The following is a 72,089-nucleotide window of genomic DNA, read 5'->3' as shown; positions in this document are numbered from 1 at the left end:
ATCTTTAGGTCTACTCATTGTGGTGACTGTTTTGTGCTAGTTAGACTTCCCAAAGTCTAACTACCATAATCAGAGTCAAGGCATTAAATTTAATTTCCCATTTTTGAGTGAAAAATGTGTTAAAATAGATAGAATTATAATTATAGCTGCAAGGAGTCTTGGGATCATAAAGTAAGTGCTGAAAGATATCAAAGGTTCACATAATTATAGATTTAAAACTGAAAAAAAGGATCTTAAATGCCACTTTTGTCTTGGCAAATTGTCAAGTCAAGTCAACTTATTTATTAGCACTTAACAATATGCCGGAAACTGTGCTAACTGCTAGGAATACAAATAAATACAAGTACCCCCCTCCCAAAAAAATAAACACAACAATCCCTATGCTCAAAAAGTTTATATTCTAATAAGGGAAATCAATGCATAAAAGGGAGGTGGAGTAGGGGGAATGGCGGAGAGATGGTACCAACAAGGTCATATAGTAGGGAAAAAAATCCATTGAATCAGAAGTAGAGATAAAAGAGAAATGAAGGGCTGAACATGATTAATGTGAGCACTTTCCTTTAAAATGGAGGTTCCATATTATTGTTCTATAAGAAACAATCAGCAGGATGATTTCAGAAAGACCTGGAGAGTCTTACATGAATTTACATGGAGTAGAACCAAGAGAACATTGTATACAGCAACAACAAGATTATGTGATGATTAACTCTGATACATGTGGCTCTTTTCAACAATGTGGTGGTTCAGTTCAATTCCAACAGATGTGACAGAGGGAGAGCCATATGTGTCCAGAAAAAAGATTGTGGGGACTGAAAGTGGATCACAACATAGTATTTTTACTTTTTATGTTGTAGTTTAATGGCTTTTTTTTCTTTCTCATATTTTCTTTTCCTTTTTGATCTGATTTTTCTTATGCAGCATGGATAAATGTGGAAGTGTGTATAGAAGAATTGCACATGTTTAGCATATATTGGATTGCTTGCTGTCTGGGAGAGGTGATGGGGGGAGGGAAGGGAGAAAAATCTGAAGTATTAGGTTTTGTAGGAGTGAATGTTGAGGGTTATTTTTCATATATATTTAAAATAAAAGGCTTTTATTACAAAATAAAAAATTAAAATTAAAAAATATTAAAATGGAGGTTCCAGAAAACATTCAGTAATCAGAGAAAGGGGCAGAAGAGACAGAGACATATTTTAGGATAAGAAGGCTACTAAGAACCACCACATTGTTGAAAAGAGCCACATGTATATATAACAGAGTGAAGAAAGAATTCTGAAGAGTCAGAAGTCCAAAGAGCTATGAAAGTCAATCTAGTCCAGTATCAAAACCTGTATTAGAACATAAAACCCCTGATTCAAAATCCATCACTCTTTTTACATGGGTTGTAATCTTTTCTAAAACTAATAAAAGATTCAACTATGCACACATGATTTGGAAATGACTCCTTTGTATGTAACCATGGGTTTCCAGTCCATTAGTATATTATTTAATTAATCACATCATGCATAAGATTGCTCACACTGAAATGAACAAATATTGTTTACTGTAAAGGGCTGAAACTCTTGAGTTCATGCACTGAGGTCAGCTATAAGCATGTGCTTGGAAAATGGTCCTTCCCACTATCCTGTGCTGGTTCAATAATTGGTGTATACAGAGAATTGTAGGAGGCACTAGGGGGTGGAATAAGAATAGCCAGGGTTACCTCTGAGGAGAGGTCGTGGGGATTCTGCATCCATGCAATTCAATCCTACCCCTAAGACCAAGAATAAAGACCAAGGACTTTTGCTTATCCTGACTCCGGCTGATTCTAAAGTATCCAGGGTGCTAACTCAGTCATCACATTTGGTGCCCAACATGTGGACCAAGGACCCTAATTTCACTGAAGAAGTCTCTGGTGACCAGGAAATAGGGTAAGTATTTTGATAGACAAACAGGGAACTTACTTTGTTAAGGGCTAAATTAGTAACCTAATGGGGCAGATATTAGGAAAAGATTGTCCCCTAGTCCCAGCCCTACCCCCACCCCCACCCCAAGGTGGCGCTATAGAAAGCATGCTTAAGTTGATCAAGGGACAAGGCTTACTTATAACTTGGTTGCAGATTGCTAGACTCTTAGGTACGTTAGAATGCACATCCCCTTGGTTCTTAAAGGAAGAAGAAATAGGGCTAGATAATTAGAAGCTGGTAGGAGATCAGCTATGTGAATACTACAATGATAAAGGTCCTCATTCAATTTCCAAGGAAACATTCTATATATACAACATAATACAATTGGCCTTAAAGAATCCTGAAGTTATAGAAAAAAGAAAAATTTTCAGCACAGCCAGATGAGGAAGTGTGAGGAAAAAGAGGAGGACAAAGAATGGATTTGATATCACCAGAGGGCATGAAGAGTTAAGTGAGGATGAAGGGCATGGCAAAGGGCGTGGTGATTCTAGCTGTCACAAGGCAGCTTCAACCCCACCTACACTGTAACTAGTTCTTGACACACCCCCATCAACTCCACCCTCTGGGATGGAGGGAGGAGGAGGAGTGGGAGGGGCAGTGATACCACCAGCAACTCCCCCCCAGAAATCACCCCCTCCTATGACTAGATTGCAAAAGGCAGTACTTAAAGCCACAGAAGAAGGGCAGGATTTAGGTGATTTGAAAGTAGGAATGTATACTGTGATTCAACAGTTTAACTCTTCAGGTCAAGAAAGTAGAAGATACGTTCCTTTTGATATAGAAATCCTCAAAGATCTGAAAAAGGCTTGCACTCTTTATGGGGCTACATCAGCTTATGTTAAGATGTTATTACAGAATTTGACTTATGAAGTCTTAACCCCTAGACACTGGAATCTATAGCAAGGACATGTTTAGAACCTGGACAAAATTTGTTGTGGCTTTCTGAATATAGTGAGCTGTGTAGGATACAAGCCCAACAAAATAGTCATAGTGGAGTTAATCCTCCAATCACCTATGACCAACTAACAGGTGTAGGTTCTTGTGCAGAAATTTAAGTACAGAATAATTACCCTATAGCAGCATATGAGCAAATTGCTGCTGCTGCTATCAAACCATGGGCTTTTCTCTCCAGTAAAAACAACAAGGATGAGGCCTTCACAAAAACAGCACAAGGGCCAACCCTTTGCTGATTTTGTGGGACATTTGCAGACAGCTGTCATATGAACTAATGGTGAAGATGTAGTAACAGACATTATGATAAGGCAACTTGCTAAAGAAAATGCTAATGAGGTTTGTAGAAGAATTATACTTGGACTACATAAGGATGCTCCTTTAGAGGAGATCATAAAGATGCTGTGTCATAGGGGGCACAAATACCTTTTATAGCCAAGCTATGATGCAGACTTCCCAAGATCTGAACATAGGAAAACAGGGTCCCTTTTGGCAAGGGACTTCCAGAGAGACTCATCAATGCTTTCAATGTGGTAAAGTAGGGCATCTGAAAGCTCAATGTTGGCATAGAGACAGAGTGAGAAAACAGAGTGGGAGAACAAGACCCAATACCCCATGTCCAAAATGCAACAGAGGCTTCCACTGGGCATCAGAATGTAGACTGATTCAGGGAAACGGGATGACGGGCCCAGCCCCAGGGTTTAAAACAAAAAATACTTGGGGCATAATGGCAACCGATACTACCTACACCCAGAGAGTGCCTAGAAGTTCAGTACCCAGACATGACCAATCAGTCAGGAAGCAATTTGATGGGAGAAAGGGATTATACAATCAATCAGCCAGGAAGCAACCTGATGGGAGAAAGGGATTACAATTGGGGAGAATAGAGTTGTATGCAGCTGGGACAACTGAGATACCCCCTGGAGAGGTGAAATCTGTTCATCTCCAGACTATGGATCCCTTGCCTCCAAGTATAATAGGCCTGACCATTTCACCTCCTGAGTGTACTTACAAAACAGTGTCCATCCATACACTGATGTGGGAAAGTGGGGAATGTGTAGATAATATCCCAGTCACAAATACAGGGAGACAATGTGTGACTTATCAACCAGAAGAAATAGTAGCATCAGGTTTACTGATGCAGGCTCCTAATAAGCAATCTGGTGATAGTTGCTCAGATTCTGACTCCAAGCAACAAAATCCAGGAATATACTAGCCAGCAGCTGTGACAGCTGACCAACCTATGCTCACTATTTATATAAATGGCATATCATTAAAAAGATTGGTAGACACTGGTGCAGATCATACAGTCGTTAGAGGTACTAACTGGCCCTGTCATTGGCCAGAGATTAAGGCAGATACCTACATGTGTAGGAGGTGTAGGAGGATCAATAGCAGCTAAACTTAGTGTTGCCCCTTTGAGATGGATATTTGAAGGTGAAACTGGAGTTTTTACTCCTTTTATAGTTGAAAAACTCCCCATCAATCTGTGGGGAAGAGACATTTTACAACAATTAGGATTAAAAATGAGTACCTTGGATTTTTAGGCAGAGCTGCTGTTGAAGGCCTGCCAACGCTTTCACCTGTTTCTATCTGATGGAAAACTGATACATTAGTGTGGATAGAACAGTGGCCCTTAAGTAGCGATAAAATTCAGACCTTATTAGATATAACACAGGAGCAACTTGACCAAGGTCACTTACCACCTTCTCTAAATCCTTGGAATTCCCCAATATTTGTTGTAAGAAATAAATCTGGAAAATGAAGGATGTTGACTGATTTAAGAAAGGTAAATGAACAGATGGAAACTATGGGAAATCTTCAGCCTGGACTTCCATCTCCTACTCAATTGCTTACAGAATGGCCTCTTTGGGTTATAGACGTTAAGAACTGTTTCTATTCTATCCCTCTAGATAATGAGGATATGAAAAAATTTGCCTTTTCAGTGCCCAGCGTTAACTAAGCTGAGTCTTATAAAAGATATGAATCGACAGTTTTGCCACAGGAAATGAAAAACAGCCCTACTATGTGTCAAATGTATGTTGCTGCTGCTCTCATTCCAGTAAGAAAAGCATTTCAAAAAGTTATGTTATCACATTACATGGATGTGCACCTGAGGAACAAATGTTAGAAGCATGTCTACAAAAGACCATGGAAACACTAAGGAACTATAAATTGCACATAACTTCAAAAAAAAATTTAATGATGTGCTCCTTTTCAATATTTAGGATATGAAGTATACCCTAAAGTGCTTACAGTACAAAAACTTTCCTTAAGAACAGAAAAGCTAAACACCTTAAATGACTTTCAGAAATTGATAGGAGATATCCAATGGATGTGTCCAATGTTAGGCTTGACTACCTATCAATTACAACAATTATATGACATTTTAAGGGGAGACAGTGCTTTAAATTCACCACACCAGCTTACAAAAGAAGCTCAAGAGGCTTTAAGAGAAGCTGAACTGGCTTTATCCAATATGGTTGAAAGAGTCACTCAAAAACCCTTGGAAATATCAGTTTTTGCTACACAAGAGGCACCCACATCAGTCATTCATCAAGGAGACAGTGTGATAGAGTGGGTGAACCTCCCAGCACAACCAGAACAAAGCCTTACTCCTTACTCAGTGCTTGTGGCTAGAATTTTATTAAAGGCCATTAAGCAAGCAGTACAATTATCTGGGATAAGACCTGACAAAATATACATTTTTTATACTAATGCACAAATTAACATATGCCGTGAAACCATGCCAGAGTGGCAAATTTTATTGGCCACAGCTCCAAATTTTACACACGGGTCTCCATTAAAGATAACCGGACTATTACATAACTGGTGATGGATTCTTGAAGAAAAGATTTCTAAAGTTCCTCTTAAAGGACCAACTATCTTTAGAGATGCATCCAAACATAATATTTGTGCTGTATATACTCTCGTGACTTAAATATAAAGAGTAGTCAGAATTCCTTTTCAGTCCACCCAGCAGAATGAATTGTATGCAATCATTCTAGCTCTTACTTATTATCCAGGAGATATAAATATAATATCTTATTTGGCCTATTTACTAGGTGTGGTACAACGAATTGTCACAGCCCAAATAAAATTTGCAGCCTCTAATATATATCAGCTCTTTAAGGAACTTCAAGAGCAAGTGAGAAAGCACCCAGGTAAGATTTATATCTTGCATCTCCACTCTCATAATGGACTTCCAGGTCCTATTTTTGATGGTAATTCAAAGGTAGATAGCCTTCTTACTAGCTGGCCAATACTTCTTTATTTAAAGAAGCCCAAGAATCTCATTTTAAATATCATCTGGCTGCTCAAGCTTTACATTTACAATTGGAAATAACAAAAGAGGAAGCTAGGAGCATAGTAAAAGCCTATACAGCTTGCCTTCCTTTCCATATTCCTACACTGTCTCCAGGGAAAAACCCTCGTGGTTTGAGACTTAATGAAATTTGGCAGATGGATGTGACCCATTATAAATCTTTTGGTCGTCTGTTTTTTATCCATGTTGTAGTAGATACCTTTTCAGAATTCACTTTTGCAATACCAGCAGCAAAAGAGACAGCCCTAGTGGTCACTGAATTCCTTATATAAGCATTTGCAATTATGGATGTGCCACAAGCAATAAAAACAGATAATGGACCTACATATACTTCTAAACATTTTGCACACTTTTGTGCACAGTATAAGATTTTACACACCACTTGCATACCCTTTAATCCTCAAGGACAGACAATAGTAAAGAGAAGAAACAGAGACATTAAGACATTCCTCCAAAAACAAAAGAAAGGGGGAGCCACAGGTGACCCTAGAGAACTTGTAAATCTAGCTCTTTATACTATTAACTTCTTGATTTTTGACAAAGATGCACTGGCTCTGGCAGACAGGTTTTATAATCCACCAGAAGGGCAGTGTCCAGTGCGAGCAGCTCCACTCTCTTTAGATAATCGCCAGGTGATGTGGAGAGACCCAGAAAGTGATGAATGGAAGGGACCATATAGGTTAACTGCTTGGGGGAGAGGGTTTGCTTGTATCTCTCTACAGATGGAAAAGGAATCAGATGGATGCCAATGAGGTGTATTTGCCTTGTCCATTGGAGACAGATGGAGCAGACCCTTGAAACGCAGGAGAAGACCCAAGAAACATCGGGTGGTTCCACTGCTGACTGTGCCCACCACTGAAAGAACATGGCAGTTATGGCATTTGACTCGTGGACATCAAAAATTGTTGGACTTCAAAACCCTCAGGAATCATTGGAATACTTCAGACATGAAAAGATTGTTATAGGACTTGAAAACCCCAGGAATCATTGGATTCTCTGAGACATAATAAGATTGTTGTAGGACTTGAAAGCCCTCTGGAATCATTGGATTTTCTGAGAAATGATAAGACTGTTGCAGGACTTCAAAAACTTGCAGGGATCATTGGATTCCCTGACACGTGAACCAATGGACAAAAGATTCTGTGTCCATCCAATTCAATCCTATCCCTAAGACCAAAAATAAAGACCAAGGACTTTTGTTTATCCTGACTCCAGGAAAATAGGTTCAGGGGGCAGAGCCAAGATGGCGGAGAAGGTACATGTGACTTTATAAGCTCTTCTCATTCCCCTCATAACCAACTATTAAATTCAGCCCCCAAAATAGCTCTTAAATTCATGAAGATTAGAAGCACTACAACTTACCAGCAGAAGAAAATCTGGAAGATCGCCAGAAAGGTTTGTCCTGAGGGGCCAGGAACAGACTAGGGCAGGCAGCAAGAGACTAGTGTCCTGAGCAGACCAGGGGTGGGGGTGATCTCTGTGGCTAGAGAAGTTATAGAGATGACTCTTCCATAGGCTAACTGCTCTGCCTTGATTACAAAGCAGTAAACTGGCAGAGAAATTAAAGCCTAAAACACAGAGTACTCTTAAAAAAACGACAGAATCTAACAAGATCTGGCTGTAACTACTCAAACCTGGAAGTGACTCTGGCAGACCGTAACACAGCCCTGCAGCCACATCCTGCAGTTTGGGATTTGCAGTGGGGGGGGGGGGAGGTACAGATCTGCACAGCAGGGGGGCACAGCCCGGGGCAGCCTCTAATCTGCACAGTGGGGGGCTCTGCCTGGGGCAATAGAACTTCCCCAGCAGGACTGAGCTTCTGGGGCAGAGACACTTCCGGTCCTTGCAGGGCCATTCACTGCTCAGCCGCTAATACCCACAGTTCTAGGGCAGGATTTGGCTTGGGGTAGTGAAACTCCCACTGCTCAGCGTCTAGCTCCAGGGCAGTCCTTAACTCACACTCCAGGGGTTCTTTGCAGGGCACTTTCCCAGCTCAGCCCTGAAGGCCTGAGTTACTTCCAGGTGGGGAACTCTTGCCCAGAGCACTCCTGTCCCTCGCTGCTTTTTGTAGCCAACTGGCAGGACAGCTACCAGTCCATACACCTATCACTGCTCTGCCTCTGCAGAGGATGTGACCTCTACCACAGAAGCTGGTAACCTCCTGGCCCTGAAGGCAGACCCTACAGGCTTTAACAAAATGAGTAAAAAAATCAAAAGGAAGATTGATAGTTTCTATACAGAAAGAGAGGAGCTTTTCAACCCTGAAGATACTAATAGCAGACAGTCTCCAGACAATTGTTGGTCTCCAATACAAAAGGCTCTCCTAGAAGAGACTATTAAAAACCTTCAAAGAGAACTAGAAGAAAAATGGGGAAAGAAAAGAAAAGCTATGCAAGAGAGCAACAACTTCCTGAAATGTGAATTGGAAAAGGTAAAAAACTCCCAAGAAGTGCACAGAAACAGAATTTGTGAATTGGAAAAAGAAAATAACTCACTAAAAAAAAAAAAAAAAATTAGTGAAATGGAAAAAAATTCCATAGAGCAAAACGACTCATTTAAAAACTCAATTGAACATATACAAAAAGAAGTAAAAAAAGCTAATGAAGAAAATAACTCACTAAAAATCAGAACTGAACAAATAGAAATGACTGATTCATTGAGACATCAAGAATCAGTCAAATAAAACCAAAAAAAATGAAAGATTGGGAAAAATGTTAAATATTTACTTGGAAAAACAACAGAACTGGAAAATAGATCTAGGAGAGATAACCTGAGGATCATTTGACTACCTGAAAATTATGACGAAAAAAAGAGACTAGATACTATTTTACAGGAAATCATCAAAAAGAACTGCCCAGAAGTAATAGAACCAGAAGGTAAAATAGATGTTGAAAGAATTCATTGAACACCTTCTGAAAAAGACCCTAAAAGTCTTTATTTCAGGGTCTTAAAGACTCTGAGGAATATTGTGGCCAAATTTCAGAATATTCAGACTAAAGAAAAAATATTACAAGCAGCCAGGAAAAAACAATTTAAATACCGAGGTGCCACAATAAGGGTCACGCAAGATCTGGCTGCCTCAACATTAAAGGATTGAAGGGCCTGGAATCTGATATTCCAAAAGGCAAAAAAACTTGGAATGCACCACTTGAACTTGCACCACTTTTGCCTTGGAAAAGGCAAAAGAACTTGGAAGAACTTGGAATACCCAGCTAAGCTGAGCATTTTTTTCCATGGAAGAAGATGGACATTTAATGAAACAGAGGAATTCCATTTGTTTCTAAGGAAAAAACCATACTTAAACAAAAAATTTGATCTCCAACAACAGAACTCAAGAGAAGTAGAAAAAGGTAAAAGGAACTCTTGAGAACTGTATTTCTATTGTGGATATACATAAAAACCACATGTATGATTTGATTTTACTGATATAACATAAAAAAGGGAAGTAGAAATGGAAAGAGAATAGTGTCAGAGAAAAGGGAAGATGATGAGGCAAAGGAAACCTATCATATCTGAGGGAACTTAGAGAGGGGGAGGAACATTGTGTGAATCCTACTCTCATCAGAGTTGGCTCAAAGAGGAAACAATTGACATATTTGTTTTACAGAGAATCTTCTCTCACCTCATTAAAAAGTGGGAGAGGAGAAGGGAAAAGGAAAAAGAGTAATAAGGGAAGGGTACAAGAAAGAGGAAGGGATTCAAAGGGAGGAGGGAGGAATTCTAAAGAGGGAGAGCTGTGTGACGCAAGTGGGACCAATGTTTAATACTAGGGAAGGGGGGAAGAGGGCAAAGAAAAAGGAAAGCATAATCTGGGGATATTAGGATGGCAGGAAATACAGAATTAGTAATTTTAACTGTAAATGTGAATGGAATGAACTCTCCCATAAAGAGGAGGCAGATAGCAGACTGGATCAAAAGTCAGAACCCTACAATATGTTATTTACAGGAAACATATTTAAAACAGAGTAAAGGTAAAAGGCTGGAGCAGAATCTATTATCCTGATTCCAGCTGATTCTAAGGTATCCAGGGTCCTAACTCGGTCATCACAGTTTATGAGCCACACCTAACTTGAGATCCATGGACTCGGGTCTTTGGATGGAGTTCAGAGCATTACTAGGTTGGATGGGGAAGAAATTATATCTTTATCTTCATTAGCTTTTAATTAAATTAAATTTTAAAAAGGAAATTAAGTATTTCATTCAATTTTTTAAAAACTTTATTCTGTTCATAACATCACCAGAATGGTTGAAATGATCTCACTCACCCTCTTCTTCCCTTCCCTTTCTTCTCTCCCTTCCCTCTCCCCATTTCTCTCTCTCTCTCTCTCTCTCTCTCTCTCTCTCTCTCTCTCTCTCTTTCTCTCCCCCCCCCCCACACACACATACATGTTAAGAATACTTAGTCAAGCTATATGGTGATATATGTTGACATGGTTTGAAAGTTCTTATCGAATCATTCATAGCACTTCTCCAATTCATTTTCTGCAATAGATATTAGCATGCATGCATCATTACATTGTGTTATATAGCATATATGCTATATTATACTATATTCCTGGTGGGGTTTGTTGTTACTTTGTTAATACTCAATAGAAGTTGCCAAGACAAGTCAATCAAATATCTGATGAAATCATTATTTCCTGTTGACTTTGGGTATACAGTGGACCTGATTATTTGAGACCTAAAGAAATCTGTGAGCTGACTTTCCATTTTGTTATTTAATCAATCAAAAAACATTAAATGCCTCTCTGTAATAGGCACAGTGATAAATGCTGGGGATACAAAAAAAGACAAAAGAGAGCCCCCTACCTTTAAGGAGCTTACAATATAATATAATATAATCATAATGTTCTTTTTATATCTGGTCCTATTTATGAGGGAAAAGGGAAGAAAGGCAAAGTAGATCCAAAATATTATTTAGAGACAAAGGAGTTGAATTCAAAATCTAGTTGTCATTTACTGTTTGAGTGACATTAATCATTATTTGTCATATCTGAGCCTCAATTTGTTCAAAGATATAAAAAAGAGATTGGAATACATGATCTCTCACATCCCTCCCAGTTCTAAATCTATAATCCTAAGAATGTTAATATTACTTAGGTTCAATGTGTCTCATTATTGGGCTAACTCAGTGGTCATTGGACAAAGCTCTGATATTTAGAATAACAACAGCTAGGGTAATATGTCTTAGTTATCTAAAAGTTATATTATTCTTACAAACTTCCAGCTCATTTTCTTCTACTCAGTGACAATCCACTGACAATCGAGAAGTAAGTCACACAAAACTAAAAACTGAGTTCTTATTTTTATTTGTTTCAAATTTCACCTTGAACAAAGAGTATCTTGTGTCCAATCTGCTGGTAATGAGTCAACCCATATTTAGCAAATCTAACCCTGGAACTATCATCCACTGAAATTGTTCTAAGGAAGGAAAAGTATGGAGAGGGAAGGGGTGGGGGGGAAGAAAGGAGATAGAAGAGAGGAGGACGAAGAAGAAATGAAAGAAATAACTCACATTCCTATAAAAACTTGAGATTTACAAATTGTTTTTTTTCATAACCACTTTTTATGGCAGATAATGTGAATATTATCATCTGCTCTCTTTTAAATGTGAAAAGAGATATGGATAAGGAAAGTAAGTGATCCAAAAACATAAAGCTAGTAACTGTCAGGACAGGATTTTGAAAGCAAGCCTCCTTCCTCCATATCTAGCACTCAATCAGATCTAATATACCAAGTCTCTGACAGCAGTTAGTCCATAGCAGACACTTAATAAACAGTATTTGAATAAATGGACACATCAGTGGATGAAAGGATACTGTCTAGAAGATCCTGAATATGTTCTCAAAGATTCAAAAAGGTTTATTTAACCTCGACTTTTTAATTGTATCTTTTTCCACCTTAGAGTTTATAACTTTCTCTTTCCATGATACATGTCTATACTTGATACAAATGTATCTGCATTTATAAGTTTTGAGATTTCCTGATTCAGCAAGATCTGGGAGAAAAGAAAAAGACAGGAAGGAAGATAAAAGGTTAAAGACAATATGTAGAATGTGCTTTCTAAACTTTAAAGTGCCAAATAAAGTGTCAGTTAGAAATGCTCTGTAGTGAAATAGGATTACAGCTGGAAATATTTTTGAAGTTTGTCTAGCCCAACCCATTTGTTTTACAAATGAAGAAACTGAGGCTGAGAGGGGGAAATAACTTGGTCATGTTCACACAGATAATAATTATGTTACTTTTGTCTTTATATCGCCCACTATCTTGCACAGTGCCTGTGGAATTGAATTGTGCCAATGTCTTCTGGTTCCAGATCCAGGGTTCTTTCTACTATAACACATATTAATTAAATTAACTCTAAGAAGTGAATAACAGAGGGAAAAGAGGAAGTCCGCTTTCCTCTGAACTGTCATCTCATACATTTGCACTATCTTTTGAACGGAAGTGAAGGTTTAAAGGTGAGGGCAATGTGGATACAATGAAAACAGTAACAATGCATTAGATCCAAAAAGAACCCAGCACCCATCAATAGATGATGCAATCAATTCAAGCAAGGTTGGCCGAACCTTGGAGAGGGTCACACCATAAGCATCTATTCACATGTAAGAGATGATCACAAGGCTGTGCCCCAACAGGAAGGCATAAGAATAAGATAATGAGCAGCAGCCCAAACTTTATTTCATCTTCCAAGAAGTCCTCTAACTCTCTAGGGCCCTAACAACAACCTCTGTGAGTAGAATTAGCCCACAACTGGAACTTTCAGTTGTAAAACTTTTTCCCTTCTTTCCTTCTTTCCTTCTCCTTTCCTGGCCTCTCTTTGTCCATGCCGAGTATAATATTCTTACCTATATATATTTTCTTAAAAGCTTTTTTTTTCTTCTTTAGGATCTCTGACCCCTCCCAAGATTCACAAGTAGCCAGCTGAGAATACCACTCAGAACAGAGGCACCATCTTCCCTATGACCCTACCTTAAAATTTCAGTCATCTTTCACTTTTCCCCCTCTATCTCTCAACTCATCTCTATTCAGTAAATACTTATTAAGCAACTACAATATATTAGGCCCTCCACAAAGTACAATTTTGAGGTTTTATTGAAATCTAGAGTTACTGAAACCTAGGGTTATATGAAACCTAGATTCTACAATATTGAAAAGATTTCAAGTAAGGCTCTAACAGACTATATCTGCCTTCTGAGCACTAGTTGACCAAGTACAAAGCTATTATCAAAAGCTAACTTTATATACTAAAAATCAAAACAAGAGTACCATCATCAGTAGGCTGGTGGTTAGCCATGGCAACTCATAAAGCAAAAATAGATACAAAATGGTCACTAGTCATATGTGATTCCCTTCTGCTTCTATAGTTAGAGTAGCAGAAAATGAGATGATACATATGAAGAACCATTCTTTAATAGATCATAGAGAAAAATTAACTTAACTGCTGGAACTCTAAATAAATCCCTGTCTAATCTAATAGGCATAATACTAGAGGAAATGAATCATGTCAATCTCAATATTCTCATTGTTAATGAACCCAAAAGACAAAATGAAGTTACAAGCAAGGAGAAAGTTGATTGACAGGTTATTCTTGGAAAAGTAAATAAGGAAATTGGTGAAGGTTGCTTTAAAGTACATCAAACACAAGAAATATCACTATTCATTCAAATCAAAGATATGGATTTTAAAAAAAAAAACAAACCTTGATACTCAGGGATTTCAGTACAAAGATGGGTAAGAGGAGAAAAATTCAAAAAAAAATAAATAAAAAGCAAAGGGGTGGAGAGATTTGGAAAATAAAAATATGATTCAGTAATTTTTTTAAATGGGGCAATTAAGGGATGCCATGGATGATTTGAACTCAGGAAGATTAATCTTCCTGAGTTCAAATCTAGCTTCAGACACTTATTAGCTGTGTAACCCTGGGCAAGTCATGTAATCCTTTTTGCTCCAGTTTCCTCATCTATAAAATGAGCTGGAGAAGAAAATAGCTTATCAGTCCAGAATCTTTACCAAGAAAATAACAAATGGGTCATGAAGAAAAAGACATAATAAACAACTAGGCAACAAAAGTTAAAAAATGAAAGAATCCAAATGATTGTAAACTATGAAGAATCCTCATAAATTCTTCAAGAAGAAAATCAGGCAATTGATCACTCAATAATATTATCAAAAAAATAAAACTGTTTATATGCTAACAAAGCATATAAGGTTAATTTAAGGTTTGCAAAGTGTTTTACATATGTTATCTTATTTGATCCTCACAAGAACTCTGTGAGGTAGGTGCTATTATTATCCCCTTTTTATAGATGATGTGATTGAGTCTGAGAAAGGCTATATAACTGTCATATAACTGGAAAATTTCTAAGGTAGAAAGGTGTTCCAGATGCAAAATCCAATATTCTATCCACTGTGACACATAATATCCCAAAGCAGGAGTCATTTTTAATCAGCTATTTTTGTAGTCAGACCATCAACTTATTAAAGCAAAGAAGCAATAACAAATTAAAAGGAGGGGCAAAAATAAAAAGATATGGTGAGAAATCCTGGCAGTTCCAATTTATTATTTAACCTATTTATACAAACTGTTGAAACAAAAAACATTGACTATGTATTACAAATTCAGAGCTAAAAGGGATCTCAAAAGGCCATTGAACTCAATCCTCTCATTTTGGTGATGAGGGCAATTGAGAACCAGAGAGGTTAAGTGACTTGCCCAGCTACTATGTAGAATTAGAAACTATCAGCTATACCATTATGCTTCTAAAGAAGTAATTAGTCTTCTGTACAGCAAAATAACAGTTTGGTCATGCATACTTATTGTGTATCTAATTTATATTTTAATATATTTAACATCTACTGGTCATCCTGCCATCTGGGAGAGGGGGTGGAGGGAAGGAGGGGAAAAATTGGAACAAGAGGTTTGGCAATTGTCAATGCTATAAAGTTACCCATACATATAACCTGTAAATAAAAGGCTATTAAAATTTTTTAAAAAAAGTAATTAGTCCCAATCCTACTTAGCTTCTAAAATCTGATGAAATTCGGCATATTCGGCATATTATAGCTGTTGATACTGATGCAGACTATCACCATTTCCTAAGAAAATTGAACAAATGGAAATCACTTGACACCACAGAGATCAAAACTGCCTCATTCAGCAAAAATCTGATGTCTTTTCCTAGTAGAGATATGTGACAACTATGGGCAACTCTAGCTTAGAATCATTCATTTGTAAAATATTGTAGAGGAAGGTAGAAGATAATTAGCCATGTCACCTCACAAAACACCAAGAAATAATAGAGACGGGGGAAAGCTGAACTTGGGAGATTCAATTAAGGTAGATCAATCTAAGTACATTTAAAAGTAAAGCTGAGAAGAAAATGATCAAAAAGTAGAAAATATATAAAGATATATATAACAAATTTTTCACCATCAATGATAGAAGAACCTTATTTGGACTCTAATATCATAATGCCCAATGTAAGCAGACATAACACTAAAGAAAACAAAGATGAGAAAACCAGTTGGATCAGATCTATCAATAATAGAAACACAAAGTATAAATTTTGAGAACACAATTTTGAAGTTGTTAAGGAATTGATTCAAGATATCTGGAAGTGGGTAAGATCCCAAATACTTGGAAAAAATCACAGATGTTATTACTACTGAAAAAGGAAATTGAGAAAATATTAACTTGCAGTCCATATGCCTACTTTCCCATTCATGCAAAATTCTAATGAAAATACTCTGGGTATCAATGGCATTCTTGATGAACACACAAAAAAGATCTAGGCAAGCTTTCAAAAACAATATTCCATACAACATTATAGTTACATAACTATAAAGGTATAAAGAATACAGGACACTACTGTGCTTATTGTTTCTTGTCTAGGTCAGAAGTTGGCAAACTATGGCACAAATGCCAAATATGGACCATATACCATAAAGGTATAAAGAATACAGGATACTACTGTGCTTATTGTTTCTTGTCTAGATCAGAAGTTGGCAAACTATGGCACAAATGCCAAATATGGACCACCACCTGCTCGTACTGTCTACAAATCTTTAGACTGTTGCTTCTTATGCCTAAACTATATATTTTTTCCTTTTTAAACCATATTTTCTAACCTCTTTTTCAGTTCTTCCATTTTTTCCCATCTTTGCATTGAAGTCTGGATTTTTTTCATTTTAAATAAAATAAACCTTTAAGATGTGAAAAACATTCTTAGTCCTGGCCCAACAAAACCTGGCCATGGGAAGGATTTGGACTACATATAGTTTGCAAATTCTAGTCTAGATATCAGCTTCTTAAAACTGTGGGAAAGTGAATGTGGGGGAGAGGGGGACTCAAAAGATTATGATATGTTATCAGTGTTTGATTTGTATACCTATTTTATATACTTGTTTAGCTGGAATCACATTAAAATTTCTTGGGCAAAAAGGTGTCAGGAGTGGAAAATGTTTAAGAAGCCCTAGAGTAGACTATGATTCACAGTTTGATGAACTAATCATAGAGCTAGTCCACCAATATGTGTATTTATGAATGTATATATTATACATATACCCTCAACAGACACTATACATGAATAATCAACAGGGCCCAGAATTTAACAGAAGTAGAGAAGAGTGTGGACAAGAGAAAATTTGGTAAATTGTATTGTGCTTTTAATAACTCCACGATTCTCCCTAAAACAAGGCCCATTTAAAAAATCCCACAATCTAGATGTAATGAATTGTATGTCTATGAGTCATGAAATACCATAGTCTCTAATGAATTAAAGTTGCAGGTCACCGAAAGGACATTGGAGAAGTATATAGTCTGTATCAGTGGACCAGGACATATTACTAATGAAAAACTGCAGAATCTACATAAAAAATATCAAAAGAGTGCCTTGGGACCAGAAAGGGAAATTAGGCAGTATATATCAACAAGGAAGAATGATCAATGAACACAACTTGCATTCTACTGGAACCTAAATAATGTTAAGGTGTCTAGAAGATGGCCACTAGCATACTGGGCAGACCTCCTCAGCAGGATTTACAGGATATGGACAAACAAGAGTCTAACATATATTGTGCACAGGAAGTGACTTGCACTTTCAGAAAGGCATACATACAACAGGGAGTTCACAAATCCATCAAGTAAGTGCAATATATCAAGCAAGGCATTGGAAATAAGATAGAGGAAAAAAAATCATACAGTTCCTGTTTCCAAGAAATTTATATGCTCTTAGGTAGGAGATATAATATGAATGCAAAGTATAAACAAAGTAGGGAAGAATAAAGCAAAGAAAAAATCCAGATAATCAAACAATGAGGGAGCATTTATTAAATGTTTCTTATGTACCAGGTAACATTCTAGATATTGGGTTTGCAAATACAAAAATGAGATAGTACTGCCTCACAAAAGACTATGAAAATCTGAACAGAAAGAGAATACTTTTAACTAGGACATGATCGAGGGAAGCTTCACAATGAATATAATAAATAAACTGAGCCTTGAAGAAAATGAGAGTTTTTCAGAAGAAGAGATGAGAAGGGATTACATTCTAGATATGAGAAAAGACATAAATGGGCAATGACTTGTCAAGTCTTGTCAATTCTACTTTCACAAAATGTCCAGCATTTATCCCTTACACTTCAGTTACTGCCATTGTCAAATAAAGGGCCTTATCACTTCTGGGATGTGGCAATAATCTCAAACATATTCTCTCTTACTCCTCTGGTCAAGTTATTTTATACAGTTTCACACAGACTAAAGAATCTTCCTAAAATACAAAGCTGATCAAGTTCTTTCCTAGTTTAACAGCTTTCAGTAACTTTATTCCCTCAGCCTGACTTTTAGATCCTTCATAAACTGGATCCAATCTCTATTTCCATCTTTAGTTTCTATTCCTTTCTCTTCAAACACTTGAATATTTATTAGTTCTCGATCCCATCAGCATTCTTTGGATTTTCAAGTATTTCTCGTGCCCGAAACACTCCCTCTTCATCTCCAGTGAAATCCTTTTTATCTCTAAGTTTAGTTCCATTGATAATTCCCTAAAGAAGTCTTCCCTAATCATCCAAACCAGAAGGGAGCTTTGTCCCCAGATTTTCCTAAAGTACTTTTAATCCTTCCTTTGCTCCAGTGCCCTTCTATCACAATGTACAGGTTTCATCCACCCCTCCTCCAGGAAAATTCAGGGCAGAAACTGTGTCCTTGTACTTATAAATATCCACAATAGGTAGCCTATGACCTTTTTAAAATAGAATTCAAAGTTGGAGGCTATTGTAAACAAAATTATGAATATGACATAGTAAAATATAGAGAAGCATAGGAACACATGAACTGATGCAAAGTGAAGCAAGCAGAACCAGAGAAACAAAGGGAATTTGATGATGAAGGTCGAACCAAAAGAAGAAAAATATCCATTTTTCTCCCTTCTTTTCAAAAGTGGTTCACTTTGTCAGTCATTCTGGAAAGCAATACAGAACTTTGCACCAAAAATTCCTAAATCCTTAAACCCAGTTAGGCCTATACCCCAAAAAGATTTTTAAAAATCAAAGATCCCATTTACAAAAACATTTTTGTAACCCTTTTTGTGGTGCTAGAAACCTGGAAACTAGGGGTATCCAAAAATTGAAGAAATATTTAAACAATTGTGGTATGTTTATATTACTTTGTCATAAAAAATGATGTAAGAGATGATTTTAGAGAAACCTGGTAAGACTTACATAAAATGATGAAAGTAGGGAGCAGAACCAGAAGAAAATGGATAAAACGCTGTAAAAACAAACAAGTTCAAAACTTTAAATCCAATGACCAACCAAGGCTCCAATGGACCGATTTTGCTGCTCATTTTATGATGGAGATGTGATAGATTAAATATGTAGAATGAGACACGCAATTTTAGACACTACCATATGGGAATTAGTTTTGCTGGATTATGTACACGTGTTTTTACAAGGGTGTAGGTTTTTCTTCAGTGGAGGAAGGGGAGCTAGGAGGGTAAAAAACAATTGCTTGCTAATTGAAAACAAAATTTAATTTTAAAAAAAAAGAAGTAGCGGAATATAGGTGTGGGATATTATAATCAGACTTGGTTGGTGTATTGATTGGTTTTGCTGAATTTTTTTTCTCTTTTATTCTTTGTTACAAGAAATTGGTTCTCCAAGGAGGGGTAGAAGGAATATTATATTTTTTAATGAAGGTATTCTATGTAAAAACAAAAGATAGTACTATAAATAAATAAAATAGGCTGTGAATAACCAGAGCTCTGTACGCGTGCTATTTTTTGCAAGAAAACGTCAAAGATTTCTTTGGTTTAAGCACTCTCATCACCAACTTGGTTGCTTAGTTGCTAAGGATGAAAAAACTTATTATTTGGTAATTAGCATCTCTAAATTTAATTAGACTGGTCTTTTAACAACTGATATATGACCCCTGCTCAGATCCATAACCCGAATCTTTTCCAGCTTAGTAGGATTTGCCACAACTTACCCTCATTGGCTATAAACCTCCCCAGAAACCAGGGTCACTTCTTCATGACTGGATGATTCTGGGTAAATTAATTCATTAATTCATTCAATAAAAAGCCTACAAATAAGAATAAAATAACTCTACACAACACACAAAAAGCAAAATAAATGCTATAGAAAAGGTCATCAATAATATAAGCATTATCTTTACAACTCTGACTCCCTTAAGATAGATTCCATAGGGATAGTGCAGGAGAGAGAATTGGGTTTGCTTTCTTATGTACTTTTTTCCAAAGCTCAGCTAGCCTAGAAGCAGCCAGTAGTTTGCGGCTTTTATAGCCTCTAATTATTCATTTTCACACCTGCCAGGCGGAAACTGTCTTCTCTTTGCAGAAGGTTAAACTCAGCAAAAGCCGGATGGAGCAACCGGCGCGATCTCTATGAGTGGGTGTGGAATGAGAAAGCCAATTCAGCCCAAAGAAAGGGACCCACTCTGGGGAATCTTAGTGAGACGTAGCAGGATTTTTTGTTAGTTTTTAAGGCAAACGCGATCTTCGAAAGATATTCTAAGAATCATAAAGGAAGATAAGTTTCTCTGCAATTACAAATTCAAAGTGCATTATTACTTAAGCGATAACGAGCTGGAGTGGCCGCCTTTCCGACGAGTACTTTGCTTTGGATGGGAAAAGTCACAAGTGGCCACGGTTCTGAAGAGCCGGCTAACAGCTTCCCGTAGCCCAGACATGAATGTTCTAGTCAGTCGGTGGGCCAGGGCCGTCGGGGTGAGCAGCACATTCCAATGGCTGTTCCCCCCCCCCCCCCCCGCGCCCCTTCCCATCCCTCCTTTTCCGCCGCTTGTCCCTAGTTCCCATGCAGGCACAACTCAGCTTCTCTGACAGCTGCGTCCGGCCAAGAGGTTTTCAGCCGCCGCAGCAGCCCCGACTCCTACAGCCGCTCCCATTTTTCCTTGACCCCACAGTTGTACAGACTCAGAGGTGGCGGACAGTTGGATGAGGGGAAGACGAAGGGAGCAGCGGACAACGAGGAAAGAAAGCCCCGACTGCAAGAGCTTTGTCAATGCCCCCTCCCCCTTAAACCCCCAGCAATTCCTCTAGCTTTTCCATTCAACTAAGCCTAAACCCTTTTCCTAACCAAGCCCTGTCACATGGAATAGGCAACCCGGCCGCCTGTTCTCCGCTCTGCCGGAGGGAGGGGGCTGAGTTGGCTGGCTGGTGGGTGATGAAACCTCTGAAGTGGATTACCGCAGAAGGGGGTGGGGGAATAAGGGACTGGGCCGGGGGGACCCTGGCCTCACCTGCTGTGGCCCGTTCTCCAGTCCGCTTGGGGCAGCCGGGAGCAGGACTAGAGCTGGGAAGTTGGGGGAGGGGAAGGAATTCTAGAGACTATCAAAAGCCGGGGTTAATTGGGAAGCTATACCCTGAACTAGGGATTCGGTTTCGAGGCTTAGGTCTTGGACCCAGCCTCAAACCCCCTGGTTCCTGAGACTGAGTCTCCATCAAACTCGGCCAGGCGGGTTTTGTCCCACACCCCCTGAACAGCAAATACGTGTGCGTACACACGTACACACGTACACACACACACACACACACACACACACATTCCCAGCTACTAACTTTTCATTTCGATCCCGCAGCCGTAGCACAATACAGCGGAAATCGCTTGGAGTCTCTGTTAGGGGGAGGGGGGAGTTGGAAGTTGCGAGGGGGGGAAGGGGAGAAGCAGTTACTCGCCAAGATTATAGACCAATGCCTTTTCTCCACCTCAAAATTGGGAAGGGCTGCCCCAAGAATGGGGTCCGGTAAGCGCGGCAGCGGTGGCTCTGGACATTCTGGGCGCCTGTTTGCAGAGTATTCAAGTGCCCTTTGGGCTCTGGGTCCGCCCTCAAGGAAGGCCTAGGCTACCAAGCTTCTCTTGCCTGTTTTGGCTGCCCTCATTTCTACACTGAGAACGTGCAAAAAGAAAACGGGGAAAGGAGGGGGGAGGGGGAGACAGCTTTCCACCTGGCTCTTCGCGTCCCAGCCCAAACTGGGGCCTGGGTGCAAGAAAAGAACTCCCGCGAACCCCCCCTCCCCCCGGTCTGGCATTGTCTCAGTCCGGTCAGGACGGTTTCCCGCCCAAAGCTATGCAATTAGTAAAAACAACAGGGGAGGGGGAGATGTTCAAACAGAATATTATTTCTAGTTTTCCTGCCCAGGAACATTTTCTTCATTTCACCATTCTCCCCAACTCCCAAATCAACCTATGACAGTGACCAGAATTAGTGTGCTCTGGAGCTACTCCGTTTCGCCAGCAACCCGGCCGAAATTTGCCCTCGGTCATGCTGGAGATTTTATGAATTAATGACTAGGAGCCGGGGAAACTTTCCCAAAGATGCAGACCCACGTCTTCTTTTGCACCTAACAGAATCAAGAGTTAAAAAGGACCTTAAAAAAAAAAAAAAGCTGTCTAACCTAATGCCTTCCTTTCACAGATAAGGAAACTGAGGACCAGATAGGAGAAGGAGTTTGCTCAAGGTCACATAGATGATGAAAGGCAAAGCCAGCATTCTAACCTAAGTCCTTCTACTACAAATACAGCACTGAGCTATACCCGGCTGTCTCTCCTCTCCTAGAATCAGTAGCACTGAATCCCAGAAAGGACTGGAGCCGTCTCCCGGCTTCCGCTTCTGCTTCTGGGCCCTAAAGCCCGGAGCTCAGGTAAATTCGAAACAGCTGTGATCTTTTTTTTTTTCTATCAGCAATTTCTATGAGCATATATATAGATGCGTAAGGATATGCGTATAGATGTGGATGCATGCAGCACCCAGGTCTGCAAGTTCTTCCTAATATTAGCTTCCCTTAGCGAGTAGTAGTTAGGAACAAGCTCCGCCCCCTGACCATATAGTCAAACGGGGATGGGGCTGGGATTGGTTGGGGCTCGGGGGTAACACCTGCTCGACTCCTTCATTCAAGTGACACCAGAGCTTCCAGGGATATTTGAAGCACCATCCTTTCCATTCCTGGGCACTTCCACAGCTCTGGCAACGGCACGGGTCACATGCTCTCCGAAGAGAGGTTACAGAGAGCTCCCTTCCCGAACGCTCTGTGGAGTCAGAAAGGAGGAGGAGGAGGAAAAAGGAGAAGGAGGAAGAGTGGAAGGAGGAGGAGAATACTCGAAGGAAGAGGAAGGGAACACAAAGAGTAAAGGTTCTCAGAGCGGGAGCTTTGTAACTGCAACCATGTGTGTGGAGCGGTTCATCCAATTAGTGACCCTGGCGTTGGTGTTGGTCAGCTTCGATCCCGTGCTGGGGACTGAAGCTACTAATCCACCCGAAGGGACGCAGGACAGAGCCATTCCGCAGAAAGGGCGGCTCTCCTTGCAAAACACAGGTAGGTTCATGGGTGCTACGGTGACTGTAAAGAAGCTGGGTTTTGCAGTCTGTGACCACCCCCAAAACCAACCAACCCCTTCCCCCTTTAATGCAATGGGTGCAGGGAGAGGGGTCTCTCTCTCTCTCTCTCTCTCTCTCTCTCCCCCCTCCCTCTCTATCCTTCTCTCTCTTTTTTCCCCTCTCCTTCCCTCCTTCCCTCCCTCCTCTCTTTCTTTTTCTCTCCCCTAGAGAAAACATGAGTTACCGAGCAGCGGTCTAGCATGCAAACTCTCCTGGGCCACCCCCTGATCGCCCGGCACACTGCTCGCGGCTTTCTGACTTTTCCTCTGCACAGAAATGCTCAGGCACCGGTAGCCCTGAATCCTCACGTGTTGCCGTGGCAATGAGCTGCCTGGATTGGGGTAGGGCTGCTTGCTGCTGTTCTCGTATTTGAAAGCTTCAAGGAAGCTCCTAACAGTGCAGCAGCATCACTTCCCCTCTTGGCCTCAGTTTCCTCATTTGCTTAAAAAAGGGAGGGGGGGGGGAATGGATCTCTGAGATTCTTTCTGTCTCTTAGCCCTATGACTCTGGGCAACTGTCCGGTGTGAAGGAGCGTGGCTCCCAATCCTAGACTGCGGGCATCAGGCGCAAGCTTCGCTCTGGGAAGTTGGCTCCTTCCCCTACTTCGCTTAAACTCAGCTCAGCGCCTTGGCTTCCATCTGGAAAGATGCTGTGTGTGCGAGCAGCTAACTTAGTTCGCTCTCCTGAGCCGGAGACCACGGGTTCTTACCGGCTTTTGGTTCAGACACAGCTCAAAGAGTTGGGGATGGGGTGGGGGAGGCGAAATCGGATCCAAAACCGGCCGTTGCCTTCTTCTCTGGCGCAGAGCAGAGAGTGAAGAAAAATGATGCAACTGGCCGGGAACTGGACTGCTGCTGCCGCTGCCGCTGCGCCTCAAACCCTCGTGGGCGAGCCTCCTGGAAGAGCCCAAGCGTGCAATGCACGGGGCTGGACCTTTTCCCAGAGAGAAAGAAAAGCTTCCTGCAGCTTCTTCGCTCTCCCCACCCCCGGACGCTTTTTTTTTCCTTAACCGTGTAAATGCTGCAGCGGCACTAGTTCAAACCCCGTGCGAGCTAAAATGCACGAGTGCCCATTAGGGCTGGTCACACGTGAAGCCCAGCAGCATGAAACATTCTCTGCACCCAGCGACTGCAGTGGGGGAGGGAGGTTATGGAGGAGGGAGAAGAAAGGGGTTTTTCCATCCATGTGCCAAACACAGACTTCATTCAGCTGAGTTTCCAGCCCTACCTCTCCAAATTCAAGATCCTATCCAAACCTTGACAAAGAATCAGTCGCCACTCCAACCACTAGTCCCTCCAGGGCTGCTTGTAAAGCTTTCCCAGAGAATAACACAATATAGTTCCTAATATAGCATGAGGCAACCAAGTGTGTGGAGAAAGCAGACTGGAGCTAGAGGGAGGCACTGGGTTCTTTTCTACTGTCTATGTGACCTTGGGCAAGCTCCTTAACCACTCTGGAATTGTAAAATGGAAGGGATAGGCAGGTATCTATAAGATCTCTTATAGCGCTTACCTTCTAAGCACTACCAGTTTTCAGTCTTATGTACCCAGGTGCTGCCTGAGTTAATGACTATCCTGGAGCTGGTTGTCACAGCTCCACTGTGAGCCTGCCTTGATTTCATTTTATCACCGTTTAAATGAGGTTAAGGGGGACTGGAATGGAATGTCCCATAGAGCCTAGAACTGAAAAGGGTGATAGTCTAATGTTATCATTTTACAGATTGAGGAAACTGTCTTGGAGAGAGAGTGCATGACTTGCCCATACAGATAGTGATTAGAGAGCCTAGCATACAAACCCAGATCCCCTGACTCCAAATTCACTGCTCTTTCCTCTATCTAATTTACAAAGAGTATTTAAGCAATCTCTTGCTTCTCACTCCTTTCCGAAGAAAAGAAATTATTGCCCTGAGAGGACAAGGGAGGAAGGGGGAGAGGGAGAAAGGGAAAGAGGGAGCTAGAGAGCTGGATCATACTGCTGGGGTTTATGGAAAATTAAATGAAATCTTGTCTCATTCTCGAGTTCTAATTAAAGGAGCCTCTGAGTAGATCATTCAGCTTCTGGGCATCATTCACTTAGCCCTGAAGGCTGCCCCCAAGTTGACTCTCTTCCTAAGCTCCTTGCAAACCACAGCTCCGCCAGCTTGGTATTTTTAATGCAGATGGTTTTCGAGGCACTGCCTTAATAGGAATTTTGTTTTAATTTTTAGGTGTTGAATCATAAAGCTGAATTGAAACTCCATTTGGCTGAGATCCTTTTCTGCCAGGCAGGAAATGGATGGGATTTAATAGGCAGCAGCTCCTACAGATCTAAATAGAGACAAATGTTTTATTTAACCGATACCACCAAAATGGTGAAGTATTGCAAATGTTAAAGGGAGGTAAGGAGTCTATTTAAAAAAAAAAAAAATACTTGCCTGGTAGACTTAATAAGCAGAGTTTAAAATACCATCTGCTCTAAAGCAAAATACCTCTAAGGGTTCAGTGAAAATGGTAGAATGAAATGGAATGGCAGAACACTGTCCTTTTTGGATACTATTTTTATAATGCAGGTTAGGTCTGAATTCTGCAAATAACTAGAGTTTTTAAAATTTGTTTATTTGGGAGGGGGGAGGAGTTGTTTGTTTGTACATGCCAATTTCCTGTGCTTTGCATGCCCTGAAATAGTCATTAGGAATTTTTTTTAAATTCATGTTTCCTTGGTTCCTCAGTCTAACTATCTGTGTGGATTTGTCTTGAAATCTTTCTTTTAGCGGAAATCCAGCATTGCTTGGTGAATGCTGGCGACGTGGGATGTGGAGTATTTGAGTGCTTTGAAAACAACTCCTGTGAGATTCGAGGCTTGCATGATATTTGCATGACCTTCCTACACAACGCTGGAAAATTTGATGCCCAGGTAAAGAAAAATCTGATATGTCATTGAATGTGGGGTGTAAATAATTTTGTGAAATGTTCATAGAAAAAACATTTTTAAAAAAAAATCTAATCTTGCAGATTTCATAAAAATTCAAAAGGAGGAGTTGATGTCCCCTCCCCTAGTGCTCAGTTAAGTATTATGGGGGTCACAGAATTGACTCTATATTAAACCCTTCTGGGCTCTTAGGCTGAATGTGCGTAAGCAAAGTGAAATAAAGAGAGTTGAGCAATCATCTGGGAATCTGAACAATGTAGACCAAGTTCAGGACAGAAAGTGCACACCCAGGAAGGCAAAAGAAATCCTGAGATGGCACCCCCACTTGATACCCTCATTTTCCTGCTCCCATACACTATTGCAACCATACAGTTCAGGGATAAGTTAGTCTAACACAGTATTTTTTTTTGAGAATAGCAATATTCTTTAATGATTCCAAATATACAGAAAATACAGGGTGTTCCAAAATTCCTGGTAGAATATTAAAGCATTAAAAGAGAGTTCTTATATATTACAAACTTAAGTAAATATAATATATTAATCAAAAATCAAGATAAAAGTAGGAAAAAAAACCTTGGTTCTAATTCAGCAATAAGTTATTAAATACAAGAGAACAATTATAATTTCTTTCAAAACACAAGGGCAATGATTACAATGATAATTTGCACTTATAAGACATTTTAAGGTTTTCATAATATTTTACAAGCATGTTTATTGTATCATAACCAATATAAAAATGCATATGTTCTCAGTCTAGTAAGAAACTAACAAACTGAGTTCTCAGTCTAGTAAGAAACTAACAAACTGAGTCCAAGTCTAGAAAAGATATATGTGTGTATATATATAAAATGTCATATATATCATTATCCCTAACTTTATAGATAAGAAATCTGACCCACAGAGAGATTCCCATGCCTTTGAGAATCCATTTTTAATTGTACATCTTATTGATTCCAAATTCAGTGCTCAATTCACTATGCCTCACTGTTGATCACAGTGACACAGTATTTTAGGAGCTACTTTAGCTCATTTTGTAAGGTTAGTTGAAACTGAGAAGTCATACAAACAAGTTCCCTCTTATTAGCATTGTAGGATTTTAGACTTGGGAAAGAACCTAAAACATCATTTGGTTCATTCCTGTCTCATGGTTCATTCCCATCTCACCCTCCAGATAAGTAAACTGAGGCAGGAGAAAGGGAAGGGACTCTATTAAGAGTCAGAATTGGAACCCAGATTTTCTAACTAGAAATGCTCATCTGTTTCTGCCATATCTTCACTGCCCCCAGTGGGACCATCTGAATGGTTCTTGCCTTCCTCTGTCTATCCTCCCCCAAGAATCTCCATGCTGCCCTCAGTTCTCTACTTTAACTAATCCTAATCTAGGTAGAATACACACAACTAGCTTCATGTTAATAGGAATTAAAACAACTTCACTACATAGGGCATAGCAGCCAAACAGCAAAAAAAGAAAAAAAAAATTGGCTCTGACACTGGCAATAAAAATATATTTTCAGAAAGCATATAACATTGGGCCCCTTGCCTTCATTTTCTCCCCAGACCATTTTATACATTATTGAAGCATCCTGTTATTAAGTCTTGTAAACCTATTCTCTCATTTCACAGGGAAGAGAAGAAAACATTTGGATGGGACAGCTACTTTTGGCTTAACCTTGCAGTTTATAGTGTAGTTTTAGAAAGTCCTTAGCCATGAGCTGGTGTTATTTTGTAGGCAATGCATACAAAGCAGTGTTGTCTCTCGTTGTCAAATGTTTCCCCCTTGATTTTGGCATTGAGAAGTAACTGGCATCAGATACCCTTCCTTAGAAATAGGCTAAAAGAGACTTGCAGGCTAGAGGCTGGAGTACTGATTGAGAGATGTCAGAGGCAGCAGGGAGTGAAGGCAAAAGAACAACAGTAGAAGAGATAAGCTCTGAAGCTCTACTTCCCCATCACTCCTTCTGGTAAACAAAGACAGATTGACATTCCCTGGAATTAGTAAGCATAGTAGAGTGGTTCTCTACTAAGATTCTGGTCTGATGCCTTACTAACAGTTGGCCCCAAGCTCTAAAAGTTTTTGCCAGTGGAATGAAAGTTTTGGCCACCCCTACCAGGCTAAGAGGACTTTGCATGAAGATCTGGTAATAGACTCGTGTCTGTCCTTGTATTGGAACAACTTAGCAAAACTGAAATGGCTTAAGCACCAGATGATGAAATTGTTTTCCCCTAGAAATTCTCCAAAGACTGTGACATGTAGAGAGAATATGAAATTGGATCCAAAAGGGATCTTTGAATTCATTTAGTCACAACTGTCTTCTTTTAGAGTTGAGAAAGCAAACCTAGAGGAGTGAAGCAAACACTTTATCCAATATCCAAGATCAATAATGGCAGACATGGGTCCCAAACCCAAGTCTTTCCATTTCAAATCGAGTACTCTTTCTCCTAGACTAGCTTTCTTCACCAATGAACAGAGTAGCAGAATATATGCTTAATTTTTATATTTCACAGATCCCTAAAACATTGAAATAATGATAAGTAAAGAAGCAGAAGAGAAAGGCAATTACTTGATGTATTTTTTAATTGCTATGGTCCTAAGAATCTTATTTTCAAAATCTATATATACCCAGATATAATTCTCAGAGTTAGAGATTTTAGTTTCCAGAAGGTTTTCAAAGGTGCCTATTACTCTGTACAATGACTGATCTTTTTATTTCTTGAGGTGGGTAGGAAATAAGGTGTCAAGGTAGGGAGAGGAAAAAGAAGACAAAGAGCCAAGGAAAAAGGAAAGAGAACTATATAGATTTTTTTCTGTTGCAAAGAAGATATATTCAAATATTACAATTGCTTCCAAGAGAGAACCATAGAAATGTGCTGAATAGCCCCTGAATTCTAACCCTAATCTTCTTACTTTTCTGACTCCTATGTAACTCCTTGTGTCTATCTAAAAACCATGAGGTAAAGTCATCTGCAACAGCTTATTACTATTGTAATGGAAAGTGTGAGGACTTGGGCAAATTTTGACTCATAAGTCTGATCTGCCAATGGAGTTTGATAAAGGAACTAAGTGCTCCAAACTCCCTTCTGAAGCCCCTAACAACTGTCTCCTTTCTAGAATAAGAAGAGAACAATAGGGCTGCCAGGAAAGAGAACTGTAGGCCAGATGTGTGCCTAGCTGGATGATTTGGCCACTCCAAGGCAGGGAGAGAGAGGAAGAGGGGGAGTGCCCATGTCATCTGGGTAGCTCAAATCTCCAGATGCTGCCAGGCAAGTGTCACAGAGACAACAATTCTAATAGCTTAAAAGAGTAGGGATCATTTTCCAGTGGAAAGGAATTTTCCTCCGGAAGGTGTGGGAGGAAAGTTCTTGGGGATTTAGGGAAGCAGTGTCCTAGGCAGGAGGGATCATAGGATTTAGAGCCGGACGTGACCTCAGAGGTCATTCAATCCAACTCCCTCATTTTATAGAGAAAGAATCTAAAACTCAGAAATGGAGAATGTCTCATCCTTGGTCACAGAGGCAATAAGAAGGGGCCAGAAGTCTGACCTTAGTCCCTCTGATGTGGAAGCCAGTGCTCTTTCTACTCCAGCTGGTTTTCCAGCAAGATAGAAAAGCCTATGTTAATATCTCTTCCTGAGACTGAAAATGGAAGCAGAAGGAAAAAGAGCAAGGCGATTCATTACAGCTGACTGAGGAATCCATGTACAATCTGAGCACATGCAAAAGGAACCTTCCATTGGGGGTGGGGGTTTGAGGGAAGAAGGGAGGGAGAGGAGGAACACCCTGAGGAAGGATTGGGGTGGGAAGACAGTAGATATAAACCTGACCAGTGATCATTCTGAGGAAAGCTGCAGCTGCCTAGAGTCAGATATAACTGGAGCTTCCATCAGAGAGAGCTTCTGCAATGGTTAGAAAGAAAAAAAAAAACAAAAAGACTTTAATAAGGCATAGAGAGTCTTGCTATTTCTCAAGGTCTAGCTGGCCACACCTCCTGACTAATAAGAATGACAACAGATTTTTTTTTTAAAATAGCACTGTGAGATTTTTTTGTTTTTTTGTTTTTTTTCCAAAACAACCCCGGGAAGTCAGTAGTTACTGTTTTGGTTTGAATTTTTTTAGAGGCATTGGGGGTTAAGTGACTTGACCAGAGTTTTATGAGGCCAAATTTGAACGCAGGTCCTCCTGAGACTACAAAGATGGTACTCTATCCATTGTGCCACCTAGCTGCCCCTAGCTATTAGCCATTTTACAGATGAAGAACCTGGAGCTCAGTGAATTTCAATTATTTGTCCAAGGTCATACAGCTTGTGATTATCAAAACCAGAATTTGAGCCCAGATCTCCCAAATTTCCTGATTCCAACTGGGTTACTTTCCCCACTACAATATTTCACTTATCGAATTATTCTAAAGTGAAACTGTTACAGCTGTCGGCCCAGAAAGAACAAACACAAAATGTGCACATATAGAATCATAGTCCGTTAGAGCTGACATTGTATAGTTCTACTATTTACTTTATGTGGAAGGAAACTTAGAGGAAAACACTTACTCAAAGTTATATAGCAGGAAACTGGAAGTCAGTAGAAAGAATGCTGATTTTGGAATCTAAGGAACTGACTTCAAATCTTGACTCTTACTGCTTTTGTGAACTTGACAAGTCACTTAATCTCTCTGTGCCTCAGTTTCCTCATCTGTAAAATGAGAGTTGGATTCAGTGGCTTCTAGGGTCATTAGAGTCACTTCCAGCTCTTGATCTGTGAGTGACAGAGTATAAGAATCTAAATCTCCCAATGTGCACTTTTTTTTTTCTCTTTTGCTCCCATCTTTATTTGCTCAGGGTAAATCCTTCATCAAAGATGCCCTGAAATGTAAAGCCCATGCCCTGAGGCACAAGTTCAGCTGCATCAGCCGGAAGTGCCCAGCCATCAAGGAGATGGTATTCCAGTTACAGCGGGAATGCTACCTAAAACACAACCTCTGCTCTGCTGCCAAAGAGAACATACAAGTGATGGTGGAGATGATTCATTTCAAAGATCTGCTAGTGCATGAGTGAGTTCTGGCTGCTTAGTCACAATTTAGCAGCAAAAGGTGTTTCCCTTGCTTTGGTCGGGTTTGGGAATGATGTCGGGGGAAAGAAGGAAGGTTATCTCTTTTTTGAATAATTACCTTTCCTAAAAAATGGAAAGGATTACAATTTTCTACCCAAAAGCCCTAATGGCACCTTCAGGCCTTTTCTCCCATTAGCATTTGCATGATGGTAAGAAGTATCAGCTACCTTTTCAAAATCCAGAAGCATCAGAGATGGGCAAGTTTTACTAAAACAATTATTAAGATAGTCTTTAAAAGGGCCTTAGAAATATCAGTCACTTTGGTGTGACTTCAAGAAAAGAATAGTTCTCTGGTTATTCTAATGAAATCCTATGAGCCACTGCTAGGTTAAATCAACAAAATAGCTTTAATCCAGACCCATCTTAACATCAGAAGTTTTAGAGACTAAAAGAACCATAGAGATAATTTAGGCCAAGCCCACCATCTTATAGAGGAGACAACTGAGGCCCAAAAGGGATATATGATTTTCCCAAAGTCAAACAAGTAGTAAGTGGCCCAATAAGAATTCAGGCCAAGTTCAACTTCTTTTTAAGTAAACTAAGACCTTAAAGGACTCTTAAAAATAAGTCAGAGACAACCAAGTAGTATCTTGCCTGACAGTAAGACAGCTTTATGAAATAAAAGACATGATCCCTGTTATGTAACTGGGATCCTAAAAAGAGATATAATTTGTCATAGGCTATACCAGAGAACTTACTCCCAAAGTCCCACACACTAGAAGTTACTCCTCCTTTATCACCACTCACCCATACTCTCCCAGAAAGCCAGAAAGAATTTCTTTTAAAAAAAAAACTCATCAGGAACTAAAGGGAATTTTTTTTTTAATTCTGAAGTGAGATGTTGGGGTGTGATTATTCTGAAAAATAAAGAGTGATCAATAGATTCAGGATGTATGTCAAGTAGGTCAAATAATAGCAGGTCTTTATGTTATAATTTAATTCAATTCAGAAAATATTTATTTAACCCCTAGTATGTTTAAAAAATATTAATAGATGCTTTAAATTTACAAATCCATTTGTTTTTATACTGGATCTCTTTAATCCTCATGATACTCTGTAAGATAGGTAGTACAGGGGTTTTTTGTCCCCATTTTACATATAAATAAACTGAGACTCTGAGTTGTTTATGAAAGATCTCTGGATTCCAAAAGCAGTATTCTTTTTATTATGCCTCAGAAGTCTCTCCAGTAATTACTAGTGATTTGAGGGCCTTGACATTTGCTGTTAGCAATTCAAACTCACCAAATCTCAGTATCTTTTGGTGACCTGAGATGCCTAGATTTAAAGCAAGAATTGTTCCCACTAATGTCACCTAGGACTCCAGAATCAACCCTATATAAAAGAGAATGTAAAAATCCTATTTGTCCTGGAGTGGGGCAACCTACCTTGGGACATGGAACAAATTGTCCTTACATCCAATGAGAGTATCTAATATTATGGCGAAAATCCACAAACTCAACAAAAAATTGTCAAATGTTTTCCTCTGAAGGATAATTTTTCCATCTTCATAGTAAATTCCAAGTGTTTGATTATTATTCAGCCTCACATGATCTCTAGATGGTAAAGTTGAGCTTCTTACTTTTCAGTGAGAGGAACTGAGGCACTCAGATACCAGTTGAAAGCAAATTCAAATCTTGCTCCTAAGCCTTTCCCCTGGCCCATGATGGCAGCTCACTGCATAGCAAATAAGTAAGCCATTTCAGAGTTCCTAACTATGGCCTTTCTTTAATCTCTCACACATGCCTGTGATAGGTGAAGAGGGAGTTGTGAAACTTTCTCCTTTCTAAGCAGCTCTGGGAATGAGAGCTTGATCCTCAAAACTCTTAAGTAAGACAAGAGGCAAATAGTCTTCATGGCCAAAAAACACTCACCAAGTTCATTCACGTGCATGACCAACACACATCATTTAGGAAACAAAAATGTTGGCTCCATGCATTGAAAATAGGAAGGTTAACTTAGAAGTCTCTATTATTCTCCTATATCTTAGAGAAACTTGGGTCTTTCTAGAATGGTCTCTTTTAGAATTAAAAATTTTTGAACAAGCATTGCTAAATTTTCTGATTGGGACTACTGCCTGCTTTTTAAAGAATGATGGAGCCCTCCCTAAAAGTGTGAGTTTTCTGGTGGGACCTGGAATGTAGGTCAGGGCTTGACCCATTTTGAAGAATTAGGAATCTCCTCAGGGACCCTACCCCACCCCCATGTCATGGGATTATTTCTGGGCTCCCAGGGACAAACTGCACGGATCCTTTAGTATTCAGGGACACTGAGAGATTCTAAAAAGAAGTAAAAACCCCAGTGGGAAAACCTGGCCTTCAGCAGGATCTTGTCATGACAAGCTGACAAAATGCTTTCCAGGTTTTATTGTCCCTGTTTGATAGCCAAGAAAAGTGAAGTTCGGGGATTTAATGGTCCAGCAGAGCATGACTTTGTAAGTGTCAGAACCAGGGTTTTGAACCCAGCTCCTCTTCCTGCAGATCTAATGATGTCTGTTTTATCAATCCAAAGGCAGGAGCCTGTTTTAATGTCAGTGTAGCCTGGGACCCCTAGCCACAACTAGAGTAATGGGTACCAAAAGATTTCGATCCTCCATGTGGAGATCAAGGAAACGGTCACTCTTAGAATATCTACCAGCCCATTTCCTCACTCAATCTTCCTTCATCAGCAGAACATTTGGTAAACCTTCTTTTCTTGACTGTTAAATGAAAAAAAAAAAAAAACATTTTTTTAAAATTCAGTCTGGAGCAAAGTTTGTTTCTATAGAGCTGTACAGAATTGATTTCAGATGGAGGCTATGATACCTATAAGCTGTGTGACCCTATCAGATCACTTTGCCTCTTTGTGCCTCAGTTTCCTCTTTTATCAAATGATAATAATAATCTCTACACTACCAGTTTTACCAGATTATTGTGAGGAAAGAAAATACTCTAGAAATATGAGTATCTTTGCTCTTTTGTCTCCTCTACCACCATCACCATCCCACACACACACCCAAAACCAAAAACTTTTCTGGTGTCATCAGACACTCCTCCAAGCCCCAGCCACCCTGGCTCTCCAGCCGTTACACTGTTGCTGTGTTGCTGGCAACAATCAGTGGTTTGGAGCAGCCAGGCACGTCTCCTTCCAAGTATTTTTTTAAATCCTTTAGCCTCGCTGACACCCAGTTAAGGGAGCTGGGCTTTGTCATTAGACACAGACCGAGGCTGCAGAATGAGAAGGCATCGTGCCAACTCAAGACGCAACTTAGATTAGCTGTGTTCTGCACACCCTGACAGTACGCAGCTCTTGTCAGGCAAAGAGTTCCAAGCTAAGTGAATAGAGCTGCCTAGCCCATACTCCCAGTCACCTCCATGGGCTGCCAAGAACTGAGTAAAATGCCCCCTGCTGAAGAATAGAAATCAGCCAACCAACCTGGATGGTTACAGCTGACTCCACCCCTCTCCTTGGAGAAGGAGACAGTAAAATGCAGAAAATAGTTACAGTAATAACTCCCAAGTCTACAAAGCACTTTCCCTCACAACAACCATAAACAGTAGGTAGTGAATTATGACTAGTAGTATCATGGCTATTATTATCACCCCCATTTTAATAATTGGGAAGCTGAGACTTAGATAAGTAAAATGACTTACTCGATGCTATCCAGCTTCAGCTTCATAAGTATCAGAGTTGGGATTTAAACTCAGTCTCCAAACTCCAAGCCAGCATTCTTTCCACCACATTGTTCTGCCTCTAAGAGTTCAATATGGAGATTGGATGAGTTAAGCAGCCCCAGATGCAGCCAGGACTGGGTCTCATTTCTCTGCTTCCCATAGAGATTTCATTTGCAATTAGAGGCTCATTAAATGCAGTTTGATGCTCTTTCTGTTAAATATTGCACTGTCAGGACAAACAAAGGGTTTACAATTCAGAGGTGTCTTCTTACTTTACAAAAGACTGAAGCTTGGAGGGAGAAATTGAATTATTCAAGGTCACAGAGCTGGTAAAGATAATAATTGGCCAGAGATTCAAAATCAGGGCTTCTGATCCCAAATTTAGTGTTGTTTTCTGTACCACTGTGGGTCACTCCCTATTAGGTCAAGCACCAAAGTATCCATAGCAAGTCTAGAGTCTCTATGTCTTTTCCATTTGCTATGGACTTGCAAAAAGTACCTCATTTCTCAGGGATTTAATTTTTTTCCTCTAGTGAAGCTTGAGGATTGGTAAGGATTGATGGATTTTAAATACTACTTAATTCCTTTGTGGGTCTCAAAGTGTAGCATACATGACAAGCAAAAATTCAAGTCTGCCCATTGCTTAATATAAGTATTAACTATAATATGATAAGGCTTCTTAAGCATTTGCTACTCACAACCCTTTTCACCTGAGAAATTTTTGTATATAAAATAGATATATAAATCAAATATATACTGATAATCATAATTTTGCGATCCCCACATTCAGTTATAAGACTCCATATGAGATTGGAACCCACAGTGTAAGAAGCTGGGATCTAAGACCACAAAGCAGGTCCTCATTGCTTTATTTGGGGATTCAGAGCTGGACAAGAACTTAAAGTCCATTTAGTTCCACTTTAAGTGGTGCAATAAATAGAGCACTTTTTTGGCCTGGAGACAGGATGACCTGAGTTCAAAGCTGCTTCAGACAGCTTGCTAGCTATATGATCTTGGATAAGTCATCTAACTTCTTCCTGTCTCACTTTTCTCAGCTATAAAATGGGAATAACAGCTGCTCCTACTTCCAATGTTATTCTGATGATCAAATGAGTTAATATTTGTTTGGGATTTTTTTTAATTGTTTGGGGTTTTAGCACAGTGCCTGGCAAATAGTAGATACTATTTAAATGCTTTATTTTCCTTAGTTTAAAGGAAGTTGAGGCCCAGAGAAAGGAATTGCCCCAAAATCACACAGACAGTCAAATAGCAGAGCTAACATGAAAAAAGACTTCTGGGTTCTCTCTTTTGCATAAAAATGACCAGAATTCTAACCCAGTGCTTTTTCTACTACAGTGTACCATGGGGAGTTTTATTCCTTCTCTTAAGTGACCACACATTCCTAAGTGAACTTTATGACCCAAATAATGGCTCAGAGCAGAAATATTTAAGTATTAAGGGCCCTAGGAAGCAAAAAGTGAAGAAGTGGATAACTTAGGAACCCTGGCTGGCCACATTCCTGATAGCATTGGCCTTCTGGGCTATTGCAGCCCCTGTGGGCTAAGAAAACCTCAAAAAGCAAACACTATGAGTTGAACAAGAGACTGTCCCAGACTGGCCTTGAGACGTGGGAAGGAGGCATTGTGCCTGGTATTGGGTAGCTCACACAGCTCTGCCATTCCTTCCTCTGGCACTGTTTTCCTAACAACGTAACCCAAGGCAGGTGGAGTGGCCAGAGAACTGAATGTTTCTGCTTGAGGACACTTAGCCCTTATTCAGGGCAGCTCAGCATAGGCATTCTGCACGTCTCCAGTCTCAGGGAATTAAAGCGAATAACTACAGCCATTTCTTAAGCCCTTTTAATTGTTACAGAGGCTTACTTTGCTCCCCACATTCCTGTGAGGTAAAGCAGGCAGACATTCCCACCCCCATTTTATAAATGGAGGGTCAGAGAGGCTATGATTTGCCCACAGTGATGTCAGCACGAGGATACAGACCCCAGTGTGTCAACATAGAATACTGTGTTCTTTTTATGGACCCCCATGGACTAATCGTTCCTCCTTCTCCTCATCCTGGAAAGGCCCCAGACCAAACTGATTTATCCAAATCCTCTGCTGGTAAGTACCCAAGTCAGAACATCAACCTTTATGAGTTCAGGGACTAAGTAAGCCACATATGTTTGGGTTTGGCTAACCCTATGTAGCACTTTATTTAAAGACTTCCAGTGGGGTTCTCAAAAATCCAGCATTCCTTTCCCAAGACAGATGAGGTTACCTTACAATCAGATATGGGCAAATCAGTTTCTTTTTCTGGGTCTGGATCTCCTCTAAAATCAGGTGACTACATTAGGTCTTCCTGACCTCTTTTCATCCTAGAAATTTTTACACAACTCTAGCTATATAGATATATAAGTAGGTATATGGTCAAACATTTACTAATAATAAATCATAATTTTGCAATATCCACATTCAGTTACACAACCCCATATGTGATTGTGACCCACAGTTTAAAAAGCTTTGAATTAGATAATCTGAGAAGTCTTTTCCAGGCCAAATCCTACCACTTTAAAAATTGGGTGGATAACATTCATAACCCTACTTTACAAGGAAAATACTTTGTAAACTATAACTCATTGTATTAAAGTGATTATTTTTTCATTAGCTCTTCCAACCAACTCATGAACAGGTAGTAGTATCTCCATGTCACAAACAAAGCAACTTTTTGTTTCTGCTATTCATTTATTTTATTTTTTTAAATAATTATAACACTTTAAAGTTTGCAAAGCTCTTTACATATATTGTCTTTTGATCCTCACAAGAACCCATGAGGTAGATATTATTATTATTATTATTAACATCTTTTTTTTTACAGATAAAGAAACTGAGACTGAGAAAGATTAAGTGAGTTGAACAGGATTGTATAACTAGGAAGTATCTGAGGCAGGTTTTGAACTAGGGTTTCTCTATTTCCAGAGTCCTTCAGTCTATTTACCATGCCACCCAAATGTCAACATTTAGTGTTTACTGTATTTGGTCTTGTTACTGAGGAGTTGTGGAGATTCATGGTCAAGAATACCAGTGTTCAAGTCTACCAATAACACTAACTTTGTGCCTATGGACAAGTTATCCATCATTTCTGAGACTTATTATAAAGCGGGAGGGTTATATCTATAGTATCTACCTCACAAGGCTCTTATGAGTCTTAAATAATTGCTAGAAAGCAATTTTGAAATATTGTATAAATATCAGTTATGATATTGGTCTTTTATACACACACATGTAGATATGTATACACATATGAATATAAAAGTATATATATATATATATATACACACCGAGACATATCTATGTATTGAAGGAAAGAAAAGGGATGTGTTTTGTATGTGCATGTATTTGTATATAAATACATCCCTTTTCTCCCCTCCATTAACTATATACAAACATATACATTTATGTATATAGAAGTATAACTATGTATGTCATATGTGTGTATATATATGTATTGCATATGTACATACATATATATGGCCAAATTACTATGTGTGTACACACACATCTTTTCTCTTTTCCAATTAATTATAAGCTTCCTATACTTAGGACCCATGTCTCATATCTCTTTACATCTCCAGCATTTAGCATGATTCCTTACATCTTAGATCATAGATTTAGAGCAGGCTACGGAGGCCAACCCCTTTATTTTTCCAGATGAAGAAAATGAAACCCAAGGAAGTTACTCATCCAAGGATAGATATTAGGTATTCATTGAACACTTGGTTTTATTCATGATGGATCATATATTTTTGTCTAATTGATTTGACTAGGGTCACTCTTCTAAAACAGTTCTATGTGAAACTCCTTAAAGGAATTCAGCAAAAGCTGAGACATGGATGGATTGAATCCTTTTTGGTTCTAGAATTGTTCTTTTATCACCCATGCAGTGTTTGGGGGAGGGTGGACTGGGCTCTTATACTTGAGTTTCCTAAGCTTATTTCATTCTTAGTGTCTGTTTTCTTCTTTCTTTCTCTCTTCCCTATCCTGGGCATCTGGCCCCTTCTTTGTACTTGCATTTCCAGACCCTATGTAGACCTGGTGAATATGCTGCTGACCTGTGGGGAAGAAGTGAAGGAGGCCATCACCCGAAGTGTGCAGGCTCAGTGTGAACAGAACTGGGGAAGCCTTTGTTCCATATTGAGCTTCTGTACTTCAGCTACTCAGGGGGAACCAGCAGTCACTCCCAACAGACAGCTGCAGGCCGAAGGATCCAAGACCATCCAGGCTCATCCAGGGGATCTAGGATACCATCTCCCAGAGTCAAGTGGGAGGGAAGCTTCCAGAGGTGCCAAGGGGGAAAAAGGTAGCAAGACTCACCTAAATGCCCACCTCCGGGGCAAAGCTGGGGACCATGGAGCTCAGGGATCCCGGGGAAGTAAAGAGTGGGAGGATGAACGGTCTGAGTATTCAGACATCCGGAGGTGAAAAGATATGCTCATGATCATGAAATCTTTCCTCCATACAGTCCATTTTCTTATCTATGGACATTCCAAAACATTTACCATTAAAGAGGGGGGATGTCACATGCAGGGTATTAAGGGAATCGTGGACTTCATCAAAGGTGTATAAATAAGTGGAAGGGGCAGCTGAGATGGAGACTCCAAGGGCAGTCAGCTCTTGGTTGGACCTGGTGAATTCAGCACTTACACATATTCAAGTGAGTGCTCCAAATGTCCTCATTTTAACTTCTGTCTTCTTTTGAGCAATAGGGCCAAGTGGATGTCAGTCTGATGGTTTGCTCTGTTGTGGGGGTGGGGAGGGGGAATGTGAATTGGGGGGGGAGGGTTGGACATTTCCACCTGAGTCCAGCCATTTCACCAACACTAAGCTCAGCTCTGTGACTTTTGGTGCTGTCTTCCCAAAGAGTGGTTGGGGTCCCTGGGGATTTGGATTCAGATACAGCTGTGAATGTCAAGTCATCATTGGGGGTACAGGGAAGAAGAAGGGCTGAGAGGAAGAGGAGAGTCAGCTGTGATGCTTGGTATGAAGCTGAAATTGGGTTTCTTGCCCAGGTCCTTGATACAGAGAACTCTGGGTTTTGTTCTGAGCCATTGTTCCCTGTATGGGTGAAACTGCTTGTTTAAGTGGCCCTCACGTGTATCTTAACCACTGTTTTACTCCACAATTTGGCTTTTTATTTATCCAATGACATCTACTTGTCTGTTGTCTAAATAAATGGCTTTTAAACAAGGCTACTGGGTCATTAAAACCATGGGATCCTAAGAGTTAGCTGGAAAAGACTTTAGAAATCATCTATTTCTGTCATCTAAACAAATGTGTTTAGACAAGACAACTAGGTCATTAAAAAATATACATAGGTTGCTGACTAGAAGTGACCTTTAGGATCTAGTCCAACCATCTCATTTTACAGATCAGGAAACTAAGGAGGTCAAATAAATTACTCCTAGTCATACAAGAAATGAGTTACCCAGCTGAGTTTCTAACCTATGTCTTCTGACTCCAAATCAACGACTCTGTCCTCTACTATTCCTTCCTGTTAGTTTTTCTTTCATTTTCCCCCATTTATTAAGCACCTACTGCAATTCAAAGTACTGTGCTATGATCCCATGCATATAATGAAAATATACACTGTTCTTTGAGTTCATTTTCTAAAAGTTATGTTTAAACCATTAATAGAATTCAGGCAGAAGCCCTATAAATGAATGTGTAAGTAATGTAAACTTTTAGCCCCTTAGAAAAAGACCTTCCAATGAGGAGGAAACACACACTCTCTCTCTGCATCTGGCAGAGCCTCTCCTAAGAATTTTGTTTCTCTCCATTATCAGATTGCTAAGGAACAGCTTACACTATTTGTTTCCTAGAGCTATGTCTAAAACGGGGGTCTGTGTTGCCAGCATCCAAGAGGATAAAAAAGAAACGGTGTGTTTTTGACTAGGTTGGAGGGGGCAGTGCCTACTTTTTTGGGAAGAGAGTCCATTTTGAAAAGAGCCTGAAATCCAATTCCCAAGGAAGGAGAGTCAAAGGTTTGCAAAGAAGAAGCAAGTTAACATGAAGAAATGAAAGAAATAGAGAGAGGAAGGAAATAGTAGGCTTAGACCCATTATCACTGTTAATGAATCTCTGACTCAAATTCCATCTCCCTAGCTCTTGCCTTCTAAGACTGTCAGATAAAATGGAATCCTTTTTTGCCTCTACCAGATACTCCCCAGGGTACTATGAAAGCTATGGGAGTAGGTTCTTCCTTTCCCTAGGAAGAGGAGCCAAAATATTTCTGTCAGAGATGTGCATATTAGCTTATTATTTCTCCATTAAAGAATCTTAAGGATAAGGGCAAAAAAAGGGAAAGCCAAAGCTTAAGTTCCTTCTCTGTCTAACTCTCTGCCCTGCCAAAGGATAGTCTTAAGGGTCTCAACCCCTTCTTTGTCATCTCACCCTTGCATAATCCACAGCTTCACTAGGGCTGGAGGGAGGATTCACCAAAACCAGCTTCTGCCTATTAATACCATATTCTGCTGCCAGGAAAACCAAGGACTGATTATTGAGTTCCTCATGCCACTGCCTTAATGGGGAAGGAGTAAGCCCATCTGGGGCTCCCCATCATTTCACAGGCCATCTGAGCAGAATAATTTTGATTGCCAGAGATATAGCCATGACTCTTGCATCAATCAGCTGAATCCCAGTTTCCTGGGATTGGTCTTGTCTGTAGCATGACTTTTTCTATTTCCTCAGTGTAAATATGTTGTGTTTAATCATCTACTGGCATCTCATGTTATTGCTGCAATTGTAAATACTTAATCTTTGTATTTATTATTTTCCTGTCTTCATTTCAGATATAAATGGCTTACTCTGGAAATTTAACCACACACTTTGACGTGTGTGTGTGTGTGTGTGTGTGAGAGAGGGGGGGGGGGAAGAGGAGGAAGGGAGGAATACTACTGGTTTGTTTCTCTTATCAAAAGTCAGATAAAGTGAATTTCTTGCTAGCCTACAACATCACTGGGAGCATAACATGCCCCCTTCCCAATGAATACAGAATGTTGCCTGCTAATGTTGTATCAGGGAAATTTGACAACTGGGAAACTTAAGGAAAGTAAAGGACTCTCCATGTGGTCTTATCATACTCCTTTAGCAAATATTTTGAATTAAACTCAGGAAAACATTGCTCTAGTTCCTACTATTCCTAAGGAGTTGTACTAGGCTTGGAACTGGATAAAGTATGTACTTTTTTATAAACCTTTCTTGGGAAAGGCTGTTGGATCTCCAAATAAAGATGAGATGTTTACTTTAAACTTTGCATCTTAAAGAGAGGATCTGAACACCTCTCCTTGGTATGAATAGCTCTCTTATTCTGGAATGAGAAGCCTGAGTATAGGGAAATACTGACACCCAAAACTAAATAAATAAAAAACACTAGCCCATATCACTGTCATACTTTGACAACAAAATAAAAGAGGGGGGGGGGGAAGAACATAAAAAATCCAACTAAACAAAGTCACTTTCTGCTAAAGTATAATTCTCTCTGGGACCATTCTCCTAAGAGAAACAACCCAGTTTGACACTAAGCTGGGTAAGTTGTGATATGAATTTTGTAGTGGACTGAGGCCTTGAGATGTGTACATTTTCCCATTGCATTTTTTCTTCCAACACTAATAAACATTTTGATAGATCATTTCTCTTGCAGTTCAATTCTGTAATCACTTTTTGAGGCCCCCCACCTGTGCAGAGCTCCATGTTTGGCTAAACTGGAGATGCAGAAAAAAAAAAAAAAAAGATTTGGACCCTGCTATTTGAGAGTTACTGATCTTCCTAACGGCAGATACACAATGTGAGATGTGAACCTCAAATAGTCTCCTGGACAATTATACTAAGAAGGAACTTTGTCATCAGACATTTATTAAAGTCCTACTATATGCCTTATATATATATATATATATATATATATACACTATATATACCACCTAGATCAGGGATTATTGGTATTCATGGACACATACACATAACATATATATATATGTATGTATGTGTATATATCCATATACATATGTATATACATGTAAATACAAATACATGCATATATATCAATGACTATATTTTATTATGATTGGTTTCCTTATTAATCTTATGGATTTTATTTAATGCATTTGAAAACATTATTTAAGAAGGTATATATACCAAGGCATCCATGAGACAAAAAAGTTCAGGACTATGGATTCTACCTTAACACCATTCTATAACAGACAAGGAAAGATAGCTGAAACAATTTTCCCATGCTTCCTTGGCAAAGTAAGTATTGTGAATTAAGGTCTTCTGGCCTCAGACATTTCATACCAGTGTGACTCTGAGCAAGTCCCTTAACTCGGTTTGCCCCAGTTCACTCATCTGTAAAATAAGATGGAAAAGGAAATGGCAAACCGCTCCAGTGTTTGCCAGGAAAACTTCAAATGGGGTTTGAAGAGTCAGACATGATATGGTGTGCTTTTTAATAAACTACATTATATTACCTCCTGGGCTTTCATTTTGTTTTTCATTAAGGACATTAGCCACACAGATTTCCCAAGAAGTTACTAATCACATAGCCTCTCAAATATAGGGAAGACAATAATTCCCTCTCTCTTCATTTAATACACTTTGGCTAAGAAGAGGATGAAATCTCAGTTGCAATATACCACTCCATTCCTCATGACTTGGATTACATGGAGCACATGATACTCTTAACTTTTACATACTCATTTTTGCACAGCACTTGTACTTTTTAGAAATGTTAATATTTAATTTCCTTAACAGTTCTGGGAGCATAGAAAATGTACCCCTTTCTAAAGATGAAGTTAGGTGAATTGCCTGAGTTCACATATCTAGTTAGCATCAGAGTTGAGACTCTCCCCTCAGGGCCATTGGTTTTAATTGTCTCATCATTACACATGGTCTTCCTTTAATTGACCAACTTGTAGGCAATTCAATTCAACAAACATCTGCTATACCAGTCTCAGGAAAATTGATTAGCCATCCACATAGGAAAAACAAAGTGGATGAAAAGGATGTTGCCAAGATTATGATAAGTAATCTATTGAGTTGGTCCATCAGTATGAACATATTGATCAAGCATTAAAGATAGAAAATGAACCAGACTCAAAGATCAGTAGGAGAAGAGATGATCAAATCTTGGAAATTATATAGTATTTTTGTTTTTCTTTCTCTCTTTAGCAATGATAAAGTTTTCTGCCACAAAAATATCTCAGAAAAATAAAAAACAAATAGCCCATATGACAGGAAAAGAAATGAAGTGGGCAAAAAAGTAGGCTACAGCATAAGACCAATCATGACTTGTATAAGAAGCGGCATACATCAAAAAATACCATTTCACAAAAGGAAGTAGGCTATTCATGTAGCCAAAGTGAGGGATAACAAATAAGTTTCAGTGAGATCCACGAGGTATTAAAAGAACTATTTGAATGAAGAATTTATGAAAAGTCACAGACAAGAATTATCAAGGATAAGAAAGTATGTATGGGTTTCAATTGGTATTGGTGGGTAGCATATCTGTATTTTTGAGGTCACAGTTAGCACATCTCCTCCTTTTAAGAAACTGAAACAAATAGGGTTAAGTGACTTGCCCAGGATCATACAGCTAGTAAATGTCTGAGGCCAAATTTGAATTCAGGAAGATTAATCTTCCAGTCTCCAGGCCTAGCACTCTATCCACTGAACTATCTAGATGCCTTATACCTTTGCATAAAGCTAGGTTTATTCGTGAAAAAAACAGAAATACTCCTTTTCCCACCCCCCTCTCCATACCCTGATGGACATAGTTTCCAAACTAACTGCTCTTCCCCTCACATTGTCCTAACCCTACAAAGGAAAGTTCATCTCATTGATTCTTGAAAATTGCTTTAATTTAAAAATAAACTTGATCAGTATTATTCCTGTTTTAGACAGGGCTTAGGGGAAGAATAATTACACTCTTGTAATTATAGCATCATGTGGCAGAGGAGCTCAAGTTTGGAAGTAAAAGGAAAATTGATGCTCTTACCTTGTATCTCAGCAGAGACAAACTTTGGCTCATATCTCAAGGAATAAGACCCATGGAGTTGCTATACATTTTTCTTGACTTTCAAATACTACACACATTAACACACCATAATATTTAGAGCTATAGAGCACCTTAGAGGTCTTCTAGCTCAAACCCCGCCCCCATTATAATGATGAAGAAACAGGCCCAAAAAAGTGTACTAACCGTCCAAGGCTACATATATGATAAGTGATGAGACTCTTTTGAGGAGAACAGTTTATGGAAGATTGGTTTATCTGATAAAGATTGACTTATGTATTTTCTGTCCAATAAAGCTCACCTAATCAACTTTCCATGTAATCTGATTTTTCAAGCAGTGCCTTCCAGGGTTGTTGTGAGGATCAAATGAGATAACAAATGGTAAATGATTGACTGATCCAGCACTTGTGCATAATAGGTGATTTTAAAATGTCTATTGAACTAAATGGCACTGGGGATACTAAAAGAGACAAAAAGCAGTCTCTCTTTTCAATCTTATAATATAATGGGGGAGAAATAGAAAATAACTAACAGAAGGAAGTTGGAAGAAAATGTTTGAGGGGAAGGCTTTCTCTAAAAGATGGGATTTCACTCAAAATTTAAAAGAGACCAGAGGGGTCCTGTAGTCAGAAGTTCCAGGAATGGAGGACAGCTAGAGAGAATGTCTTGTTGGTTAAACAGCCAGGAGGTCAATGTCACTGGGTAGAAGGATATGTTTTGGGGAGGAAGGTGAGGAAGTGGGAGCTTCTCTAACCAAACTAAGGAGATAGACATTTGAATTTCTTCCAAAGTCAACAAAAAAAAAAAAAAAAAAAAACCCTGCTGGGAACTGGGAAGTGCCTTGGCTGCTGGTTTCATGTTGAATTATTTTTGTGGAAGGGAAGGGGGGAGGGAGAAAGAATAGAAAGAGCAATTGAAGCCTCAGGCTAGAAATCATGTGTAACTGCTTACATAAGCAGTGCATTTCTTTATTGCTCCTCTGAGAGATTGGGGGGGGGGGGAGAGAGAGAATAACAAATCCATTCTAAGTCAGTGAATTAAAATGGATTTCACCAGCATCATATGGTCCTTTATAAGTGGCCCAGACCTTGTAGTAAATCTACCTCAGTATCAACCATCCCTTGATCCTTTTTTTCATTGTTTAAATCTCTGGTCAAAGAAAAGTGTCCTTATCAACCATTCCATGATTGATGAAATATTCCCCAAATATTTATGTCTCAAAGAGGTAGGCCAGTCACAAGACAATCTATATGGCATAATGGACTTGATGGGACTTGAAGTCAGAAAGATCTGAGTTTGAATTCTGCCTCAGAAACTTAACATTTGACTCTGAGCAGATCACTTAATCTCCAGCAGTCTGTTTCCTCATCTGTGAAAAAGGAGTAAAAAAAAAAGGAGCATTTATTTATTATTGTGAGAGTAAAACAAGATGACATGTAAAGCACATTATAAACTTTAAAACACTATACATTTATATATAGTACATATAAAAGATTATTATTATTATCAAATGAATTTGAAGGATGAACAATTAACAAATCTGAGTGTAACACTGCTATTCATGCAATGTCAGTAGATCTAGAGCAAGGCTTCTTAAACTTTTTCCATTCGTGACCTCTTTTTGTCTAAAAAATTTTTATGTGACCCCAGATATATAGACATATAAAATAGGTAAATAAACATTTACTCATGATAAGTCATAACTTCATGACCCCCACATTCAGTTATAGGAATCTATATGGGATCATGAACTACAATTTAAAAGCCCCCACAATAATGGGTAGATTCCTATAGAGGATTTGCAGCAAAAGATGGAGAAGAGTTGTACAAGATGATGGGGCAAATATTGGATTGAGATATCATGGTTACAAAAAGTGTCCACATGAATGGATCACAGAACCATTGAATTCAGAGTACTTTTTTAATGTCTGGTGTTCATTCACTCAAAGTCATTCAATTCTATTCAACTAAGTGGCACTGGAAACACAAAAATGAAGAATTGAAGGTAGCCTCAAGAAGCTTAAAACCTACTGAGAAGAGATGGTACACAGAGAAGTGTAATACTGAGAGGAAAGCCACCTAGCAACTTCTGCATGTGCTGCAGCCTCCGCCTCCACAGCAGTCACAAACCTGAGCTAAACACCCAGAATATAAAGTTCTCACTCCCAAATTTAGCACTGCTAAATGGTCCAACATCAGATTTTATTCGTGGAAAAGACATTAAAATTAGCCCTTTTGCAGATAGGGGACAGGTGAAGAGCATGCCCTAAGTACCACCATTTAGCTTGAAACTGAAACCTCTTATATGTTTTGCCTCTCTTTCTTAGAACATAAGCTCCTTGAGAGCAGATACTACCTTATTTTTCTATTTATATTACCAGGACTCAGAATGATGCTTTGTGCATAGTGAATACTTAAATAATACTTTAAAAAATTCATTCATATAAGCATTAACTAAATGCTTTAGGCTTTATTATTCATCCTGAGACCACAAATTAATGCTACCTATGTTGCATTGTATTTTTATTTACTTGTTTAAATATTTCCCAATTATATTTTTATCTGGTTAAAGCTAAACTCCTGAGGGCTATGAGTTTGGCACTTCTCTGAGACTTTAATGGAGAGCAAGTGTAGATCTGCACTTTTAGTTTTCTTCCTAGAAAGTTCCTTATACCAATAAAATCATCATTCCAGTCTTTGTCCCTAATACAAAGAAAGAATACAAGGCCAGAGAAGAGAAATGATAGCTAGATGGATAGATAGATAGATAGACAGACAGATAGATAGATAGATGGATGGATGGATGTTTCCTCATGTGTAAAATGAGCTAAAGAAGGAAATGGCAAATGATGCAATATCTTTGCCCCCCAAAAAAAATTAAATGGGGGAATGAAGAGTCAAACATGACTGAAATGACTGAACAAAAAGATATAATTGTGACTCAGTCTGCCTGTTACAGACCTCCTGGTGGTTCCCTATACTACCCTCCTCACATTCCTAAGGAGATCGGTTGTCCCCTTAGTAGGAAAGCCTCAGTGTTTGATGACAAACACTGTAGACAGATGTGGACAGAAGACCAGGGCAAACAGTGTGGGTAAACAGTGGACAGATGACCAGGACAAACATTGTGATTAAACAGTGGACAGATGACCAGGGCAAAAGGCCCAGACAATGATTTGTTCCACGTTTCTCTATGCAGTTATGCCCAAATTTTGAATTTTGTGAATTGCTATCTCTGAAATGGATATTGACAAAATAGGTCAAGATGTTAAAAAAAAAAAATACAGTGGACAAGTACAAAATGAAGAAAACTCACAGGCAACAATTGAGGAAGAAAAGATCTGAGAATCCTAATGGGCTACAAGCTCAGTAACAGAGAGAGACATGAGAACCAGTCATCTATTCAGACTCTTGGCCAACATTTATTAAGCACCTACTATATGCCAGGCTTTAGGGACACAGAAAAAAAAAGTCCCTGCCCTCAAGGAGTTTACACTGTATTAGGAAGTAATAACATATATACAAATAAGTAAACAAAACGGGGAGGACACTAACAATTTGGGGATAGGGTAAGGAAGGAATCAAGAAGGCCCTCTGCTAAAAGGCACAAAAACTAACATAAGTTTAGACTGCATTAATAGAAACAGAGAAACCAAAATAAATAGAGCGATAGTTCCACTGTCCTCCAGTCTTCATAAGAACATATCTGGAACATGGTGTACATTAAGAAGTACACTGACAAACTGGAGCATATCTGAAGGAGGATGACCCAGATGTTGAAAGGATTAGAAATCATGTCATGCAGAAATCAGCTAAAGGAAGTATCAGTATTTTGCTTAAAGAAGTGAATACATACATGGGGGGGGGGGGGTTTGCTTTTCAGTGTTTACATTACATCTGTAATGTGGAAGAAATATTAGATTTGTTCTACTCAGGCCCAGAGGGAAGAACTTAGGGAAATGGGCATAAAGGTTGCAGAGCAGTGGATTTCAAGTTGATATTAGGAAAAATTGCCTAATAATTAGAGTTTGTCTGTAGTAAAGGACCCAGGAGATTTGGAATTGACCCTAGCCCCAAAGACCATTTAGCTCGACTACTTTGCAAGCAGGATCCATGGAGCACTAAGATATCCCTCCCTCTGAAGCTAGAATGAGTACCCCATCCCCAAGTCTCCACAGCTGGGGACTCAATCTCAGAACAGCCTCAAACTGAAGAAGCTGTTCTCCACCAAAGGCTATAAAAGTAGTATATCTCTGCTTGGGGGTACCATCTCCCCATATATCCCCTCATATAACTGGGGCTTAAAGGAGAAGAAAAGGAGTGTGGTAGAAAATTCAGTTTGGGGTCCAAATTTGCCACCCTGCTTTGTCTGAGCCCACACCAACTTATTAGGAAATAAAGTGGCAAATAGAGATATAAACTACCACTACACACCCAGTTTCAGATCTGGCCTAGGATCCAAGGAAAACTTAGCCTCTTGATTAAGGAGGAATGGGGAAGCAATAACATCTAGACAAATAACAAGAGTAAGGAAAGAACAAGAAAGAGTTAAACAGAAGTATTCTTTGGATAGGAAATATGAACACTTAAGTAGCAAAGACCTAGAAGGATGTCAGAGTTGGAAGGAAATTTGTAGCTTAGAATATTTGAACTGGAAAGAAACATATCACACCTAGAGATCACCTTTATTCTAAAGTAACTCTCTCACTTTACAGAGGAAAAAACTAAAGCCCAATTTGCCCAAATGGGTTATAAACTTAGGTCTTTCCATTGCCACCTCCATCAAAAGAGCATAAAACATCAAAGTTAGAAGGAAACTTAGGCTTCATCTGCTCCAACCTCCCCTTTCCATAAATGAGGAAACTGAGGTCCAGAGATGGAAATGTATTTACTACATGGGAAATATAGGACAGGAAAAAAAAAACTGCATGCATTTATTAAGCACTTGCTGTGTGAAGAGCATTGCTATAAACACTAAGGAAGATACAAAATTAAGCTGAAACATGAATCTGCTCTCTTGGACCTTAGAGACTACTGGGTAAGCAACACTCAACCAAGAGACAACAGAAAAGAGCATGGTAATCTTGAATTCATAGTTGGGGTACATGGGAGAAAGGATGGGGAAGATAAGAGCAGTTTGGAGGACAATATATCATCAGAAATAAGCCCAGACAATAAGGCTAATAATAATATTAAAACAGCCTTATAGATTATTCCCCAAAGTCCTCAGCTCACTGACTTTTTTACTAACCATCTACATTTTTACCAGATGTTTGCTCCCCTAGTCAGTAGCTTCAAACCACGGAGTCCAGCTTAGACTCCTGAAAGGCATCAGATGCCACTCTCAGACAAAATCAGAGCCAGTGAATCATCAATAACATATGCGAAGCAGTGACTCATTTGAAGACAAGATAAATAAGAGGGAGGCCCAGTGGGACAAGAGGTCCTGTTTCCTAGGAAGGTTGTCTTCGGGAGTGCTGAATGAGTACACAGTTAGCAGGGAGGAACCCCTTCTGCAAATACTAGCACAGCAATTTCTAGACAAAGAGAAAATGCTGCTGCTAATAGAAATGGGCTGAGAGCTTGGAGCAGCAGAGTTATTTCAATACTGAAAGAGCTTTTGTCAAGCTTGGACCACAAGCTTCAGCATATAGAATCCCAAGCTTTTACCTTCCAATTTCTACAAAACCCAAAAGGAACATCAGGCAGTGTTACTCCAAAAAATATTTAGCAGGAGTTTCTCATTCAAGGAAGTAGTGTAGTAAGGTGAAAAGAGCATCAAATTTTTGAGTTAAAGTATATCAACTTAAATATTGATTCAGTTCCTTACCTTGGTTAAGTCATTTCACATTGGTGAGCCACTGTTTTCCTCACCTATACAGTGACATTTTGGAGCAGAGAGTCTCTAAGATCTCTTTGGGCTCCCAATCTGATGCCCAAATGATTTTCAACTGTTCTTTTTTCCCCACCAACTATATTGGACAAAACTCAAGTCTCTTATTCTGCCATTGATTAATTGTGTGATTTTGAGCCCATTCACCTCTGCATATTGTGTTTACTCTAATAATAGTCTAGAGGAAACATAACACATTAGACTGAGCATTAAGCTTAGAGTCAAATTCAGCCTAGGACCCTTATTAAACTCTGGACAAATCAATGTTTCTTAGGACTTAACTTCTATGTCACAGAGAGGTGGAAGAAGCTCCCAAAGCAGGAGTTATCCTTCAGTGCTCAAACTAGAGAGGTCCTTTACATATTCATGTAGTACACCTAATTGTCAAGTGCTCAGTAGAACTATATAAACAGGCAGTGTGAAAAAATGAAGGAAAACTCTAAGAGAGAAATGGGAATATACTAGAATGAGCCTATAACTATTGAACCTGAGTTTCCTCATCTATAAAATGAGGAAAATCATACTTATACTAACTTCCCCACAAGGTGGGTATAAGGAAGTTCTGTAAACCTTAAAACACTATAGAAATGAATGGTCTTTTTTATGGTCTAAAAGAAGCTTACCATCTCCTAATATATCAAAATTCAAATCAGTAAACAATGATTCAACATTTATTGTGTCCACTGTGCTAAAGAGAGAGAAAGTTAAGATGCAATCCCTGACAATAAGAAATGTATTGTCTTAGTGGTGTGGGAGGAGGAATGGGGAAGCAATAACATCTAGACAAATAACAATAATAGAAAGTAATACACAATAAGTACATTAGGGAAGAGCAAGCAAAAGATTACAGACTTGTAGTTTAGAGAGAGGAGACATCATCACTAATAGGAGGAATCAGGGAAAGTTGCCTAGAAGAGCTAGTATTTGAGTTGAACCTTAAAGAATAAGTAGGAATTCTCTTACTCTCTTTATTATCCATTCTCTCTTTCTGTCTATGCTAGATCTTTATTCTCTGGTTTGTAACCCCTAGTCCTTTTCTATCATCTGTGTTCTTCATGGAGTCAAAACTTCAAGATATTCATCCATGGCTCTCCCCTCTGCCACTGCTTTGTCAAACCTGTTCTTTAGACCCCTGCTTTCCAATATTCCTCATTCCCAGAAAATGTTAATTCTTGGAAGTGACAGAAAGGATATGCCCCATGACAGAAACTGTGCCCTGCCCCCAAATGCCTGATTATGCAGCCCACTACTGATATATATATCATCTACCTTTGAGAACTCACTTGCCTCAAAAACTCCTCCCTGAGTCCTTGTTCCCTAGTTCCAGTTGCCCCTAGGAGTTTCAACTACCCCTGCTTTCAAGTTATGACAAGGGGTCTTTTCAAGCACCAAAACCCACAGACAACATCTAGCACAAAGTCCTCCATTTCTCTTCACAGAACATCTGTGTTCATAGAAGAATTCAGTAGTGTAGTACTCTCTACCCTCACCAAAACAAGGCCTTGCTCTTTCCTCCCTTTTTGAATCCTTTAACCCTTCTCCTCACACACATACTTTAGGTTCTTCTCTTCTTGAGAAAATATAGGGATCACCTTTCTCTCATTGCTAATCCTCATTTTGACTTAAACATATCACATACTCTCCTCTGACTCCCAAGTCCCTTCTCCCTCTTTCATGCATCATCATATTTTGTAATGTTGTTCCACCAAAAAAATTTTCTTCTCCCATAGTCAGGGTGCCATAAAACTCTATCTCTAATGCCCCATGCTCAGCATTCCACTGTTACTCCACCTAACTTCTATTTTCATCCTTTCTCTTTCTGCACATTTAGAAAGAAGGCTCTTAGAAGTCTACCATCATTCTGTTTCTATTGCTGCCCTTGACTATTGCATTCATTTACCCTTCCTGCATGACTTTTTTTCTTTTTTTTTTATTATAGCTTTTTATTTACAAAATATATACATGGGTAATTTGTCAGCATTGACCCTTGCAAAACCCTCTATTTCAATTTTTCCCCTCCTTCCCCCCACCCCCTCCCCTAGATGGCAGGCATGTTAAATATGTTAAAGTATATGTTAAATACAATATATGTATACATATCCATACAGTTATTTTGCTGCACAAGAAAAATCAGACTTAGACATAAGGTAGAAATAACCTGAGAAGGAAATCAAAATCTGCATGACTTTTGCTTAGAGCGTTCAAAAAGTGAATAATCTATTCAGCTCTAGTTTTATTTCTAAGAATATTTCAAATGCCTCTTTATTATTGGACATCCATCTCTTTTATTTATAATTAAGCTCAGATTTGCAGGCTATGCTACCCTGGGCTATATCCTGAATTCTGTCAGTTTTTGGAACATGTAGTTCTGTCTCCTCCTACATTTGCTGGTGGGTATAGAGAGTCTTGTGTTAACTTGAATTTCCTTTCTTTTGTATTTGTATTGTATTTTTGTCATTATTTGTAGAACTTGTTGTTTCTGAATTGAATTGTTCAATTTAACTACTATGTGTCTTGAAGTTTGAAGCCTTGAGTTTTTTTTCTGAAAGCAATCTATGCATTCCTTCCACAGATATTTCATTTTCTTCTATCAAACTGGGTCATTTTCTTCAATTATTTCTTGCATTGTTGTGTTCAGATTTTTTGACTTGTGTTTTTCTGGTATACCTAGCATCCTTTTGTTGTCTCCCCACATCTTGTCTTCAAAATCAATATGTTTTGTTTGGATAAAATATATGTTTTCTTTTAATGTAATTTTTTTTGCTTCTCTTATTCTAGATTATCTTTCACTTTTGTGCATTTGAATTCCCAATCTATTATTCTTTTTTATTTCTTTGGTGAGGCTTTTCATTGTAGATTCAAGTTTTCATTCTGTTAATTATTTTTGCCATACAAGACATAAATTCTTCTTTCATAATTATCATTTCTCTTTTAAACCAATCTGAAACAACATACTCTATTTCCATGTTCTCCTCAAATTCTCTGTCTAGTCAAGTGTTGAAATGTTTTTCTTTGTTTTACAGTATTTATTCATATATGCCTGAATTTTTCAGTTAAACTGCAAACTGTTGTCAATGTTTTCCCTTGTTGATTTATCTATTTGTGTTCAAATTCTTTGACTTTTCATCTTCCTGAGATTTTTGGTAATTTCAATTATTTTTCACTATAATTAACTTTCTGATTCTTCCACCTGTGATGGTCCTTTTCCTAGATACTAGATTCCAAAAGCAAATCATTCTGGGCAATTAATGGTTTATCAGTTTGGCCTACTGCCTTGAGAGATTTGAGTGATACCAGATGAATGCTGTGCTCTCTTCCTCAGCCTTTGTAGAGTGGTGCACAGTTCCCAAATACTTGGGTGTCTTGATCTATCCCCTTGTCCTCAGTTCTCTGGCCCTAAAATTCAGCTCTATATTGCTATACTGGAGCCAGGGAAGTGGGGGTTGGGGGGAGATGTGATTTCAGTCATTTGGAGTTTGGGTCTCCAAGGCTTTGGGAGGATTAGGAGTTGGGCTATGCAGTTGAGCTCTATTTCAATCCCAGGTACATTATCCCATTCTCTGTTCCTCCACTCTTTTACAGAGTGATATTGAAGCATATGCCATGGCAGTGTCTATTGAGGCTCCAGCAAACACCTACAGTCCACAGCCTGACATGCACTGGAAAGATGGAGAGCAGACTTAGTTGCAGGATCGGGTTTGGTTGCAAGCTGGTGTGTCATGTCCTTGGATTGGCTAGTTTTGCCACTATAGTGTAATGGGCAGTGTGGGAGAGGGTAGTGAGTAAGCTGGAGGTAAGAGTCAATTCATTGGCTTGTTTTCCAGGTATCCTAGATCATAGAGAGATCTGAAATTTCTTTTATCTTTGGCACTTAGTTTCTGTTTTGGAGAACTTTGAGAGGTCATAAAGATTAGAGAAAATGTCCAGTCCTCCATCTTGTCAGGCAGAAGTCTGAGTAGGCATTCTGCAGTTACATCCAGGAAGTATTCTGGGACTAGAATGACATGAACAAAACCATAGAAAGGGAAAGTACTGAGCATGTTTCTAGCATCATGGTTTATCCATTGAGACCAAAACATATCATATTAAGAGGAGCATAGTAATAATAATGATGATAACTTATGTTTGTGTATCATTTCAAGCTTTGCAAATATTCTTATATTTTAAGAACACAAGTTGAACAGATAGGCTGGTGCCAGATGGTGGAGGTCCTTGAATAAGAGGCAAAGACTTAAATTTTACTCTGTAGAAAATGGCATGTCACTGAAGTTTCAGAGCATTTAGAAAGTTTGTCTGGAGCTGTGCATAAAACAGATTGTCCATTTTCAATATGAAGGATGGATTAAAGGGAAGAAATAAAAGAAGTGGCAAAACTTGTTAGGAGTTTACCACAATGGTTCAGGTGGGTGGTATGAGAGTCTTTAATAGGATGCTGGCTATGGAACCAGAACCAGGGCTTGTTCATCTGTGAAATTGGTCAGAATAAGACTCAAAGACCAGAAAAAAACCCAAAACTTGGTCAATCATTTAAAGAATGTTTGATTTTTATAGTCAAAGGTTCTGATAAAGGCCTCATTTCCAAAATATATAGAGAATTGTCTCTAATTTATAAGAAATCAAGCTATTCTCCAAATTGTTAAATGGTCAAAGGATGTGAACAGACAATTTTCAGATGAAGAAATTGAAACTATTTCTAGCCATATGAAAAAATGCTCCAAGTCATTATTAATCAGAGAAATGCAAATTAAGACAACTCTGAGATACCATTACACACCTGTCAGATTGGCTAGAATGACAGGGAAAGATAATGCAGAATGCTGGAGGGAGTGTGGAAAAACAGGGACACTGATACATTGTTGGTGGAATTGTGAATACATCCAGCCATTCTGGAGAATGATTTGGAACTATGCTCAAAAAATTATCAAACTGTGCGTACTCTTTGACCCAGCAGTGTTACTACTGGGTTTATATTCCAAAGAGATCTTAAAGAAGAGAAAGGGACCTGTATGTGCAAGAATGTTTGTGGCAGCCCTCTTTGTAGTGGCCAGAAACTGGAAACTGAGTGGATGCCCATCAGTTGGAGAATGGCTGAATAAATTGTGGTATATGAATGTTATGGAATATTATTGTTCTGTAAAAAATGACCAACAAGATGATTTCAGAAAGGCCCGGAGAGACTTGCATGAACTGATGCTGAGTGAAATGAGCAGGACCAGGAGATCATTATACACTTCAACAACAATACTATATGATGAACAATTCTGATGGACGTGGCCCTCTACAACAATGAGATGAACCAAATCATTTCCAATAGAGCAGTAATGAACTGAACCAGCTATGCCCAGAGAAAGAACTCTGGGAGATGACTATGAACCACTACATAGAATTCCCAATCCCTCTATTTTTGTCCACCTGCATTTTTTTATTTATTTCCTTCACAGGTTAATTGTACACTATTTCAAAGTCCGATTCTTTTTGTACAGCAAAATAACTGTATGGGCATGTATACATATATTGTATTTAACTTATGCTTTAACATATTTAACATGTATTGGTCAATCTGCCATCTGGGGAAAGGAGTGCAAGGAAGGAGGGGAAAAACTGGAACAAAAGGTTTTGCAATTGTCAATGCTGAAAAATTACCCATGCATATATCTTGTAAATAAAAAGCTATAATCAAAAAAATTATACAATGTTTGAGTGATAAAAACAAATTCCAGCTCTTTCATTTACCTCTCTTTATAATCTTAAGGAAGTTACTCAATTACTCTGGTCTTCAATTTATTTTTTTAAATATGAGCAGTTTGGACCATATAATTTCTTTCTTTCTTAGTTTCTTTTTTACTTATCAAAGTTCAATATTTACTTTTATAATGTTTTGATTTCTATTTTTTAATTCCTCCCTCTTTCCCTTCCTCCTTTCCAACCAAGACAGCAATCAATTTAATAAATGTTCAATCATATAAATCATATAAAAATGTTCAATCATATTAGTCATATTGTAAGAGAACAATCAAAACAGAAGGGAAAAAATCACAAAAAAGAAAAAAACAACAACAACAACAAAATGAAAGCAACATGCTTTGATCTGCATTCAAACTCCATAGTTGTTTCTTTGGATATAAACAGTATTTTCCATCATAAGTGTTTTAGAATTCTTAGATCATTGTATTGCTGAGAAGAACAAAATCTATCAAAGTTGATCATCCACACAAGCTTGCTGTTTCTGTGTACAATGTTCTCCTGATTCCACTCACTTCAGTCAACATCAGTTCATATAAGTTTTTATAAGTTTTTCTGAAATCTGCCTTGCTCATCATTTCTTATATAACAATGTTGTTACTGTTTGTCCTTCATTCTCAAAGAGGACCATGACATCAGGGAGGTGATGCCATGACATGCAGATAAATTGGATTTGAGTGAAGGAAGGCTGTGCAAAGTCACCTGCCTCACTTTCCCCTCCAAAGTCATCTTGGTTTAGTGACCAGATATAGATCAAGACAGCTGGAGATGGTCCTGGATGAAATGGGAAATCTTGCCCTTTTTAAGCTAAGATCTTCAATAGGTCTCAGTTTGATTGAGACCACACCCATTCAGTGATTAAGGCTAGGTAGCAATTGAGGAAAAGAATCTCCTTTTTTTCACCAACACCAAAAAATTTAATAAATAAATAAACCTGGGAGGGGGAGATTCTCAGCATTTCTGGCTAGTAATATTTCATGGAACATGATTTCTATGGCTTCTTTCGTCTCTGAATCCTACAATACTCAGGCAATAGGAGAAAGTCTGGGTAAGGACTCAGATTCCAAGTATCCAAATACTTGATCCTAGGGCCTGATCTCAGGGAAACTTAGACACAAGCTTAGGACAAAACAGATACCTGAATTCCCTTGATATTGGCTGCTCTAGGGGCTTACAGCCAGGATCATTTAGCTGCTTGACCTTTTATAAACAGACTGTCTTCAAGGATCTTGCCTTTTTCAGGGAAAATAACAAATATACATGTAAGCAGATACAGAATAAATTCCAAATTAATACAAGGTTGTTAAATAATAAGTGGTTAGGAAAAGACAGAAATAAAGGTTAAAGGAAAGAGGAAGGGCTTCATGTAAAAGAGCATGTATTGATATAATCATGTAACTTGCCTAAGGTTACATACCAAGTTGCAAAGTCTGGATTCTCCCTTCAAATCTTAGGCTCTTACCAATATGCAATCTTACCTTTCTCTCCTTTCTCTGTCCAAATCCTAACCATCCTAAGTGTCCCAGCCTAAGAGTTACTCCCTCCATCAAGCCTCCTTGATCACTACAATCTTTCAGTCCTCCAGATTCCTATTCCCTGATTCTCTATTCCCATTTATCTGGTGATTAATCACAACTCACTTTGTGAGAGCTCATTGCTGCCTTAGACCAAAGCTTCTTAAACTATGGGTTGCAACACTATATGGAGTCCCATAACTGAATGTGAGGGTTGTGAAAAGTTTGGCAATAGTAAAAGGTATAAAATATTTGGCCAAAATTTAACTCTTTATGTAAAAATAAACAAATACATCCATCTCATTAGTATGCAAACTTGCTTTCATCTTTAATACATGATAAAATTATATGTATATCAAAGAATTATTTTAAAATAAATCTTTATGATTTATTATCAGGAAATGTTTGGTTTGTTGTATTTTCTATACCTATATACCCAGCTTTGTATAAAAATTTCTTTGGTGAGAAGGAGTTGTAAGTGGAAAAAGTTTTATATTATATATATATATTTATTTATGATGTAAATCATATATTTTTTATCATTTTATCTACTCCAAGTAGTACAGTGGAAAGAATATTAGTTCTGTAATTAGAAGACTGGGCTCAAGTCCCACCTTTCATATACCTTGTGATCTTGAGTAAATCACTTAATGTCCCTTGGCCTCAATCTCCTCTTGTTTCTAATGAAGGATTTAGCCTTTGAAACCCCTTCAAGGTATAAATCCTTGAGCCTATGATCCAACTGCCTTCTCTAGAGTACCATTACCAATGGGCCTCAGTTTCTTCATCTCTAAAATGAGGAGATACATCCTCTAAAATCCCTTCTGAACTAAATTTGTAAAATTATGAGTTCCAACTTTTTTAAAAATTTTATTTATTTCTAATATATGAAATAAAAACAAGCATTTCCATAACATAATAGAAAGAAAAATGATTGCACATGAAACTGCAAATCTATTATGTACAATTTGCTATTCCTTTTAAATATATAAAGTTCTTGTGTAAATTTCTTTTTTTCCTTTTTTTCTTCCTCTAACTTTCCAGATGGCTGTTATTAGACACAAATATGTACATATATGTAAAATCATTCTATACACACTTCTATTTATTAGTTCTTTCTCTAGATGCAGATAGCATCTTCCTTCATAAGTCCTTTGTAGTTCCTGCTTAATCATAACTAGGATGATGATGATGATAATGATGATGATGATGATGATGATGATGAAGATAATGAGGAGGAGGAGGAGGAGGATTGTAATGGGCCAGAACTTTGGAGAAATATACTTGATTCTTACAAGGTGCTAACTCAGTGGAACATCCACAGGGCTGATCAAAGATGGAATGTTTGTGGCTGAATTTGTCCCCAGTTTATATACTCTATTACAATTACATCATTACAGTATACTGAATATAAGCCAATCATCATATTACTAAGGAACCATTATTTGTTGTAAAATTAAGTCAATCATACTGAACCAGAGAACTATTAATCATCATGCTAAACTAGATAACCATTGTCTTATCAACTCCACTGAGTTAACACCTTATAAGAATCAAATATATTTCTCCAGAGTTCTGGCCCATTACAAATGATGATGATGATAGGAAGAAGTAGAGGAGCATATGATGACAACTAACCCTGATACAATACTTTAACATTTGCAAAACACTTTTACATATATTATCTCATTCAATCCTCCCAACAATCCTATAAATTATGTGCTACTATATATATATATTTTTTAAACTTATATATAAAGAAACTGAGGCTGAGAGATCTATCATCTGGATAAGTGTCTGAGGTGGAATTCAAACTAAATTCCTTCTAATGGAGTTAATAAGAGGGGAGTCACTGATCAAGGATCTTTCTGGTTCTTAAAGGGAAACCAGGTAAGTACACATAGGGTCTTGGAGATCCTACTTCAGCACTTACAGCCTCTTTGTCATTGAAACTCTCAATATCCTCTCACTGCCAAGAGCTGAGACTCAAATACTATCATATCATCTTAGTGACACTTTACTCCCTAGAGAGTAGAAGCTACTCTGGTTAGTACTTCTATTTCTACATTCTTATGACAAATTCTATTTTCATATGGATCAGAGACTCCAACAGCAATTTATTTGCCTTTCTCTCCCTAAAATCAAGAAAATTCAATGGAAGTCAATAAATTATGTTACTGATAATGGTCCTGGTAGCCAGGATCTATTTATTTATCCTATCTAATATCTGTCTTGGAATTAAGATGCTTAATATGCATTACTTCCCTTTTGCAAGGTTATAGTTGGGATTCTGTCCTGCCTTTGGGAAGAAATGGACCAAAATAATCAGAAGAATGAACAATATGCTTCAGTGAGCTCAGAATGGGGTGAGGAAGTCTTGCCTCTGTGCCTCAACTCTATTTATTCTTGCATAGAATTGTCAATCTCATTGGTAAAAATGAGATAAGGTAAATCAGTCATCAGTGAGTACTTGACAGTTTTACATATTTTTAGATTTACAGAATCAAGAGAAATCCACTGTTTTTATTTTCTTCATCTCTCTTGGCTTCTATTTCCTCATGCATAATAGAGGGAAATAATTATAATATGTAATAAGTGAAATAATTTAATTATATATAATGTGATATTTATATAATAATTATTTATAATTATAAGGTATCATTATTCCTTTCACAAATTAAGAAAGTAGGGAAGAGAAGTAATGTGATCTGCCCAGGGCCATTTAGCGAACCCTAATTTAATCCAGTATCCATGAAGGAATTATAATTCATCTAAGCTCATGAACCTCAGTGTAATAATAATAATAATAATAATTCATAGAATAACAGAATTTGGGATTTCCACTTCCTAAGTACATTCCCTAAAGCATCCCTGTGAAGCAGATGATACAAGAATGAGTAACCTTATTTTATAGGGGAAGAGGGAACAACTATACAATGGATAGAGTACCAGCTGTGGAAGATCTAAGATCAATTCCAGCCTCAGACACTTAATGACTATGTGATTTGAGGCAAATCACTTAACTCTGTTTGCCTCAATTTCTTCCTCTGTAAAATAAGTTGGAGAAGAAAATGGAAAACCACTCCAATATCTTTGCCAAGAAAACCCCAAATGGGGTCATGGAAAGTTGGATATGACTGAGACATTCAATAATAATAACAACAGATGAAGAGACTGGTTTTCAGATAGGTCTAGTAAGTCAGAGCACCAGAAATCAAACCAAGGTCTTCAGATTCCAAAATACCCTGTCACCTATGATATATGACTCATAAATAGCATCATTCATTCTGGTGCATTTTTTTTTTTTTGGCAATGACTATTGGGAGTGAGTGAACAGGTCAGGAAACTATGGTCCCTTTTGCCTCAGATGGAAAAAGTGGAAGGACCAGTTTCTAAGGTAACTATGTAAGTGGCACCAAATTATCTCACTAATTTTTTTTTTACTTGCCCTGCCAGGAGGTTCAGAACTTCCTTTACAGGCACATTATCTGCAATTTACTCTGAGACTAAAAGAATCTAAGTGGCCTATAGCATTGAAAGGTTAAACTGGCTAATCCGGGATTCCACAGACAATAAACCAAGAGACTGATTTTGAATCCAACTTTTACTGCTTCTTCTAATTGTCAAGGTACTCATTTACCTCAAAATGGGAAAGTAATTCCATAGGCTTAAATATAAACTCTAATTATTTATGCCTAAACTGAGTTCCAATCCCACACTTCTGCTTTCCTTCCAGATAACATGACCTGGAAGTCCTAGCCAGCCCCTCATTCAGCCTTTTGTCCTCCTCCCCACTCCCTTTGCCCCACACACACACTTTTCTGAAGATCAGAGTTTGAGAATTTGTGAGAAAACCATATCCATAGATTGGTTTTTTAAATCATGCCATTTTACCAACAGGATGATTTCAGAAAGGCCTGGAGAGACTTACACGAACTGATGCTGAGTGAAATGAGTAGGACCAGGAGATCATTATATACTTCAACAACAATACTATATGATGACCAGTTCTGATGGACCTGGCCATCCTCAGCAACGAGATCAACCAAATCATTTCCAATGGAGCAGTAATGAACTGAACCAGCTACGCCCAGAGAAAGAACTCTGGGAGATGACTAAAAATCATTACATTGAATTCCCAATCCCTATATTTATGCCCACCTGCATTTTTTATTTCCTTCACAAGCTAATTGTATAATATTTCAGACTCTGATTCTTTTTATTCAGCAAAATAATGTTTTGGTCATGTATACTTATTGTGTATCTAATTTATATTTTAATGTATTTAGCATCTACTGGTCATCCTGCCATCTAGGGGAGGGGGTGGGGGGTAAGAGGTGAAAAATTGGAACAAGAGGTTTGGCAATTGTTAACACTGTAAAGTTACCCATGCATATAACCTGTAAATAAAAGGCTATTAAATAAAATAAATAAATAAATCATGCCATTTTCTCTTCAAATGTTTTTTTTTTTAATTCAATCTTTAAGATGAGCTGGAATTATTTGTGTAAGCTTCCAGCCTGTTTAAATCATTTTATGTAATTGATGTCAGTGCCCAAGAACAAGAAAACTTTTACTAGCTTTTCAATCCTATTAGTACAGATGAGATTAGAAACTTCTCAATTAAACAAGTAGACAGAAAGTACCTCCTATGTGCACACCATGCTCCTCAGAGCTGTAGAAGAAAAAATGAATTCTATCTCTGCTTCCTTCTCATTTCTCCATTCAAATAATGCTTATGAGGAGTGGGGAACTGTTTGGATTTAGCAGAATATCAGAACTGGCCTTTAGAGACTACCTCATCCATTCATTCAACTTACCAAGAAGGACATGAACAAAATACCCCACACTAGGTACCCTCTAATGTTTCCTCTTCCCCACTTTTCTAAGCCTTTTATATGTTGTCTCTTTTCCATTAAATCATAAGCTCCTTGAGAGTAGGGAACCATATTTTTGTTAATTGTAAGTTTAGGTTATTGGACTGTCATAATAATAATAAAACTTACAAAGGAGGAAACAGAGGGGAAATCACTTAGATAATAGAACCATAATATTTAAGAAACATAATGGACTTTGGCAACCATCTAGGCCCACCCCCTCATCTTACAAAAATAGAAACTGAAGCCCATCGAAGTAGTTTATAAAAAGGACAGACAAACTCGGAGAGGAGGCTTGATGACTGAAGGTTAATAAATATAATAATAAATGGCATTAATATAGTATTTTAAAGTTTGCAAAGTACTTACAGTCATTGTCTCACTTGAGTCTTATAACAGCCTTCATCAGCAGTTTTTAAAACCTCTTATAAGCAGGATTCTGTTAGATAAGCAAAAGCAGGACTCCCAGAAGTGAATAGGACATCGTCATTGATGCTATTCTATACTCATTCCTCTCAAGATTGATAGCTTGTTTGCCAGTATACTTGGAAATACCAATGGCTGGGAGTGGGCAGACTTGGGAAGGAGGTCATCAATTTCTCCTCTTCACATTAACACCAGTCTAGTCTTCAGTGTGTCAGAGAATTAAATCCATGAAGAAAAAGAGAAGGCAGGGAAGCATGTTAAGTTAGGGATGTCATAAACATTTGGCCTAATTTGAAACAAAATCACAAAACATCAGTGCTGGATGAGACCTCAGAAATTATCTAGGTGGCTGGTATTTGAGCAAGAATCTCTTTGGGATATCCCAGACAAAAGGTCTTCCACCCAAGTCCTCCAATGATGGAAACTTCCTGCTTCCTAAATCAGTCCATTCCACTTCTACATTGCTGATTGTTAGGAAATGCTTATTTCAAGCTGAAGGCAGTGAATCTAGCTAGGGAAATGTCATGAACCTTTTGGGAATAAAGGAAATGAGCATTCAGATGGAGAATGCTGCTGCCTCCTGAATGGTTTTCTAAGCTTTCAAGCAATTCCTCAACAATGAAATCAATAAGTCAGTGAGTTCTTATAGAATGCCTACTATGTGCAAGGGATTGTGGAGGATACAAGAAGTATGTACAGTCTCTCTCCTTAAAGAACTTATAATCTAGTCACTGAAATAGACTATAAGCACCTAGAGTCAGAGATCTTCAGGGCTGGAAAGGATTTTAGATTCCAATTACTGCTATAATAGTTCATAATTCTAACCCCTTGAAGGTTTACAAATTTCTGTGAAAAAAATCAATCAACCTTTATTAACTGTATTTAATAGGTACAGGCATGGTGTTAAGAGATGAAGATATGAAAAGAGAAAAAAGTCAGTTCCTGCCAGACTCACCTGCAGGCTATTACAATAGTTCAGGTGTTAAGTGTGGTGACAGTGTCCAAGAAAAGAAAAGGGTATATTCAAAAGTTGCTACAAAGATGAAATCTTTGCAACAGATCTTGGCAACAGATTGGATAAGAGGAGGGGGGGGGAAATGAGGAGTCAAGGATAACTTCTAGATTGTAGGCCTGAGGGACTGGGATGGTGGGGTTGTCTTCTATAGCAATAGGGCAAGTAGGAAAGGGGAAAGGTTTAGGAAGAAAGATAATGAGTTTCTCTTAACATGCTGAGTTTAAGATGTCTGACAGATAGTTGGAGATGGACAATTGGAGGTTAATTCAGATATTATCCCTTCTTCCATTTCACATCTGAGGAAACTGAGGCACAAAGAGAGGGAGTGATTTGTCTTATATCAATAAACCAATCAATGGCAAGGCCAGGACTCAAAACTAACTCTCCTGACTCTCAATTCAGTGCCCAGACCATCAGAATGAAAATATTTAAAAGCTATCTATCTAGTTCAGCCTATACCTAAACTAGAATCTTCTATAAACCATCCCCATTATTCTTTCCTCTAATCTTTTCATATGAACTGCTCTTTCAATCATGTTTCTTCTGAGAAAAAAAAAGGGGGGGAGGTGATGGTGGCAACTATTAACAAAGAAAGACAGAACAAGCCCACTGTACAGTTATATTATAGTTAAAGATCCCCAAGCCAGTGACTCAAAATCATATATATTTGGTAAGCAAACACAGGATTCAAACCCAGGTTTTCTAATTATAAATCTAATGTATTCTCAATGAGTAAATCCAATGGATTATAATTCTAACGTAAATCCAATATTTTCTACTATATCTTACTGCTTGGGCAAGATCCCACTTCATTGCCCATTTTTTTCTTACTTTTGTGCAAGCTGGGTGAACCCATGCCCAGAATGCATTTCTTCCTTATGTCCACCTTACAGAATCATGAGATTCCTTCAAAACCTCTGCAAATGCCATCTCCTACATACCTCTCCTAGAACACTCCTCTTGAATTGTTTTATTTACTTAACTGCAGATATGTTGTCCCATCTTCCTCTTCTCCTCCAACAAAAGAAGATAAGCTCCTAGAGGGAGCTTTTATCTCTGTATCCTCAGAGCTCAGTACAGTACCAGGCTCATAAGAAATGCTTAACAAGTTAGCAATAATCTGAATTTTTTTATTTACTTAACTGCAGATATGTTGTCCCATCTTTCTCTTCTCTTCCAACAAAAGAAGATAAGCTCCTAGAGGGAGCTTTTATCTCTGTATCTTCAGAGCTCAGTAGAGTGCCAGGCTCATAAGAAATGTTTAACAAGTTAGCAATAAGAGAAATTCCTCTGCAAGAGGATTTATGGAATCTTCATGTGTGAGCTATGTAGGATAATTATCACTATCTACAGCTAAGTCGTTTTCCTTATTGCTCATTCTCCACTTGAGTTATAAGGAATTCAAGGAGTATATTCTGATGTTTCTTCATTAATTGCTAAAACTGCAACATCTCATTAATTAGTTCAATAGCTATGAGCCTTCTCCCAAATTTATTAAAATATTATCTATTAAATAAATTGGAGAAAGTCTTTTCCATAAGTTTTCATTCATGTCTCTATCAAAACTCCTGATCTGCAAGGCTTAAATAAACACTCTTAGAGGCAGAGACTCTCTTTTGTCTCTTTTTGTATCCTGAGCACTTAACAGTGCCTGGCACATAGTAGGTGCTTAATAAATGTTGACTGATTACTATATAATTAGGTATAAAAATACTAGAAAGGTAGGAGGGGGCCAGCATATGAAGGGCTTTGAAAGTCAGAGAATTTTTTAATTTGATCCTTGGAGGCAATAGGAATCATTGGAGTTTATTAAATAGGGGAGTGCCATGGTCAGACCTGTTCTTTAAGAGGATCAGTTTGATAGCTAAGTGATGTCTGAACTAAAGTGTAGAGACCAATCAGCAGATTTATGAAGTAACCTGAGCCTAGGGGTGATGTGTCCAAGCCTTGCATCAAGGTGGTGATACTGTCAGAAGAGAAATGGGGACATATACAAGAGATGCTGCAAATGTTGACTAGACAAGACTTGGCAACACACTGCACCTGGTGGGTGAGAAAGAATGAGGAATTCAAAGAGGCTGTCAGCCTGAGTGGCATGGAAAATTGGGGTTTCCTTAACACTAGTGGGGAAATTTATGAGATGGCAATAGTTTGAAGGGGAAAACGAGTTCAGTTTTTGAGTTCTAGATGTATATGAAACATACAGTTTGAGATGTCCACTAAGTAGTTGCAAAAGTTAGACTAGAACTCATGAGAGAGTTTAGGGCTGGAGAAACATATCTGACAATCAATAGCATATAAATGATAATTGAATCTATGAGGGCTGATGAGATCACCAAGTGAAATGGAGAAAAAGAGAAGAGAGCCTATGACAGAGCCTTGGAGGACAGCCACAGTTAGTGGGTGTGGTCTGGAAGAAATTCTAGCAAGGGAAACTGAGAAGTAGTCAGACAGGTACTCAGGCAAGAGAGAGAAGTGTCATGAAAAGCTAGAAAGAAGAGAATCTCAGCAAGATGACTGACAGCATCAAAGGCTGCAGAGATGTGAAGAAGGATGAGGATTGAGAAAAGGCCATGAGATTTTGCAGTTAAGAGATCATTGCTAACTTGGGAGAGAAACAATTTCTGTTGAATGATGAAGTCAGAAGCCAGACTACAGATAGTTAAGAATAAAGTCAGAAGAAAGGATGTGGAGGCCTCAATTGTAAATGACCTCAAGAATTTAGCCATGAAAAGGAAAAGAAAAATAAGATGACAGCTATTGGGGATGGATGAATGGATCTAGTAAGAGTTTTTTTAATGGACAGACATTAGAAAGCAAAGAAGTCACCTAGGGGAAAAGGAGGCACAATTAGTAAGAAAGTTGGGAATAATAGAAGGATTCAATCAATTCAAAAGATGGAATCGAATGGGAATCATGTGTACATTTAGAAAGAGGGGTTTATTTTGGCAAAAAAAAAAGCCCATCTTTTTTATATGAAACAGGAATAAAAAGGGAATTAGGGGAAAGCGTCTTAATAATTTGAGATGAGGAGAGGAGAAAAGAAAGCTCTTAGTGAATGGCCTCAATGTTTTCAATGAAAATAATCAAAATCCTCAGCTAAGAAGGTGTGAGCGGAGCTATAAAGAGGTTTGAGGAAAGATGATAAGATTTGGAAAATCGATTGTGTGAAGTAGGATAGTGAATCAATTAGGGAAGTATAAAATGAATGTTTTGGCGAGGTGAGGACCCAGTTGAGATTGTGCAACATAAATTTGTAGTGAATTCAGTCATCATGGTTTCATTATTTTCTCCAGTTTTATTCACCATTTATTCACTGAATAGGAATGAAGGCAGCAAACAATAGTAGTGATCCAAATTTGGGACTCGGTTTTTGATAGGACAAAGGGACTTCATAGAAAATAGTGAAGGGTTGAACTGGTTCACTAAGGAATCAAAATGAGGAAGGAAAGAACCAATGTCATGGTGATGGTGATGGTGATGGTGATGGTGATGGTGATGGTGATGGTGATGGTGATGGTGATGGTGATGATCTGGGTGGGGGGGATATAAGGAGTGAAGGACTTGAAGGTCATGGTAAACTTAAAGAACAGAGTTAAGAGTTGTAGAGCAAAGGGGAAAATGGAATGATAGAAAATTATAATCACATAAAGGAATTTTGTGTTGATGAGCATGGATATAGAAGATGTGTAAGTGAGAGCAAGATCAAGAGTATGATATCTCTGTGTATAGCTGAGTGTGGAGTAGGCCATATATCTTATTCCCTGTCACTTAGACTAATGATACAGTAACAGTATACATAGTCCTGGTAGGAGGAGCTATTAAAACTAGTATTACACTCACACAGCACTTTGATTTTTGTCTCTCTGATACAGTTATCAAATAAAAGAGTAACATAATTATCTGTACTTCTATCTTATCCTACTAAATTGTAAGATCCGCAAAAGCAAAGATTATTTTTTCTTTTAAAGTATCCTATTTTATTAATAATTTTATGAATATATCCTTCTCCTTTAATCTCTCCTCTCCTCTAAGAGTCATCCTTCAAAAAAGGTTATAAAAGAAAGAAAAAAATTGGTTCAGCAAAACTAACTAGTGTATTGTCCAGGTCTGACAGCACATGTAATATTCTATGCTCATAGTGCTTCACCTCGTCAAAGAAAGAAGAGAACTATATTTTCTCAGTTCTTCTCCAAGGTCAAGATTAGCTTGCATCAGGACCAGGAGATCATTATATACTTCAACAACAATACTATATGATGACCAATTCTGATGGACCTGGCCATCCTCAGCAATGAGATCAACCAAATCATTTCCAATGGAGCAGTAATGAACTGAACCAGCTACGCCCAGAGAAAGAACTCTGGGTGATGACTAAAAACCATTACATTGAATTCCCAATCCCTATATTTATGCCCACCTGCATTTTTGATTTCCTTCACAAGCTAATTGTACAATATTTCAGAGTCTGATTCTTTTTGTACAGCAAAATAACATTTTGGTCATGTATACTTATTGTGTATCTAATTTATATTTTAATATATTTAACATCTACTGGTCATCCTGCCATCTGGGGGAGGGGGGGGGATAAGAGGTGAAAAATTGGAACAAGAGGTTTGGCAATTGTTAATGCTGTAAAATTACCCATGCATATAACTTGTAAATAAAAGGCTATTAAATAAAAAAAATTTAAAAAAAGATCAGCTTGCATCAGCTCATATATGCCTTCTCTTGTTTCTCTGAATTCTTTACATCAAATTCTTTACTTCTTGTGGCTTAGAACTAGAAGAGACCATAGAACCCACCTACATTCACCCCGTTATTCTACAAATAAGTAATTGTGTATCTAAGTTAGTAAGTAGCAAATCTGAGATTTCTGGTTCTAAATACACTTTCCCCAGTGTATCACTTTGATACTCCCTCTACACTTTTTCCAATGCAGCATCAGGGCAGCACACAGGTTTCTCATTCTAATCTACCAGTTTATGCCCTCCTATATGATCTCTTATCCATGTCCTTCCATAAATCCTTGAAAAAGAAACCATTCAACAAATTAGAAGCATTCTATGTTTATGTATATTTTATATAACATACACATATTATATACACAAATAGATAGATATATATAGATACAAAATTGTGGATACCAGTGCAAGAACTCAGACTGTCTATCTTCTGTCCTTTATAACTGGCACACTACCTTTCCAATCATATACATATGTGTATGTGTGTGTGTATGTATACATTTTATATATATATATATATATATATATATATATATATATACATATCTTTATATATGTGTGTGTGTGTATATATATATATGTATGTATTTATGAGATCTAAAGTAGGTTATTCTGACTCAGAGCAATCCAGTAGTTTGGATTCAGTACTGAAATGAAATAAGACACACATAGAACATCTTACAGTTAATGAAAGTTTATTTAGCTATACCAAATGGATACTCAACAAGGAAACAGAATTAATTCAGTCAGGCATAGTTTTCCTGCCTCTTTGTTGGCCATATTGGTCTGCTAGTCAGAAGCATAAAAGAGGAGCTCCAATTCTGGCTTTTTTATACTTAGGCCACAGCAAGTTATATCAATAATTCAAGCCACAGCACCCTAAGCCAAATAAATCTCAAGAATAATTCCAATAATGTTAAGAAAACATTAACCTCCCTTCATTCATAGCTTGTATGGCAATGTATTTTATGACATTTCTCACCTCTGGTCTCATCATTATTGGTAAAGTTGTGCAGCCTATTTAATCTGACTAGGCACCTTTCCATCTTTTGGGTGACCCAAAATTTTGATGACTTTTGAAGCAAGGAACAATTGAAATCACTAAAATGATTGTTGATTTTTCCAAGTGACATCTGGCCTGCTCTTTTTTTCCACTTAAGTCCTAGCACACCTTGAGTTTTTTCTCCATTCCTTCCCACCTGTCACTGAGCCAGAACATCCTTCTCATTCCTCAGAAGTCAGTCCAAACATTGACTGTTTAGCAGCCATCAACCCTGGAGGCAAGTATCTCTAAGTTACAGGAAGAGGGCAAAGGGAGAGCTAATAATAGACTCAACAGTTTTGAAAACCAGGCTGATGTGAAAATTGTGTTATCTGAACCCAGGTCGTACACTTCATTTCACCAGCAGTCTTGTTGATAAGGCAGTGCTGCCCAGATGAAAAAGAAAAAACTGGACAAACACCGGGGTAGTTTCTGTATGCTACTCAATAAACATATGGTCGATTCTCAATTATCTGTGCTAGTGGAGGAAGGCACCGACATGAGTTACAGAAAACTATAAATGGTCCACATGTAAGCATTGTACTTACAGTTGGAGAAGCTGATTTGGAATTTTGGCTTTGCTCCATACTAGCTGTATGAAATTGAACAGAGCATTTCATTTCTCTAAGCTTCAATTTCTTCCTCAGTAAAATGGGGAGGGGAGTAGGGTTAGTTGGATGACCTCTCAAGTCCCTTCAAGTTCTGATAGTCTAGTTCTATGTTAGAAAAGAAATTACTTTATGTCAGCATTTCCTAAAGTGTACCCTTTCAAAGGGTCCACAAGGTCAAAATTGTTTTCATAACATGTTTTAATTTTTACTGTGGAAAATATCATAGAAATAACCTACATAAACAAAAGTTCTTTGGGGGGAATTCTCAATGATTTATAAGCATACAAAGGGGTATTGAGGCCAAAAAATTGAGAAAAGCTGCTCTAAATGAAATTCTGAGGAAGAAGTGATTTTAAGCATCAGGCAAAGTAGAAAAGGAAAGCAAAAAGGCAGAGGTAAGGCAGAAAGAAAGGAAAAGGACAGAGCAAGCATGGAGAAAATAGGGCAGAGAAGGATTAAAAATAGGTGGAGGGGAAAAAAGAGATTGAAAAAGGAAGGGACAAGGGGCCTTTGGGACAGGATTTGGTAGGTGACTTTGTCACTCAGGGGCCCCACCTTCTCTCTAAAGGCTAGGTTGCCCTCACTCCAAGCTTTCCTTGCCTCCCAAAGGCAAGCCTAGAAGAACAATACAAGATAGAACAAGCCTTGGCATCCACTGTCTCCACCCATTGGGTGTGCAAGGAGCTGGAACCTGGAGCAACCTGCTGACGCATCCCTCCCTATGGACACACTAGGTTCTGACTCCATCCATCCCTTATTCCCGTTCGTCTTTCTTTTCACTTCAAAGCCTCCATCCAGTAACACCCCCATCTACTCTCACATCCTGATCTTGTACTTGTGACACTAAAATCAGTTGGGAAGCTTGATTTAGAAGAAGAGGACAGCATTGGGGATTAAGGCCTCAGTGTTTAAACTTTGTCTCTTGCCACTTATTAACTGTGTGACACTGGGCAAGTCATTTCCTCTGAAAAATTAGAGTATTGGATTTAAGGATCTCTGCATTACATTCCAGCTCTAAAATCCTGTGATATTATTGTATTAAAGCAGCTTTATTGATCTAAGACAATTAGGTGCAAAGTACAGTACAAAGAGGACTAGCAGGAGCTCAGTGAAGATAGACAATCTGGTGCCTTCAATTTCTAGGGTTTCATTAGAATTTACTATATCCTTAGAAACTTATCTCACCCTATAGATAAGTAGGAAGGGAAATGGGGAAAGGAAAGGGGAAGCCTAATAGAAGGGAGAATAAAAATAGAAAGGGAAAGTGATAAGAAAGGGGGGAGGGCCTGAAAAAAGGGAGGGCAAATTGAGGAAAGTGGTGGTCAAAAGCAAAATACTGCTGAGGAGGGAAATGGGAAAAGGAGAGAAAAGTAT

General features: G+C 38.4%; 1 protein-coding gene across 1 annotated transcript; it reads left to right on the top strand.

Annotated features, from left to right (window-relative positions):
* The first annotated feature begins 22,619 nt into the window (after positions 1-22,619).
* On the top strand, positions 22,620-42,474 carry STC2 (stanniocalcin 2). The gene is made up of 4 exons (XM_003756834.2): positions 22,620-23,075; positions 25,887-26,029; positions 30,874-31,085; positions 38,867-42,474. The coding sequence occupies exons 1-4, from the start codon at positions 22,925-22,927 to the stop codon at positions 39,267-39,269; spliced, it is 909 nt and encodes a 302-aa protein (XP_003756882.1). The 5' UTR covers positions 22,620-22,924; the 3' UTR covers positions 39,270-42,474.
* The last annotated feature ends 29,615 nt before the right edge of the window (positions 42,475-72,089 follow it).

The sequence above is a fragment of the Sarcophilus harrisii genome, chromosome 2, assembly GCF_902635505.1.
Source record: "Sarcophilus harrisii chromosome 2, mSarHar1.11, whole genome shotgun sequence".
Lineage (NCBI taxonomy): Eukaryota > Metazoa > Chordata > Mammalia > Dasyuromorphia > Dasyuridae > Sarcophilus > Sarcophilus harrisii.
Note: the sequence above shows the minus strand (reverse complement) of the source record. Positions and strands in the feature narration are given on the sequence as shown.

What these genes read in the sequence shown, in the direction of transcription:
- STC2 (XM_003756834.2), top strand. Translation starts at nt 22,925, where the DNA reads ATGTGTGTGGAGCGGTTCATCCAATTAGTGACCCTGGCGTTGGTGTTG. An exon ending in CTGGAAAATTTGATGCCCAG is followed by an intron (nt 26,030 to 30,873) that starts GTAAAGAAAAAT and finishes TTATTTGCTCAG; the next exon opens with GGTAAATCCTTCATCAAAGA. An exon ending in AAAGATCTGCTAGTGCATGA is followed by an intron (nt 31,086 to 38,866) that starts GTGAGTTCTGGC and finishes TTGCATTTCCAG; the next exon opens with ACCCTATGTAGACCTGGTGA.